At 38.6% G+C, this 72,089-nt stretch overlaps 2 protein-coding genes across 2 annotated transcripts; one reads left to right on the forward strand and one right to left on the reverse strand.

Moving 5' to 3' along the window:
- Positions 1-31,746: 31,746 nt before the first annotated feature.
- On the forward strand, positions 31,747-44,982 carry LOC147608672 (uncharacterized). The gene is made up of 4 exons (XM_086788297.1): positions 31,747-31,959; positions 42,537-42,793; positions 42,879-43,443; positions 43,557-44,982. Exons 1-4 carry the CDS (start codon positions 31,747-31,749, stop codon positions 44,688-44,690), a joined length of 2,169 nt encoding a protein of 722 aa, XP_086644423.1. The 3' UTR covers positions 44,691-44,982.
- A 23,807-nt stretch (positions 44,983-68,789) lies between these two features.
- On the reverse strand, positions 68,790-71,458 carry LOC147608673 (uncharacterized). The gene is made up of 3 exons (XM_086788475.1): positions 71,321-71,458; positions 70,703-71,083; positions 68,790-70,609 (listed from the first exon to the last, which is right to left on the reverse strand). The coding sequence occupies exons 1-3, from the start codon at positions 71,434-71,436 to the stop codon at positions 68,893-68,895; spliced, it is 2,214 nt and encodes a 737-aa protein (XP_086644601.1). The 5' UTR covers positions 71,437-71,458; the 3' UTR covers positions 68,790-68,892.
- Between the last annotated feature and the right edge of the window lie 631 nt (positions 71,459-72,089).

Genomic DNA, 72,089 nt, shown 5'->3' on the forward strand with positions numbered 1-72,089 from the left:
GCTAGAACAGCTCAACCACGTGGTTGATCTAGATCAACGCATTCTAATTTCACCACATTCTGATACCTACTAGCACATTTTGTCGCGTCTTTTTAGAATCAAATGGAAAGAGTCTTTGCATCTTGGGTCATTTTGTAATGCAACTAAAGTCAACATTTTGGAATAGTATATAGTTTAATGTTAGCGTGCATAGTCACATTTGTTTTGTAATTGTTTAAAATCTATCTTTGCATAAGAGTAGTTGCAACATGCCTTCCCCCACATGCCCACCTTTATCATTAAGCATGCTCATTTTTTTTGAGGTCATGTGATTGATTCTAATTGGCAGAGGCGACTTCTTCGTCACACAGAGCATTAGTATGTCACATGTCCAAGAAAATCCAGAGTGTACGAAGATAGTTGGTTCAGTGCCGTCTTGACCGTCTATGGAAAATTGATCTCTTTAAAAAGCTTGAGACCTTTTGGGGTCTCCATCCTTTGTACAACAAGAAAAATACATTGATAATTGATGATAGCTACTATAAGGTGTTTAAGAATGAGCGAGGAACCTGGTTAATAGTCCTAGAATTGTACCATCAACCTTCCAAGGAAAGGTATAGTTTTTTGACAGAAGATTTAAGAAATTGGTTGTTTTTATGGCTACAGAATGAAGATCGGCAAGAGTATACATGGGATAATGCCTTTGAAGAAAAACCTAACCAATTCTTAGATGATGTGATGAAGAAATGGCTTGAAGAAGAGAAATTGGAAGTAGAGAATAGGAAAAAGGTAGAGGTGTGGAAGAGACAGCAGGAGGCTGATGCTGAGGCAGAGGCAGGAACAACTTGAAATTCAAAGAAAGCAATGAGAGGAGGCTGAAGCTAAGGTAGAGAGGCAAGCAGAGAGTGAAAATCAAGCAAAGCAACAAGAGGAGGCATCATGAAAGTAATACACCACCATGAAGCTCATTTTGTTTGTCCCTAAGATAATCAAATGTAGAGGATGGAAATAATTTGGCCTTTTTTTAATGTAATAAAAGTCCATATATTGAAATATGATATTGTAATCAGGCCTCTTATGGAGCATATTGTTTAATTGTTTGCCTTTGCAAAGCATTGAACAAATTCTAGCACAAGCAAAATAAATTCATGTTCATTTACAATGTCTTATTATGATTGAGTCATAAATGGAGTGCATCCTTCTCTAAGGGGACTCCTTTTATCCTTTTATCTTTTGGTCAAACTTTGCAAATTATTATTTTTTAGTAGAGTAGGTGATGACTTTTAACTATCATTTTGACAAAGGGCATCCTACTGCAAGGAGACTCTTTCTATCTTTAATAATGTTAATTTGTAGTAGTTGTGTATATAAGGAAACTTTCACCATATCAAATGAAAGAAAGTAACAGGGGTGGGTTAGTCCCTCACCAAGGGAGTGGCTCATGAAGGAGTCACCACTTATCATCTCACGGGAGAAGCTCACCATTGATTCTTGGAATAGATAACATTATCATGAATGAGCCATAATCCCATTTACATTGGTATTTATACTCCACCCAAGAGTTCACACCTACTTACTAGTTGTCCATGGCCTTGGGCCCATAATGCTTTCTTACAAACCATCCCTTCCCCAATGGTTTCGTCCTCGAAACCTCAAATGAATACCCCAAATTCGGAGAAGAATGTTCCATTTGGCTGAATTTACACCAACCCATATTGCTCTATCAATGCTTCATATCCCTCCAATGCTGAAATAGGTTGCCATGAAGCTTCTTCCTTAGGTAAACCCTTCCATTGAACAAGATACTCCACCAAGGTACGAGTGCGAAGTACCTTTTTCCTTGTACCCAAGATAGCTTCTGGAATGTATTCAATCATTCCCTCTTCATTCATTGGAGGTAACTCATCAACCATTTGATCGATCATACCCACATATCCTTTCAAGTGAGAGACATGAAACACATCATGAATCTTTGTTGTAGATGGAAGTAAGAGTTGATATGCAACCTCCCCAACTCTTCGTATCACTTGATAAGGACCATAATAGCGATGAGCTAGTTTGGTGTTTGTGCTTCCCTTCAAAGACGCATATCTTGACTTTGGTATTCTCAAAAGAACCCAATCTCCCAGTTTGAATTCCAATGGTCTTCGATGAACATTGGCATATTGTCTCATTTTCTCTTGTGCAACCTTCAAATTACTTTTGCATTGTTGCAACAAAGCTTGCATCCTTTCAGCTTCCTCCTTGGCATTATGGTTAGAAGTCTCATATGTACCCACCAACATAGGCAAATTGACCTTGTAACCATATAAAGCCTCAAAGGGTGACATGCCAATGCTCACATGATATGTTGAGTTGTAAGCAAACTCAGCCAAAGGTAACCAATCATCCCATGTGCTTTGAGTATCATGACAATAGTGGCGTAGATATGTTTCCACCCATTTGTTTACTCTTTCTGTTTGACCATCGGTTTCGGGATGATAGGCGGTGCTTGGAGTAAGCTTGGTTCCCATATATTCAAACAATGTTCTCCAAAAAGTGCTCATGAATTTGACATCGCGATCACTCACAATTTGTGACGGCATACCATGCAACTTGAAAACCCCATCAACAAATTGCTTGGCAACATTTTGGGCTGAATATGTGACCTTGGAAGGAATGAAATGGGCCACTTTGGTCAATCTATCCACCACAACATACAAGCTGTCCCACCCTTTCTTTGTGCGCGGAAGGTTAGTAATGAAATCCATTGATATATGACTCCATTTGCCTTCGGGAATGGGCAATGGCTGAAGCAAACCTCCCGGTTTATGTGTAGGATCCTTGTTCAATTGACATGACCGGCACCCACTTACATAAGCATGAATGCTCTTCCACATCCCCTTCCAAAAGAAACTTTTCCTTATTGCATCAAAGGTTTTGTAGACACCCAAATGACCAGCCATAGGAGTACAATGCATCTCTTCCATGATCTTCTTGATAAATGATGAAGTAGGAACCAAGTAGACTTTTCCTTTGTAGTAGAGGAGACCATTTTTCAGCTCATAATGGGGTAACTCTTCACATACATCTTGCTGTAATTTTTGCACTATTTGTGAGGTTTCTTCATCAAACAAGTACTCTTCTTGTATCTCCATGATCCAATCTTTATGCACCTCAGAAATAGCATACAATGAGCAGGCCCACATACGAGACAAGGAATCGGCAACCACATTTTCTTTGCCCTTTGTGTATGTGATTTCAAAATCATAGTTTTGTAGTGTTGCTACCCACCTTCTTTGCTTAGGAGACAAATTGGGTTGTGTGAGGAAATACTTCAGCACCCTATGATCACTTCTCACATAAAAATGACTCCCATATAAGTAATGGTGCCATTTCTTGATAGCATGGAGTATAGCAATCATCTCTTGCTCATACACATGGAGTTCTCTTTCTTTGTCATTCAGCTTTCTACTTTCATAAGCAATGACTCCATGGTCTTGGTAAAGTACCGCACCAATCCCTCTTCCACTTGCATCCGCCCTTATTGTGAAAGGTTTGGTGAAGTCTGGACATACCAAAATAGGTGCTGATGTGAGCATCTTCTTCATATCTTCAAAGCTTTTGTTGGCAATGGCATCCCAAAAGAAGGTTTCCTTCTTCAATTTATCCGTCATTGGGGCTGCAATTTCTGCATAGTGGGCAATAAAGCGCCTATAGAATGAAGATAACCCCAAAAATCCCCTCAATTGAGTAGTGTTTGAAGGAACCGGCCAATTCCTAATACATTCCACTTTCTTTGGATCCACACAAATGCCATCCTTGCTCACAATGTGACCCAAATATTCCACCTCATGTGCCATGAAGGTACATTTTGTCTCCTTAACATACAACTTGTTTTGCCTCAAGACCTCCAAAACCTCTTTCACGTGCTTCAAATGCACTTCCTCATCTTTGCTATAGATAAGTATGTCGTCGAAAAAGACCAATACAAACTTGTAGAGGAAAGGTTGAAGCACTTTGTTCATCAATGCTTGAAAAGTTGCCGGTGCATTGCATAATCCAAACGGCATAACCATGAATTGGTAAAGACCCCTTTCTGTACGAAATGCTGTTTTGAACTCATCACCACTTTTCATCCTTATTTGATGGTATCCGGAACGCAAATCAATTTTTGAAAAGCATGTGGCACCCTTCAACTCATCCAAAAGATCATCCACCCTTGGTATTGGAAATCGATTTTTGATGGTGATCTTATTCAAATCACGGTAATCAATGCACATGCGAAAAGTACCATCCTTTTTCTTCACAAGTAGCACCGGAGAAGCAAAAGGAGATTGACTTGGTTCAACCCATCCCATGTCAATGAGTTCTTTTACTTGCTTTGCCACCTCTTCCTTTTCAACCTTTGACAAACGATAGGGAGGCTTGTTGATTGGTTTGGCATTTGGTTCCAAATCAATAGCATGATCAACACTCCTCTTTGGCGGCATTGATTTTGGCATGGTAAACACATCTTCATAATCCTTGAGTAGCTTAACCATGTCCACATGTTCGATGCAATCCTTTTTGCTATTATCTTCCTCTTTGCAAAGCTGTAGTACATAAACATAGCCCTCTTTCTTGAACTCTTTCTTCATTTGAGTAGCATTGATCATGAAGAGCTTGGACCCTTGCATTCCATTCAATGTAATAACCCTTCCATGATGCACAAAACTCATGAAACTTTTCTGTAAGTTCATGGTAAAAGAGTTCAAAGTGGACATCCAATCACATCCAAGTACTATGTCAATTGGTCCCAACTCAATCACCAAAAGATCAACTTTGCAAGAGTAGTTCTTGGACAACTCCAATTCTGTACTTTGACACTTCATATTGCAACTCATTGAATCACCATTGGCCACTTGCACCATGTGCTTGTTTGGTAAAGAAGTTGGTTGCATTTTGAGAGTGTTCAAAGACCTTTTATTGACAAAACTATGCGTGCTTCCAGTATCAATGAGTGCATATGCTGTTCTCCCATTCACCTTGATCTTCAATCTCAATGTGTTGGCACCCTTACTTCCCGCATAAGCATCATGAGAGCTTGTACACAAGGTAGTATGTGCACTATTGTCTTCGTCCCACACGCATAGAGGCATCCCATCATCCATTTTGTCATGAGCAAACTTTAGTTTCCCACCCGGATCAAAAGGAAACTCGGGATTTTCTTCATCAAAACCATCATCATGAGAACCTCCACCCTCATGAGGATCTCCCCATCCTAAGGCATCATTGCATTCAAGGAATTCCTCCTCCTCATGATTAGCATTGTCCTCAGTGATAATGTAGCTTATGGACATATCCTTGGATTTGCATACTTTGAAGTGATCCTTGTTCCATTTTTCTCCACATTTGAAACATAGACCTTTGAGCCTCATTTCATGCAAACGGTCCTCCTTGATAACCTTGCTTTTTGAACCCCCATTTGCTGGCTTGGACTCATTGTATGTAGCTTTGTTGGACATAAATGGTGGTTTAAATGGAAGTCTATTAGACCCTCTACCATACACGGTAGGAAACCTTGGAAGGTTAGGCCTTGCATTTGCATTTGCATGAGAACTCAAATCCGTTCTTGTAACCACTTCTCCCTTGGTGTTGCCTTTGTTAGCCCACTTTGACATATATTTTTCCTCATGAATTTCTGCAAGCATCATTGCTTTCTTCAAAGTTGCGGGCTCTTGAGCTTTGACATCACCACCAATAGGAGTCTTCAAACCCCTTATATACTTGACGACTAGATAATGCTCATCAAAATCATCCAAGTATAATAGAAGTTTTAGAAACTTTTGAGAATAGGCCTTCACCGTTGTGACTTGTTCAATCTTGTCCCATTCTACAATGTGGTTATCCCTTTGCATTCGAGAAGTAAACTCCTCTGCCATGTCATTCTTGAATGCTTCCCAAGTAGAAATAACATAACCATGTGATTGCTTCCTTCTCCACCAAGTATGAGCAAAGCCTTCCAAATGCAATGAAGCAAAGTAAACCTTTGACATTTCACTTCTCGGGCTGATCTCGAAGTAGAGGTCCATTTTGTTTGCCCATTCTTCAAAGTCTTCGATAGAGTTTGACTCTCCCTTGAACTTTGTGAATGTGATTTTGTCCTTCACGGTCTTATCCATGTCATTCTGCATTCTTGGCCCTCTTTGCCGTGTTCTAGGATCATCAAATCCTCTTCCTTCACCCAAGTGTCTTTGCATTTGCTCATCTTCCCAATCCCAATCACATGCATCCTTTAGCCCTCTGTGCTCATAACTTCTTCTGGCATCCTGCATAAAGGACGTAGCTTTTGGAACATTGGCATTTGACTTCTCATGATAAGCATCACCCATAGGCCTTTTTCCTTTATCCACTTGAGACGAGTGTGACATCATCTGTCTCCCATGGTTTACCTCATGCATAGGCGGCAATCTTTCATGTCGGAACTCATGGTGTGCACTATCCATTACATTGTCATCCACTTCTTGATTAGACTTGGAAGAAGCCAACCCACTGATAGCATTACCCAAGTCTCTAAATCCCGTCTGCATCATATCACCAAGATAGTGTTGGCGCTTGTCAAAGCGTTCCATGAGTTGCTCACCAAACTGTTGTTGCCGACTAGCTAGGTTACCTTCAACCCGTTGGAACATACTCTCCATGGCTTTAAGCATCATGTCCATCGTGATCGGAGTAGTCCCCACCATGGGTTGAGAAGTCTCCAATGGCTGTGAATCACTAGTGGCATTTGAAGTCGAATCCTCCCCAACTCTTGTAGAAGATCCACTAGCCATTAATGGTTCGGGTTGCTTAGCATCTTGCTCACTCCGAACTCCTTTGTTTTGTCCCCCTCTAGTCATTTCCATGCATGAAATTTGGTCCCACTTGCAAACTAGCTCACTGTTTTGCTCCAAAATGTGACCAAATCACCAAATATGCCAAAACTCTTTGGAGACAAGTCCGATTTTGCTTCTCTTTAGCTCGATAGATCCGTAATGATAAGATCTTGGAGCTGAATGCCTGGGGCAAGAAAAATCTGGTGTGCAAGTACTCTCTGTTTTAGGGTTTGCGATAGAGGCCCAACTTTTAGTTCACTATCCAAACGATATCAGATTTTGATGATCTTTATATCATTGGAAAGCTCTCGATGAGACTAATAAGGATCCCCAAAAACAGATTTGAAAAAGTCAACTGCCTTTGACCAGTCAACTGTCCCGGCTGAAAGTCAAACTTTGACTTTGACCGCTCCAAACTTCTCCGATTTCAGAGATCTTCGGCTTGTTAGAAAGGTCTTGATGTGTAGATTAAGAATCATCAAGGACAGATTTGGAATAATCTTTGTAAACCCTAAAATTTAGGGTTCTGCCCTGACTGCAACTAGGCAAGTTTTTGCAAAAATTTTGCCATAACTTCCCCGCTTTTGCTTGCAAATCTCAATCTACCCATGCATTTGTATCATCATTAACCACTTGACCATTGCAAGGTATCAATCCACAAAGCATTTTGACCATTGCAAGGCATCAACCACAAAGCATTTTTGCATGCAAATCCATATGGCATCACCCCTTTGTCATGATGCAACTTGAGTCGATGTAGAGGTTTGTTGCTTTGCTTTGCTTTGCTTTGGCTCAAGTATGGCTTTGATGTCGATGAAGCGCGTTGATGCTTGCCGATCTCCCGGCCAAGCACTTCTCACCCCTTCACCAAGTTTTCCTCCAAGGTGAAGGTTGACGCCATGTCTTCACCACCAATGTACCTAATCCTCCACCATACCGCTTTTCCAAGGCAATCACGGCATGGTAGATTCATGACATGCTCCCCTTGGCCTCTCCAACCCATGCCAAGGTACCCTCACACATTGCTAGATTCACTAGGAAATGAAAGTGAATGCAATGGTGAGTGTATGTGATTGGAATTCACAAATGGGATGAGGGTAAGATCACTTACATGTGTAAGCATGACTCATGCTTTTATCATTTTACACATCATAATGGCATCATGACCATGCCCTTTCATAGCTCCATTACAATCCCATCATCAACAACATCCAACAACACATCCAACAACATCCAAGTGTCACAAAGCGGTGATCTCGGGTCGCGTTCTGGGCACGAGTTCCCGCTCGGGACTAGAAAATCCAGTACAAAAGTGAAAACAGAAAGCACTTGCTGAATGCTGCACCTCAAGACCTATAGCTCCTCTCGAAGAGGACGACGAGCCGGTCGTTTTGAGTACTAGAACTCTAAAAACGGAGTTCGTATGAGAGAGTTATGACCAAAAACGTGCAACCGGCAATGGAAAACGGTCACCAAAAAGCAGACTTCCAACCCAAAACATTTTATTCAATCCCCCAAATGTGCCCAAAGCTATGCTCACTTATGCCAATATGCAAGGCATAGCATTGAATGGCTATGTGTAGCATTCAAGCATTCATAATGCATAAAGAGCAGCATGAATGGCCATGATTAAAGTCCAATTTCTGAAAATGGGAGTTTTATGTGTAATAAAACCCTAATTCACTCCATAGCTTGAAAGAATGCTTCAAAATTGTAAGGAAGTGATGGAGCAACTCACCAATGTCACCCGGGAAGCCTTAATGCTTGAATTTGTTGAAGGAGATGAAGATTAGGGTCACTTTGGTGAAAAACGTGGGCAGCTTTGGTAGTGATTTTCAGCCACATTGGGAGCCCCATTGCTCATGGAAAATAGGTGAAATACTTCATAAAACATTGCTAGATACATGAGAGACTCAATGCCCTTTGCTCATGTTGAGATTCCATGGCTAGGGTTTGCAAGAAAGCTCCCAAACAAAAAACGTTTTTGATTAACAACTGCTAATCAAGATTAGAAATTTTTCCCAATTTGGTCCACTCATTCTAAAAAAAATAGGTCCATGTGCTCAGATTTGAACCACAAACTCTACCTTAGCCATATCCCCTTCCCCCATGAATCAAATGAAGCAGAAATCTCACGAAATGAGAAGAAGAAAAGAAAATTAAAAATCATGGATCAAAAGCCATGCTCTGATACCAATGAAAGAAAGTAACAGGGGTGGGTTAGTCCCTCACCAAGGGAGTGGCTCATGAAGGAGTCACCACTTAGCATCTCACGGGAGAAGCTCACCATTGATTCTTGGAATAGATAACATTATCATGAATGAGCCATAATCCCATTTACATTGGTATTTATACTCCACCCAAGAGTTCACACCTACTTACTAGTTGTCCATGGCCTTGGGCCCATAATGCTTTCTTACATCAAATTATAAATTCTTGTTTATTTAGTCTTTGTTCATTACAATGCAGTCTTAAAATTGGAGAGTGCATCCTACTCTAAGGGGACTCTCAATATACAAGCTCAGAATTCTAGCTCTACCATGTGGTAGAGCTAGAATCCCTTAAAATCAAGCTCCACCATATGGGATGGTAGAGCTAGAATTCTATGTCTATATCTACCATGTGGTGGAGCTACCATCCATTGAAGTCTAGCTGTATAATTTCATGGAGCTAGCTAGCTCCACCATGTGGTATCTTATTGAGCTCTAGCTCCACCATGTAGTGGAGGTAACAGCCATGGTCTCTTCATGGAATTTTGGTCTTACCACATGGTGGAGCTAGTATCCATGTGTGGTAGACCTAAACCCTTGGAAGTCATACAATACGACTAGAATTTTGAGTCTAGATCTACCGTTTGGTGGAGCTCGCATCCACTGAAGTCTAGCTCTATAATGTCCAAGTGGTGGAACATGATCTAGAATGGATAAGTCATGGATCAAGAAATCCTTTTCAGCTCTATAATAGACAAGTGCTAGATCTAAAGTGAAGAGATAAAGTGATTGATGTTGGACTGCTAGCCATGCTAGACACCTCAATATGAGCAACAAGGCAAATATCTCGCTACATTGTCCATTTCAGACAAATAACTACACGAGTTTTCTTCAAAAAAGTTCATTTCTTTTGGGGTCTCCATGTTTTGTACAACAACAAGAATACATTGAAACTCGATGATAGCTACTACAATGTGTTCAACAATCAAGATGATAATCAAGATAATAATCAAGATAATAATCAAGATAATAATTGAGAGAATAATCTAAGTGTGTGATCTTGTGAGTACACAAATTAAAAAGAAGCTCAATACCTCATTCAACCAATACACCCCCATGACACTAGCATATTTTGTTACTCCCTTTTGTAATTGAATGTAAATGGTCTTTGTAGATGGTCGCTATTATAATAAAATATAAAGGGTCTTTGTAATCTGGCCTTCTTCGGGAGCGTGCTGTTCAATTGTGTGCCTTTTGCAAGGCATTGAACATATTTTAACACAAAAAAATAAATTCATTTCATTTACAATGTTTTATTATAATGGAGTCATAGATGGAGTGCATCCTACTCTAAGGAGACTCCTTTTATCTATTGACAAAGTGCATCATACTTTAAAGGGACTCTATAGTAGAATAAGCTTCATCAAAATGAAATCTTTTAACAGTAATTTTGACAAAGTGCATCCTACTCCAGGAGACTCTTTCTAAGTTTAATAATGTTAATCTATAGCGATTGTATATATAAGTATAGTACCTTCACCACCTCAATTTATAAAATCTTGTTCATTTTGTCTTGCTCATTACAATGAAGCTTTAAAATTGGAGAGTGCATCCTACTCTAAGGGGACTCTCAATATACAATCTCTTGTATTAATGTTTGTAATTGGGGGTCTAGATCAATCAAATGTTATATCTTGGTTTCTTATGGACTATAGAATGGCCAAGCGGTGGATCTAAAAATCTTTAAATCCTTCTCAATGTGTTGTAGCTCCACATGGTAGAGCTAGCTCAAAATTCTAGCTCTACCATGTGGTGGAGCTAGAACCCCTTAAAATCAAAATTACACCCCCATGATACTAGCACATTTTGTTACTCCCTTTTATAATTGAATGTAAATGATCTTTGTTTGTAAATGGTCTCTATTATAACAAAATATAGAGGGTCTTTGTAATTTGGCCAACTTTGGGAGTAGACTGTTTAATTGTGTATCTTTGCAATGCATTGGACAATTTTTAACACAATAAATAAATTCATAGATGGAGTGCATCCTAGTCTAAGGAGACTCCTCTTATGCATCCACAAAGTGCATCCTACTTTAAGGGGACTCCTTTTATCCTTCTATCTTTTGGTTGTTAATGCAAAAGTTTTATTATTTCTTTAGTAGAATAAGCTTCATCAAAATGAAAATTTATAATTGTAATTTTGACAAAGTGCATCCTACTCCAAGGAGACTCTTTCTATCCTTAATAATGTTAATTTGTAGTGGTTGTGTATATAAGGATACCTTCACCATGTCAATTTTTAAAATTCTTGTTCATTACAATGAAGTCTTAAATTGAAGAGTGCATCCTAATCTAAGGGGACTCTCAATATACAATCTCTTGTACCATTGTTTTTAATTGGAGGTCTAGGTTGACCAAATGGTAGAATTTGATCTTGGGTTCTTATGGACTGTAGAATGGCCAAGTGGTGGATCAAAAAATCCTCTTCAATTGTAAAATATACAAGTGGTGGATCTAAAAAATCTTGAAACCTTTCTATTTCTAAGATCAAGCTAGGTTCGATCTAGCATCACTTGATAAAGCAAACCATTTTTAAATTTTTTATAGGTTGAAAAAGGTAGATTCTAGATTAAATGCATTAAATTTTTCAATGTGGGAATGGGATTTTTTCCACTTTACCTAATACGGTCTTGTTTAGATTTAGACAAATTAGATGAAAATATTGTGCTTATGATTATTAAAGAAAGCCTGGACTTGATTGATCATTATGAAATAGACTCTATTGTCCATGTTGAAAGACATCAAGTATGACAAGTATTTGATGAAGTTATTAAATGTATCCCAAAGCATAAGCTCCTCCGAAAATAAATTTGGTTGTGTTCTTCTTGAATGGTTTCAGTTCTAGATTGCTTTTTGTATTTGAATAGTTTTTTTTTTCGTTCTTTTCTTATATTCTTCCTTTGCTAGATATTAAAAAGTTCATGATTGTTATTAATGTATAGTTTGATTATGTTTTATGCAAAGACATGTCATTAAATATCTTAAAGTTGACTTATGACAATAATAAATTATCAGATACTGTCTTCTTTAAGGAGATGCCACAATTGGGCTTTTTGGATCCCAGGCTAGCCCAAAATGGAAAGTCCTTGGATTTGATGGGTGGGATGATGTTAATCCTCCGTATATTTATATAGTCCTGGACCCTTATAGGCTAGATGACAATCACAATCTCCTTTTAATCAAAGAGGCATTGGGATTACTAGATGGATTTTACATTGTGGATAGTAGATGTAGGAGCTCCGAGGAAAAACGTTTCATTTTTAGTGAAATTCTGAAGTGCATTCCATTAAGGAAGTTGGTATAGATAATGTAATAATCTTTTAGATTACTATGGGATCCCACTGCCCCCTCTGTGCACCGGCGGATTCTCGGATGGTAGCAAGGAAAGTAGCTTCGTCTTGCGCGAGGCAGGGTTTCTCACTCGGGGCCTCGCCCTCAAATGTCTGGGCATGAGACTAAGCTAGTGGTCATTCCGAAAACCGAAACCGGAAAAATTTCCCATGCCCGGAAAACGGGGACGATTCCACCATTTATTTTCTTAACAAATTTTTCTAATGAGGTCAAGATACTAAACTAGCCTTCATCTGAATAAACCAGATAGAAGGGAAACTATTACAGACTTAACTTGAAGGGATCAACGCTTTTTTCCTAATTGAATCAGGCACAACCGTTGATCTATTCATTTTAGAGAAGTCTTCAGGCTTTTATTTAACTACTCGAGTTCTAAGCGTACTCCTATTAATCAATTTTATTATTAAAACTCTACTGATTCCAGCCTAACCCCATCCGGCCCATGGGTTAGCCACCGCCCAACCACTAGAATTAGTAGAACCAGACAAGTACTCACCCACCCATAATTGAATGCCTTTCTTAACTTTTGCTTTAGAATACAAATACGTACACACTCCTCTTTAAACTTTAACTTTTAAAAACAATCCATTGATAAACAATTATTGGTTATAGATGTCATAACTAAAAATTTCCATTCAGTCCTTATTTCTCACAAAACAGTATCCCTCTGGACTCTCCGTTGAGACCAGCTGGTTAGCAACGAGATCCAGTAATGATTACAATAATTTTCTCATCATCATACATATATATATCTTCCATGACATACGCATGGGTGTCCTAAGCACCGCGAGCCCGTGCATCGCCTGGTCAGAACCCTCCAGGATCCTCCTTAGGTGTCTTGGCACTTCACTCAGGGACCGCTTCGTCAGCCCTCGCCCATCATACCGGAAGCACACCATTTTCACCATACCCAGGCTGGTGAAGACCTGGGCAAGTTTTTGCTGCATGAGCTGTTCTTTGAACACTCCACGCCAGCAAAACCGAACTTCCCTTAGAAAAACACATATACCAAATGCTCCCGCCAGCATTCTGGCGTAAGAGAGTCTTTTAAGAAAACAAGGTTTCTATGCAAGTTTTCAGTTTTGATTTTCTTTTGAAAACAATGGGTATATCTTAAATCCGTATCCCAATACTTCTAGATCACAGGCCTAAAATTCCAACAGAATTTCCTGAATTCTGTAACCTTGATCCTTAGATAAGAATCAAGGGTCTTAACTTGATTTTAGATAGTGATTTGAGTGAAATTTTCCTGAACTGGTCACATCGTCTTTTCTTGAAATTGACGAAGGATATTAAGTCTTGGTCATAGTGATTTGAGTGAAATTTTTCTGAACTGGTCACATCGTCTTTTCTTGAAACTGATGAAGGAGATTAAGTCTTGGTCATAGTTTGATTCACGGTTTGAGTCTGGAAAGGTTCTCCTTGAACTAACTTTCTCGACGAAGGGTAATATTTCAAATACTACTTTACTAAATTTTATTCATTGAGTATTTTGCTTAACTAAATTTAAAACTAATCATCATGAATTCCTATGAGGAATAAATTAATCATTTATCTCAAATTTCGACTTTACTGGTTTTTCTAAATTTTCTCATTACCATTCTAGAGAATATGAAACGGTGGAATTTTCTCTCATAGAGTATTTACTTATTCATTTACCAATATTCATGGGATTTAAATAGAAGATTTAAGAGAACTCTTATTTTGATATAAAAATTTTGTATGCATATATTTATGCATAAAATCCAACTTCTATGGAAATAATACTTTTATATAAAAGAAAATCCTTTTATGCATCTATTTTTGTTAAAAAAAAGAATTTTGATGAAAGTAACACTTTTATTTAAAAAAATTTCTTTTATGCATCATTTTATCCATAAAAATCAAATGCATCATTTTATGCATAAAAATCAATATTGGTGAAAGTAACACTTTTATAATTAAAAAATTTCTTTTATGCATAAAAATTAATATTTATGAAAGTAACACTTTTATAATTAAAAAAATTCTTTTATGCATCATTTTATGCATAAAAATTAATATTTATGAAAGTAACACTTTTATAATTAAAAAAAATCTTTTATGCATAAAAATCAATATTGATGAAAGTAACACTTTTATAATAAAATATAAATATTTTCAATATGCACCTTCCTATGCATAGAATTTAATTCTAATGAAAATTACACTTTTATAATAATAAAAATATCCAATATGCATCTTTCTATGCATAGAATATAAATCTAATGAAAATCACTCTTTTATAATTAAAAAAAACCAATATGCATCTTTCTATGCATAGAATTTAAATCTAATGAAAATCACTCTTTTATAATAAAAAAATAACCAATATGCATCTTTCTATGCATAGAATTTAAATCTAATGAAAATCACTCTTTTATAATTAAACAAATGACCAATATGCATCTTTTTATGCATAGAATTTAAATCTAATGAAAATCACTCTTTTATAAATGAAAAAATAACCAATATACATCTTTCTATGCATAGAATTTAAATCTAATGAAAATCACTCTTTTATAAAAAAACAAATAACCAATATGCATCTTTCTATGCATAGAATTTAAATTTTAATGGAAATAACACTTTTAAAATAAAAATATTTCTACTATGCATTTTTCTATGCCTAGAATGAAAATAACACTTTTAGAATACACAAATGGTGGGCATTACTCTTTTTGAATAGTAAAGATAAAACTTATTTCACAATATTTAAGAAAATTTCACCATAACCTCCTTTGTATGGTTGACCATTTTTTAAAATTTTCTATCCTCAAGTTACTTAAAAATTATCCCAAATGGTTTAAAGCATTCTAAACTAATCAAATTCCACTTTTAAAAGAGAAACAATATGAAAAGTTTAATTCTAACAATTTGATTACTTATCTAGGATAAAGAAAGGCTGAATTTAAGAATGAAGAGAGGGGGAAAGCCTTTCCAACAAGGCATAACATCATTTTTTTATTTTAAAGAAAACAAAAATTAGAAAACCATTAAAAGGAATAAAGAAAAAGTAGGATTTCTAGCTTACTTGAATTTCTGTGAGCTTTCCTTTGGCTTGATGGTTTGAGGGATCTACTCTTTTTTGCAACAAGAGTGGCCACCAATTCTTTTGAAGAGGGAAAGGTCAAAAACTAATGAATTATCAATAAATTCATTGTTTTTGGCTCTGAGGTGGAGTAGAGTAACAGTGCATAAAACACTATTAAGCTTCTAAAAGGGGGAGGCTTCTATTTATAGGAAAAAGTGAGCTTCTAACCAAGCAAACTGATTCTGGATTTTACAGATCAGTTTGGTCAATTTTTAAGGGAAGTTCGGTTGCAACAGCTAGCGGGGAGTGTTCAAGGGACAGCTCACGCGGCAAAGCCTGCGAGGTCTTGACCAGCCTCGCTATGGCTAAAATCGTGCGCTGTCCAGTACGATGGGCGAGGGCCGACGAAGCAGTCCCTGAGTGAAGTGCCAGGACACCTAAGGAGGATCCTGGAGGGTTCTGACCAGGCGATGCACGTGCTCCCGGTGCCGAGGACACCCATGCGTATGTCGAGGAAGATATTGTATGATAGACCAATGTTATTGTAATCTATCACACTGGATCTCGTTGTTGACTCGATGGTCTCAACGGAGAGTCCAAAGTGATACTATTTTGTGAGAAACAAAGACTCAATGGAAATTTTGAAGTATGACATGTGTAACTAGTAAATTGTTTGTCAATGGATTGTTTTCTATATATATATATATTGAAGTTTTAAAGAGGAGTGTGTGCGTATCTGTTTTCTAAAGCTAAAGTTAAGAAAGGCAATTCAATTATGGTTGGGTGAGTACTTGTTTGGATCTACCGATTGGTGGCAGGGTGGTGGCTAACCCATGGGCCGGATGGGGTTTTCGGAGTGACCACCAGCCTAGTCTCATGCCCGGACATTCGTGGGCGAGGCCCCGAGTGAGAAACCCTTCCCCGCGCATGAGAGGGGTGCTTCTGCTGTCAGCATACCGGGAGTCCGGTGCGCGGAGGAGGCAGAGGGATCTCATAGTGCTCATAGAATTTAAATCTAATGAAAATCACTCAATTATAATAAAACAAATAACAAATATGCATCTTTCTATGCATAGAATTTAAATCTAATGAAAATCACTCTTTTATAATAATAAAAAATAACCAATATGCATCTTTCTATGCATAGAATTTAAATATAATAAAAATCACTCTTTTATAATAAAAAAATAACCAATATGCATCTTTCTATGCATAGAATTTAAATCTAATGAAAATCACTCTTTTATAATAAAAAAATAACCAATATGCATCTTTCTATGCATAGAATTCAAATCTAATAAAAATCACTCTTTTATAATAAAAATATTTCTACTATGTATTTTCTATGCCTAGAATGAAAATAACACTTTTAGAATACACAAATGGTGGGGATTACTCTTTTTGAATAATAAAAGATAAAACTTATTTTACAATATTTAAGAACCATAACCTCCTTTGTATGGCTGACCATTTTTCAAAATTTTCTATCCTCAAGTTACTTAAAAATTATCCCAAATGGTTTAAAGCATTCTAAACTAATCAAATGCCACTTTTAAAAGAGAAACAATATGAAAAGTTTAATTCTAACAATTTGATTACTTATCTAGGATAAAGAAAGGCTGAATTTAAGAATGAAGAGAGGGGGAAAGCCTTTCCATTAAGGCATAACATCATTTTTTATTTTAAAGAAAACAAAAATTAAAAAACCATTAAAAGAAGTAAAGAGAAAGTTAGGATTTATAGCTTACTTGAATTTTTGTGAGCTTTCCTTTGGCTTGGTGGTTTGAGGGATCTACTCTTGTTTGCAACAAGAGTGGCCACCAATTCTTTTGAAGAGGGAAAGGTCAAAAACTAATGAATTATCAATAAATTCACTGTTTTTGGCTCTTGAGTGGAGTAGAGTAATAGTGCATAAAACACTATTAAGCTTCTACAAAAGGGGAGGCTTTTATTTATAGGGAAAAGTGAGCGTCTAACCAAGCAAACTGATTCTAGAATTTTCCAGATCAGCTTGGTCAAATTTTGACCATTTTTGGGTCAGTTTAGCTTACTTTTTGGAACTAGACTTGAACTAGGAGAGAGGAGAGATGAAATATCTCAATATTTGAGAATTTAAAACTCCACCACACATGTGAAATAGACGCCTGCTTCATGAGGGGAAATGCCCACTCTCTTGAGGTATCAAAAATTTATTTTTTTAGTATTTCCTTTAGTCCTTAGTCCACTCTTCATCTTATGTGAGTATTTACTCATTTTTGGGAGGATTTTCTTTATTTCTTCAATTTATCTCCTCTATACATTTGGATGAATCTGATTGGCCCCTTAGAACCTTAATTTAAAATTTTTAGAAAATCTGGACCCTTAGGATAAGGCCTTTTGAACAGATTATAATTTAATACGTAAATTTACAACAGCGCTCTAATACCAAACTGTGGGATCCCCCTGTCCCCTTTGCACCGGATTCGCAGATGGTAGCAGCGAAAGTAGCTTCCTCTTGTGCGGGGCAGGGTTTCTCACTCGGGGCCTCGCCCTCGAATGTTCGGGCACGAGACTAAGCTGGTGGTCATTTTGAAAACCAAAACCGAGAAAATTTCAGGCACGAGACTAAGCTGTGGTCATTTTGAAAACCAAAACCGAGAAAATTTCCAATGCCCGAAAAACGGAGACGATTCCACCATTTTTTTTCTTAAACGAGGTCAAGATACTGAACTAACCTTCATCTGAATAAACCAAATAAAAGGAAAACTATTACAGAATTAACTTGAAGAAATCAAAGCTTTTTTCCTAATTGAATCAGGCACAGCCGTTGATCTATTCTCAGCTTTTATTTAACTTCTCGAGTTCTAAGCGTACTCCTATTAATCAATTTTATTATTAAAACTCTACTGATTCCAGCCTAACCCCATCCGGCCCATGGGTTAGCCACCGCCCAACCACTAGAATTAGTAGAACTAGACAAGTACTCACCCACCCATAACAATTATTGGTTACAGATGTCATAACTCAAAATTTCCATTCAATCCTTGTTTCTCACAAAACAATATCACTCAGGACTCTCCGTTGAGACCAGCAGGTCAGCAATGAGATCCAGTAACAGATTACAATAATTTTTTCTCCATCATACATATATATATCTTCCACAACATACGCATGGGTGTCCTAAGCACCGCGAGCCCATGCATCGCGTGGTCAGAACCCTCCAGGATCCTCCTTAGGTGTCCTGGCACTTCACTCAAGGACTCCTTCGTCGGCCCTTGCCCATCGTATCGGAAGCACACCATTTTTCACCATACCCAGGCTGGTCAAGACTTGGGCAGGTTTTTGCCACGTGAGCCGTCCTTTGAACACTCCCTGGCAGCTGTTGTAACCGAACTTCCCTTAGAAAAACACATATATCAAATGCTCCCTCCAGCACTCTGGCGTAAGATAGTCTTTTAAGAAAACAAGGTTTCTATGCAAGTTTTCAGTTTTGATTTTCTTTTGAATACAATGGGTATATCTTAAATCCGTATCCCAATACTTCTAGATCACAAGTCTAAAATTCCAGCAGAATTTTCTCAATTCTGTAACCTTGATCCTCAGATCAGAATCAAGGGTCTTAACTTGATTTCAGATTCAGTGGGTGATTTGAGTGAAATTTTTCTGAACATGTCACATCATCTTTTCTTGAAACTGACGGAGATTAAGTCTTGGTCATAGTCTGTTTGAGTTTGGAAAGGTCTCCCTGAACTAACTTTCTCGAAGGGTAATATTTCAATTACTACTTTACTGAATTTTATTCATTGAGTATTTTGCTTAACTGAATTTAAAACTAATCATGAACTCCTATGAGGAATAAATTAATCATTTATCTAAAATTCCAACTCCGATAGTTCTTTTGAATTTTCTCATTACCATCCTAGAGAATATGAAACGGTAGAATTTTCTCTCATAGAGTATTTACTTATTCATTTACCAATATTCATGGGATTTAAACATAGGATTAAAGACAACTCTTATTTTGATATAAAAATTCCATATGCATATATTTATGCATAAAATTCAACTTCTATGGAAATAATACTTTTATATAAAAGAAAATCCTTTTATGCATCCAATTTTTGTAAAAATATCAATTTTTATTAAGGAAACACTTTTATAATAAAAAAGATTCTTTTATGAATCATTTTATGCATAAAAAACAATATTGGTGAAAGTAACACTTTTATAATAAAAAAACTCTTTTATGCATCATTTTATGCATAAAAATCAATATTAATGAAAGTAACATTTTTATAATAAACAAATTTCTTTTATGCATAAAAATCAATGTTGGTGAAAGTAACACTTATAATTAAAAAAACTCTTTTATGCATCATTTTATGCATAAAAATCAATATTGATGAAAGTAACACTTTTATAATTTAAAAAAGGTATTTCCAATATGCATCTTTCTATGCATAGAATTTAATTCTAATGAAAATCACACTTTTATAATAAAAAAATATCCAATATGCATCTTTCTATGCATAGAATTTAAATCTAATGAAAATCACTCTTTTATAATAAAAAAATAACCAACATGCATCTTTCTATGCATAGAATTTAAATCTAATGAAAATCACTCTTTTATAATAAAACAATAACCAACATGCATCTTTCTATGCATAGAATTTAAATCTAATGAAAATCACTCTTTTATAATAAAAAATAACCAATATGCATCTTTCTATGCATAGAATTTAAATCTAATGAAAATCACTCTTTTATAATAAAAAAATAACCAATATGCATCTTTCTATGCAAAGAATTTAAATCTAGTGAAAATCACTCTTTTATAATAATAAAAATAACCAACATGCATCTTTCTATGCATAGAATTTAAATCTAATGAAAATCACTCTTTTATAAATAAAGAAATAACCAATATGCATCTTTCTATGCATAGAATTTAAATCTAATGAAAATCACTCTTTTATAATTAAAAAAAACCAATATGCAGCTTTCTATGCATAGAATTTAAATTTTAATAAAAATAACACTTTTAAAATAAAAATATTTCTACTATGCATTTTTCTATGCCTAGAATGAAAATAACACTTTTAGAATACACAAATGGTGGGGATTACTCTTTTTGAATAATAAAAGATAAAATTTATTTCACAATATTTAAGAAAATTTCACCATAACCTCCTTTGTATGGCTGACCATTTTTCAAATTTTTCTATCCTCAAGTTACTTAAAATTTATCCCAAATGGTTTAAAGCATTCTACTTTAATCAAATTTCACTTTTAAAAGAGAAACAATATGAAAAGTTTAATTCTAACAATTTGATTACTTATCTAGGAAAAAGAAAGGCTGAATTTAAGAATGAAGAGAGGGGGAAAGCCTTTCCAACAAGGCATAACATCATTTTTTCATTTTAAAGAAAATAAAAATTAAAAAACCATTAAAAGGAATAAAGAAAAAGTAGGATTTCTAGCTTACTTGAATTTCTGTGAGCTTTCCTTTGGCTTGATGGTTTGAGGGATCTACTCTTGTTTGCAACAACAGTGGCCACCAATTCTTTTGAAGAGGGAAAGGTAAAAAACTAATGAATTATCGATAAATTCATTGTTTCTGGCTCTGGGGGAGGTGGAGTAGAGTAACAATTCATAAAACACTATTAAGCTTCTACAAAGGGGGAGGCTTCTATTTATAGGAAAAAGTGAGCTTCTAACCAAGCAAACTGATTCTAGAATTTTCCACATCAGTTTGGTCAATTTTTGACCATTTTTGGGTCAGTTTAGCTTACTTTTTAGAACTAGACTTGAATTAGGAGAGAGGAGAGATGAAATATCTCAATATTTGAGAATTTAAAACTCCACCACACATGTAAAATAGGCGCCTCCTTCATGAGGGGGAATCCCCTTAGTTGTCAAAAATTCATTTTTTTAGTATTTCCTTTAGTCCTTAGTCCAGTCTTTATCTTATGTGAGTATTTACTCATTTTTGGGAGGATTTTCTTTATTTCTTTAATTTATCTCATCCATACAATTGGATGAACGTGATTGGCCCCTCAGAAACGTAATTTAAAATTTTTAAAAAATCTGGACTCTTAGGATAAGGCCTTTTGAACAGATTATAATTTATTTCTAATGCACCTTCTGAAAATCATTTTTGAACTTTTGTTTTGGGAAAATTTATTTTAATAAGAAGAGATATTTTTCCATCCAAAAATATCTAAAATCTGAATAATCTCTCTCTGCCAAAATAGGTAGAAATAAGACCTTTATTATTCTTAAGAGGGAATTGATTACAGGGGGAAGATATTGGACATCTTGAGGGGCTGGGGAGGAATCTTACAGTAAAGATAATGTAAAAATCTTTTAGATTATTGATGGATGTCTCTTTCTCACTCTCTATCTCTCTCCCTCTCTATTTGTTTATCTTTCTCTCTCTTTGTCGCATACAATCATGTAATAGACAAATAGTTATTGTTACATTTTATTGTGTATTTGGATTAGAAAAATAGAGAGATCATATGTATAAAAATTTATGGGTTTTTCAGTGTGATTGTGTAGAAGAAAGCACAAGGACGATAGTTTCAAAGCTGGTGTTTCAAATCCAATTCTCTGTTCGACTTGAGGTTGGTTTCTTTGTTGGCCTTTTTGTCTTTATCTATTTGTGTGTCTATTGTATGGTTGGCTAGAGAGAGAGAGAGATAGAGAGAGAGAGAGAGAAAGAGCACATTAAAAAATTCTCTATTTATCTTTTAATCTCATTGAGTGTGTTACTACATTTAAACAATTTACAATATTGGTGTGCTTAGCTACATAAGTTATAAACATTCCATTTATTAGACTATTGCCTTTGATATTGTAGAGAGAGTTCTAGCGAATAGTTGTTTTAACTTCAGAACGTTCTTAAAAAAGTTTAAAAATTTTATGATTTTACCAATATATAAAATATAGAGAGACACTTATATGTATCTCTATGATAGTTTTCTAGGAGGAATCTACATTTGTATAGGTAGGTTTCTAGGGTTGGTTATATGTTGGCAAAGATATGAAGAGAGATTTCTAGAGCCTTAAGATATTAATTTTGAATTTCAGCAAATGGAGATGCAGAATTTAAACAACCGCTCCAAGAGATGTACTGGCTGTGAAGGATTCTTCCAACGAAGAAGAAGTTTTTTCTACTCCACCGGAGTTGTTCAAGCTACAAAACACCTTGCTAGGTCAAGGTCTCCATCTGGACAACCAAACTCTAAACGTCTACAAAATATTGCAGACATACGTGAAAGGTCTGAGAAAAATCAGGTTTCTTGCAAAGGAGTACTTGGGATGAGATCCATGGAAGTGGCAGCCAAAGGGGAGATATGCTAAGAGACAAGTTGTCTCATCATCTCCACCGCATCCTTGACAGTGATGGTCAGATAGAGGCTAACCAACTAGACATGATTTCTTTCATGGAGAATATGCACGTTGAAATTGGGGAGCATCAAGGTGGATGTAATAGTCAATGTAAAGAACAAGTGGATTCTCTAAAAGAGCAAGTACATACTTAGTCTTGGAGGTATTGAGTCTTAAGATATCTATTAATCGACTCAATGCTATTATAAAAAAGATGAGTCGTATGTTAGAAGCCCGGGTAGTTGTCTAGGGTTTTTGTGATTCTTATTCAGCTGAGTCTATTTGGAGGAGGGTCACGGGTGTGATAATGGCTATTGCAGTAGAATATTATGTTGGTGTTTGAAGTTAAGAATGTTTTAAAAGGAAGTTAGTATTCCCTACTTTGTGTTTTGAAGGAGATCTGAAGATGGTTAGGAGCTGTTTATACCTGAGTTTAAACCAAGTTCCTCTGGCTTCGAGTTTTGGATGCAACGCGTGTGTCTCATCGTAACCGTTCAAGGACAAGGGCTTGCATTCAAAAACAAAATGTTGCTAATTTAATGAATTACGTTAATGAAAATGAAGTTCAAAAATTTAGAAGGGTTAAAAATAAAGAGGAACATAGAGGAATCCATGGTGGAATCCACTTACTCACAAGAAACAGAGCAATTGCCAATGCTATGGTACTTCAAGAACCTATCAATGAATGTTATAATGCACAACCACAGAGAGATATAGAGAAAGTCTCTTTTTTCTTTGATTTAAATGAGCTGCCTATGGATGATAACTTCCATTCTATTTGTTGTGTCGTTGGTGATGTGAAAGATATTAAATCTAAATGTCACTCTATAAGGCATGCATTTTCATTTCCTCAAAATATTAAGCACCCAGCAACTATGGTGGTGTATTTCGGAGATTGCACTCTTCACTCATTAGGAGCCCTTACTTATATGTGCCATTTTTGTAATGCAATAATTTGGAAATGTGAGGCATCAAGAAAGCTAAGACAATATGTAGACAAACACTGCTGTGGAAGTGGAAATGTCTCTTTGAAAAACCCACCTCCTGCATTGGTTGAGTTGCTGCTTGGTAATGATAATACAAGTAAGGAATACAAAAAGAATATCTGCTCTCTTACAAATAATGCCTTGGCATTTATTTCACTTGGTGCTCACTTGGATAATCAGTTCACTAGGGAGGGAGGAGTATTTAGTTTTCAAATCCATGGTACTACCTATTATCATGTTGGTTCTAAAACACGAGATGCGGATCCTTGATTTGCCCAACTATATGTGTAGGATACATAACATGAATTAGAGAATAGAAATCATGGGATTATTTCTTTAAATCATAATGTACTTGAGAGGTTGCAAACAATGATGTATGGATATAATCCGTATGCCTCTACCCAGGAAGTGAGGTAGCAGCTATCATGCCGGGTCAAGGGGATGATCTACATGTGGGGCATAGAGATATTCAAATAGTGTTGCACATAGGTGCTATAAAACAAATATCTAACTTGCATCGTTCGTATATGCCTCTATTGTCTATTCTTCTATTTCCTCGAGGAGGATGGTTGGCATGTTGGAATTCCATTCAATGGTAGGAATAGACAAGGTTCAAATGAGGGGATAAAGACCATAACTCAACGGCAATATTATGCATATAGACTACAAATAAGGGAAGATACAAATGCCTGCCTTCTGTGCGGTGGTCGACTATTGCAACAATACATCGTTGATGCATATAGTATCATGGTGGATACACAATAATCAGAAAGCATTGCATTTTGAAGTATACCAAGGTCTTGTAGATATGGTTAATTAAATTGGTGGGGTCAATAGAGTCTCTGGGAGCATTGCTGGGGCACAGAGTAGTTCTACCATCTTCATATACTCCTGGGCCTAGATATATGTATCAATCGTACCAAGATTCCATGGCAATTGTTAGGAAGATGGGTAAACCTGACCCGTTTATTATCTTCACTTGCAATCCTAAGTGGGATGAAATAACCAATGCCTTACTCCCTGGTCAGGTTCCCCAAGATCAACCTTACTTGATAGCTCAGGTCTTTTATGAGAAACACAAGGACATGATGCACTTATTGGTGAAAAAAGAAATATTTGAAAAGGTTTTGGGATTTGTGTCTGTTATTGAATTTCAAAAAAGAGGCTTGCCACATGCACATATATTATTGATATTAGAAAGTGGAAGTAAACCGGTGGAGATTGCACACACTATGATATGTTGGTATGTGCTAAACTTCCTGATAAGGTGATGTTTCCTTCATTTCACACCATAATTAGTCATTGTAGCATCCACGGACCATGTGGGAAACTAAATATGTTCTCTCCTTGCATGGTCAACAAGAGGTGCAAACATCGGTACTCTCGGAATTTTTGCGAGACTACTAGCATTGATGATAATGGATATCCAACTTACATGTAGAGGGACGATGGTAGTTTCATACAGGAGGTAAAGGATCAAAGGGTGGATAGTCGATGGGTTGTTCCATAATATAACCCTTTTTTGTTTATGAGGTACAAAGCCCATATTAACATTGAAGTATGCTCTACTATTACTACCATAAAGTATTTGTATAAGTATGTATACAAAGGACATGATAGAGCTACGATAGAGTTGCAAGACTCACATGGGGTTATTGATGAGGATAGTCAATATTTGGATGCACAATATGTGTCTGCGTCAGAGGCATGCTGGCGCATATACAGTATGATTTGCATGATGAAAAACCTGATATACAAAGGTTGCATGTCCATCTCCCAATGCAAAGCAATGTGATATTCAATGATCAGGATGATTTGCATGATGTGATTAGTTGTGGACAGAAGCCAAATAACATCTTTGACTGAATGGTTCAAAGCTAATCAATTGTATATGGATGCAAGTAGCCTGCTATATGTTGATTTCCTTTGCAAGTGGGTGTGGAATTCAACTTTGCACTCATGGACTAAAAGGAAAAGGGGAAATGTGATCGGACGTATGTATAATGTTACTCCAAGTGTGCAGGTGAGCAATATTACTTACACATGTTACTGTGTGTAAGGGTTGTAAATCTTTTGAGGATTTATGAACGGTGATGGACATTTGTATCCCTGTTTTAAGGCTACATCATGTGAAGCCAGAGGAATGCTAGAGAGCGATGAGGAGTGGTATATGTGTCTCCACCAAGAAGTTGCATTTCAGAAAACATGATTCTAGTTGCGTCAATTGTTTTTCATTATAATACTTTTTTGTGAGCCTATATCCCCTAGACACCTTTGGAATAAATTCTCCACCGAGCTTTCAGATGATTTTTTCCATGCCTTGTAGGAGAAAGGGTGTACATATGTTGGTGTTTGTCATTCTATAGCAAAGAATCAAGCTTTGTTGCAAATGCAAGACCTATTACAAACAGTATAATTTTGAAGGGTTGCCTATTCCCAATAGATCAAGTGTTGTCAGAGTCAACAATGGTTTGCTGATGGAAGAGATTATATTTGATTCTGTTCAGCAGGCTGATTTGTCCGTTTCCATGGAAAGGAGTCTAAATAGTTGTCAATCAAGAGCATTTGACACTATCCTTGACGCTATTTCTCTGAACCAGGGTGGTGCTTTTTTCCTTGATGGACTAGGTGGATCAGGCAAAACCTATCTTTATAATGCCTTGGTGTCACGATTACGTGGAGAGAATCAAGTTTCATTAGCATGTGCATCATCTGGAATAGCTGCATTGTTGCTTTCAAATAGTCGTACAATGGTCGTACAATGCACTCACGTTTTAAGACTCCATTGATGGTGGTCAATGCTTCTAGCACATGTGGAATTAAAGCTAGCAACCCATTAGCGGAGGTGTTGAAGCTTGCAAGGTTAATTATTTGGGATGAGACTCCAATGATGCATGAGTACACATATTAAGCACTGGACAGGACATTGAAAGACATTATGTAGAGTGATTCAATGTTTGGTGGGAAAGTTATGCTCTTTGGTAGTGACTTTAGGAAAATCTTACCGTGGTTGTGCCAAAGGGAATGCGTGAGGACATTGTTGATGCAACGTTATGCCAATCACATATTTGCAAACATGTGAAAGTTCTAAAGCTCACCCAAAACATGCGGGTTAGACAGAGTTCTTATGATTGTACGGAACAAGAATTTGTCAAATGAACATTACAAATTGGAGATGGCTCTATAGGCCATCCAAACAATGAAGGCAGAGTGGTAATACCACCATGAATGTTGATCCATGGGAACTCCATTTTGAGTTTGGTAGAATGGGTATACAAAGATCTTCAGAGGGTGGAGGAATATGGATTCTCCTTTAAATACCTACTTGCACCACAAAATCTAGAGGTTGATGAGGTTAATGAACTAGCCTTGAGTGCATTACCCGGTCTTGAAAGAGAATACCTAGTGTTGATTCAGTTGCTTCTTTCGAGAATGATGCAATATTGTACCCAATTGAGTACTTGAATAGTTTGAACTTGGGTGGTGGTTACCCTCCTCATCGCTTGATTCCAAAGATTAATGCTCCTATCATGCTGCTCCGCAATTTGGATCCTCAACGGGGACTTTGTAATGGTACTAGATTGATATGTAAGCAATTTCACTCAAAGGTCATAGAAGAAGAAATCATTACAAGTACCAACATTGGAGACAGGGTATTTATCCCCATGATAACATTCATACCTACTATGCTACAATTGCCTTTTGACATGAGAAGGAGACAATTTCCTATAAGGTTAGCCTTTGGTATGTCAATAAATAAGTCCCAAGGACAAACATTGAGTGTATTGGGACTTTACTTGGCCACACAAGTATTTACACATGGACAATTGTATGTTGCTATGTCACGTGTTAGATAATCTGATACAGTGAAAGTGTGTGTAAATGATCATATGGAACAGGAAAGCAGCATATAAGGTTCAACCGAATTCTTCACAACCAATGTTATCTACAAGGAGGTTTTCCAAATGGCATAAATTAGAATGTAAATTTAATCTATGCCCAAAAGGTGGAGAACAAGCTATTGATACAGAAGCTTACAAAAGATGGAGACTACAATCATAGATATATCTGTATCAATGAAAAAAATGTTTCCAATGATGTAACATGTGTAATCTATGTTGTCTTTCTATGCAATCTTTCACATTGATGCTTCTCTCTTTGGTATTATTGAATTTATGTGTATAAACCTACTTGCATTTAGCTAAAGATACCATGTAGATCCACAAAAGAGAATGCCCTATCTCATTACTCAAGAGGTGGTTCTAATTGTTGAGATGGCAGACGGGTGTTAGTGAGTTCCTGTTTGTTATTTTTGGACATTTGGATAAAGAAACGTTTACTTTTGACTTGGTTTTTTTTATTTTTCTTGCTTGGCACAAACTACTAAACATATAGAGAGAGAGAGAGAGAGGGAGAGAGGTATACCTTAAAGTGTTATGTAAATTATTAGTATTGTGAGTGTAATATTTGATATCAGGAGTATATTTCTTAGGATGGAGGTGGCAAGGAGATCATTTTTATTTGTTTATGGTGATGGCCAAGATATTGAAGGTAATTATTTTTTACATTGCTATAATTTAGGTATTTTTGTTTTCCATAATCTAAGTAATTTTCATGGATGAATTGTAGACTCTCTGTTTTGGGAAGGACAAGAAACAACATCTCTAATTCTTGAACTGTTAGAGAGCACCGGTGTTTTACAGTATACATAGAAACTTGTTTTTAATGTAGGTTTTGTGTTTTGTTTAATGAATTTATATTGCTATTGATACATTCTTTTCACAACAAGGAATATCTTTATTTTTTAGAACCCAAATTATTGTTGGGTTTGTATGGTCGAGACCCTTACAACGGGAGCTTTGGGCTCCTTGGAATTTACAGTCTGAGATTACAAAAGATCGCATATCAACTTAATGTACATGTAATATTTGTGGACTATGAAAAGCCTGATAGGTTAGATTTTCAAGTCATAAGCACTGGACAATACATAATTTTTCAGTTTGCTGTCTACAAGCTTGTTCAAACCACCCCATTCATCTCAAGTATTGATCCAAATGAGTTCTGTAAGGTTTTGTTGTTTTCCTTCTTTTTTGGCACAAAAAGTTCATCTTGCACTAGCTTATATCTTTTTCTTTAATGTTTTTTTGCCAGATGGAGGCGAGGAGTATAGGCTTCCAAGGAGAGATGATCCAGTTGTCCAAAGATTGTTTTAAAGCTTTGTTGAGGTGTGTTGAGATTGTCAACATTATTTTGGGTTGAAATACTCATTCATAATTGAGCATCACATGTATAAGAAAAACGATAATTTCAAAGATATTGTCAAGGTTTTCTTTTTGTTTTCTTACAAATTTCATCAAGGCTTACTTTTTGCACGAGTCAATCATGATGATGACTAGTTCTCTCTCAAGCAAGAGGGTAATTGGAGAGGACCGTTTGTGTGTGGAGACTAATCTTGTAGTAAAATTAGTGCTCAGATTCTATGGATATTTTAACATTATAGAAAAAGAACATCTTTGTCCTGAGTCTATCATGGACCATGAGACCATCATTGCACACATAGGCAACACTTATGTTAAGAATAATCTTATTGAAGATGCTAAATGGATACCATAAAATTTTTTCCATTCTTTCCAAAATCTCATCCACTCATGCCATCCATGCTATTGAGGTCAATTGCAGCATGAGCAAGAGGGAATGCTAGTCATAACTCTATGGAGATGCCCATTATTTTATATGTACCTTTTATTTATATCTTCTAACCGAGTTTAATGTGTTTATTTATATCTTCTAACCGAGTTTAATGTGTTTATTTATAACTCTATGGAGATGCCCATTATTTTATTTTGGATGTACCTTTTATTTATATCCTCTAATCGGGTTTAATGTGTTTAATCAGTTGTGTGCACTAATATGATATAGTCAGGATTAATGTGTTTAATCAGGCTATGTACACTGAATAATATTATTTTTGATGTAGGCAATGATTGAGTGGAAGATTATGTGTTAATCACATGAGTGGAACATGTGTTGAACCACTATGAGATATTTTGGAAGACATGTGAACACCTTTTCTGATTTTATACTTTGGCATCAATATTTCTGTAAGGCTAAGGCCTTAAAACTTTGTACATACTTATTACTATCTTATATTTTTGGTACGCCCAAGACTTTATATTTATAGCTTACAATATTTTTGTAAGAGCTTTTACACTCAAAAATGCAAAAGTACTTTTACTTTATTTTTGGAGCTATCTTTTTGAAAAGCAAGATTTTTAATACATATAAATATGGGTGAGTGGTACAAGGGGTCACTTTCAACTAGGGGAGATTCAAACCAATCTTGTGTCAATGTTCATCTCTTATCTATTTTCAAATTATCTTGTTTATTTATTTATTTTTATTAAGGGTTATGCTTTTAATTTGTGCAAGTCTATGGTATGCTCTAATTTTGATGCTTGAGAATATATATTTCTTCTCCAAGTATCTTAAAGGTCTTGATACATATACAACCATTTGGATAAAGGATTTAAGACCGTGTTAAAGATAAAAAAGGATTTACCTCTCCCAAAACCCTATCATGCATCACAGGCACGAAAATTGTTGAATGGAAAGATCTTATAGCTCATCCGTGAGCCTATGAATTTTCCTCATATGCACATTTGTAAATTACTGTAATGAAGTAGATTTGTTTGCACATGCACATGGGGAATGGGGCCTAGACACTTGGGCATAAGTACTAAGAAGACATAGATGTCTATAGAGTGAATATGATCAAAAAGGTACAATGCCAATGACCCCTAAGCCTAATATAGGCCAAGGCCCCCCAAAAGTACACATGGAGACATTTCCTGCTTGGTGTTAAGTTTGAACTTCGGACTGATCATCAAAGTTCAAAATATCTACTCACTAAACCTTTGTTGAAAAGTAGGCAAAGGAGGTGGATGGACCTCCTATGTGCGGGTATGATTTTGAGATCAAGTACATTAAGGGTAAGGAGAACAAGGTGGTTGATGCTTTGAGTAGACGACCCTTGACTCTCGTTCGATCGGACATAATGGAAAAAATTAGAGCTCACATTGAGAGAGATCCCTTTTATGTGAGCATCTTAGAGAGAATTCCCAAGACTCCATCTGAGAGGGTTAAGGGAAATTTTCATTTGGTCAAGGGGAACTTGTACTGTAATGAGAGACTTTGTGTGCCTAGTGAATCCTCTTTTAAGGCCAAAATTCTTCATGATTGTCATGATGCACCATTTTCTAGTCACATTGGATATAACAAAACATATAGTAAGGTCCAAAAAGCTTTCTTTTGGCCTAGTTTGAAGAGTGATGTCCAACGCTACATTAGAGAGTGTTTATATTGTCGGCACAAGTCAAGATTGAACAACATAGAATGCCAGGTCAAATGTAACCTTTAGACATTCCTTCTAGGAAGTGGGAATTTATTTCAATGGACTTTATCACTAAATTACCCACTACTAGAGGAGGATATGACACTATCTTTATAGTTGTCAATCAATTGACAAAGATGGGTCATTTCTTCCCTAGGAAGAAGATAGATGGTGCTCTTCAGGTAGCTAAGTTGTTTGTGAAAGAAAATTTTCATTTGCATGGTATGCCTCAAAGTATAGTGCTTGATAGGGATTCAAAGTATAGTGCTTGATAGGGATTCAAAGTTCACATCTATTTTTGGCAAGCCACATTTAGAGCCATCGGTATTACTGAGCTCAGGATGAGCACGGCATTTCATCCTCAAACATATAGGAAAACTGAGAGAGTAAACCGAGTGTTAGAGGATATTCTTAGAAAGTATGTCAATGAAAAGAAAACCAATCGAATTGAATTCTTACCTTTAGCTGAGTTTGCTTATAATAGTTCATGGCATAGCTCCATCGAAATGGCACCTTTCGAGGTCATTTATGGACAAAACTGTTATACACTGGTGAACTTTTCAAACCCAGAGAATCGAGTTGAGGTTTCCAAAGAGATGCTTGAGAGGATGGATAAGGAAGTCAAGACTATTAGGGAGTGTATCAAGAAGGCTCAACATAGAAAGAAACTCTATTATGACAAGAAGTATGCACCTCGTGAGTTCCAAGCTGATGATATGGTATTTTTGAAAGTCATTCCTAAGAAGAGTAACTTGATTCTTGGGAAGGATAGGGGACTCTCATCCCATTTTGTTGGTCCTTTTAAAATCTTAAAGAGGGTGGGAATATTGGCTTATGAACTAGAATTGCCTAACAATATAAAAGTGCATCTTGTTTTCCATGTGAATTTATTGAAAAGTTACTTTACTAATCCTTCTCATGTTTTGCAAGATAAATTTAGGATTCAAGAATATGGGAGTTTGAGGGTCGAACCTTAATTCATTTGGATAGAAGGACGAGGGAACTTAGAAATAGGACTATGGTTGAAGTTTTGGATAGAAGGATGAGGAAACTTAGAAATAAGACTATAGTTGAAGTTTTGGTTAAGTGGGATGTATATCCCTTAGAAGATGCTTCATGGGTAGACTCAGATTCTTTGCATGTAGAATTTCCTTCATTTAAACTGTAAGGATAGAGTTCTCAAAGGGGTGATTTTGATGCTTCATAATTTTTTATAAATATTTTTTGGAAATTCATGTTGTAGAAAGTGTGTAGAATGCTTTGTGAGTACATCTTGACAAAATTTTGTGTTGCAGGAATTTTTTTTGGGTTTTGGTCATGTTTAGGTAAATGCCATTTTTGTGGGTGAGTTTTGATTGGGTTAGAGGTTGAATTAGGAGAAGTTTTTTATGAGAGAGTTTTTCCATTTTGTACATAGAACAACTTTGCTCGATTGAAAATTTTGTGATTCGCATTATTTCACATCCATTTGACAACTCCAAAGCTATTTTTGAGTGGTTTTGTGCTAAAATTGTGCCTCTGTTTTCGTGTCGAGACATTAGAGGTCCTAAATGGAGGTCAAGGACAAAGATTTAACCTCGGACGAACAAATACAAAGTTGAAGAGGAGGATGGAACGTTTGAGATGAGCTATTGAGCATACGCATTGTCACTGAGGCATGAGTGGCATACATGAGAAAGGACCATTTTCGCGGTGTTTTAAAAAAACGTAATCTCATGGGAATGATGACCGTGTGTGAACAAGGCTTTCGAAACTCGATTTTCCAAAAAGGGGGGCTACGCTGCCAAAAATATGGCATGTGGTTCGAGAAAGCGCAAAATAGGGCCACTTTTGGCTTTTGGTGTAAAGAAGAAGAACTGAGAGAAAATCGAAGAAGAAGAAGAAGAAGATTGTGAGTGCGTGTGAGCATGAGTGCGCGTTGTTCATGAGAGTGAGTGCGAGTGAGATAGCTTGGGGGTGGCCGGGTGGTTCGAGCTCTTTCTTCCTCGGAGTGCTTCATATCAAATTGTTGTAAGAACTTTCTTGATTATATATAGAGTTTTTCTCTTTCTACCTCAAAAATTCGTGCAAATTATATTCTCTTTGAATTGTATTGTGATTTTTGAGCCAAAGCCTCATAAGATTTGACACGTCTTTGTAGCATTTTCCTTCTCCCGTCGAACCCTGGATTCGACTAAGTCTTAAAAAGGGTTAGTGTTCTTGGGTCCAAACGTTAGGGATGTATGTATTCGTAAGTTGGGTTTTGGACCGTGTCCCGCACTTGTTTGTGATGGATCCTTGCCCTCAAATTGAGCCTCATCCTCTATACCGGTATGGAAACCAAAGAATCCATTAGGAACTCAATGGAGTCTTTTTGGGCCCTTTAATTTGCCATGAGGTTATGAAAACGTTTAACTTTTTGACAAATAGGAGCCCGCCATGTAAGCAAAAACCAATGGTTTGTAAGAGAGGTGTAAGAGTGATCAAAGGGTGCACTTTTTCCCCCAAAAAGGGGAGGGGGCAATTTTACAATTTTCGGACCTCCATAACTTCTACATACAAGCTCCGATTTGAGCGGAGATTACAGATCCGTGATCTACGCATCAAGATCTTTCCATAGATATATTACATGATATGGTTTTATCCGCTAGATTTTAAATTCCATTTTTCCCCCAAAATTCAAATTCGAATAAAGTAGCCGTTTTGAGGCTTCAAATTAGAAAACGTTTCTTCTTAAGAGAAAAGGTTTGACTCCCTTAAACTGCCAAATAAAAGGGCCCAAGAAGACTCCATTGAGTTCCTAATGCCTTTGGCCATATCAAAGATTTTGTTGGAATTTGCAGAAGAAGAGGGATTTCCTTCCTCTCCAATTCTGGAGAACCTTAGTCCTTCTTCCATGGATCATTCACTATTGTTCTCTAGAGTGGTCAAATTTCTCCAAGCTGCAACCCTCAATTGAGTGCTTATCTGTTTGAATTAGGGTTTAGGTTGCAACCCTCAATTGAGTGCTTATCTATTTGAATTAGGGTTTAGGTTGCAACAATGCACACACACAAGATAGAGAAGCTTGAGAGCACTAAAACTCACTAGATTAGAACGGAAAAAATCTAGATAAAAAAGATAAGTACACACCCCAAAAATGAGTAGATAAGAGGGTGTACATACGCACGAGGAAAAAAACCTCCTAGTGAGGGAAAAAGTGCCCTGGCGGTCCTAAATGTGTTCACACACATCACTACCATATAATGCTATAAATCCCCCTTAGAGTGATGATGTGAACATATACAGGGTATGGCCGATCAATCCTAAAAAAGCAATAAGCCCAAAGCTTTACGAACAGCTTCAAACTTTTCATGAGAAAGAGCCTTCATGAATAAATCTGCCATGTTGTCATGTGTAGGCACATAGACCAAGCTATCTCTGATGTAGAGAGTCTTTCCCTAACGTAGTGGGTTCCTCGCACAACTGCTAATGCACTCTAGCTATCAATGAAAATTGTAGTGCTAGATGACTATCCAACACCCAAATCCGCCCATAAGACGTCTCAGCCACACACACTTAACTATAGCTGTAAAAGCTACCATGTAGTCATCTTCACAACAGCTAGAAGTGGCCACTATAGGTTGCTTCGTGCTGAGCCATGATATACATGAATCACCAAGGCAAAAACAAAACCCAATAGTGGACCCTCGTGTGTCATAACATCTAGCCCAATTTGAATCACTAAAAGCATGCAGTTGTGACTCACCCCCCTTTGGATAAAATAATCCAAAATATCGAGTGCCCTGTAAATAGTGATCTTAATAGCCTGCCAATGCTTCATTCCTGGGCTCTGCATAAATGTGCTCAGCTATGAGACTGCATACTATATATTTGGCCTCGTGTTGCACACATAAAGAAGGGATCCAATAGCTTGCTCTTACAAACTAGCATCAAAAGAATCTCCTGCATCTTGAAGACTAAGTCAAGTACTTGTCTCCATAGGTATAGACACATGTTTACATTCTTCAAGATTAAACCTCCTCAATAGCTTATGTATATATTTAGACTGCAATATAACAATGTTATCATTGCACTGCATAAATTGAATCCCAAATAGTAACGCAAGGGCCCCAAATCTGACATCTCAAATGATGACTGCAAATCAATCTTAAAGGCTGAAATATGATCTATATTAGGTCCCGTGAGAGCAGCATGCCATCAACGTATATAGAACAATGACCAAAAATGTGTCCTTACTTCTCTTCACATAGAGGGTGCTCTCTGTTGGACTCTGCAAAAATCATTTGCAACCAAGTATGCATGAATCTTCTCATACCATGCTCTAGCAGCCTGCTTAAGGCCATAAAGAGACTTTCTCAACTCGCATACTTTAGACTCTTCTTCTTTCATATCACAAAACCAAGAGGCACCAATACATACACCTCCTCATGTAAATCACCATTCGAAAATGCAATCTTAATGTCCAACTGATGTACATTCCACCCATGATCTGCTGCCAAAGCAATGAGACACCTCATGGTAGTCATACGAGATGTGGGTGCAAAGGTCTCATCATAATCAATGCCCTTTTCTGGGCATACCCCTTTGCAACATATAAGTCTAGCCTTGTAGGTGATTAATGCTACCATTTGCTTTGCGTTTTAACTTGTAAACCCACTTAGTACCAATGGGATTTTTTCCATCAGGTAGATCTGTCAAATACCAGGTGTCATTCTTGAGTATAGAGTTATACTCATCCTGCATAGCATGCATCCAATGATCATCATCTTGCGCTTCCTCAAAGGAAACATGTTCCTCCTCTCATTACATAAAGTAGAAATTTGCATGATGAGAACCTGCAAAGGAGCTACCAACTTGGTATCCTTGAATGTCTACACAACAAGACATTTTAGTATATGCCTAGATTCTTCTATGGCTGCTCTCTCCTCATCTACTACATCCTCAATAATTGCCTCATCAAAAGGCTGATTTTGCACCTGCAAAGGGTGAATTTTAGCACTTGGTTAAGCATTCAATTGCTATACATATGGCTTCCCTCCATTAAACAAAGGTAGGAGAAAATCAAACATGTCTTATGAGCATACATTTTGCTGTTTTTTTACATGATGAAAGCATGGGATAAACTCAGTTTTTGACAAAAAACAACATCTCTACTTACCAAAATCCACCTTGAGACTGGATGGTAGAGTCTATATCCCTTGCTTTCTAAACTGTATCCCACAAATATGCATTTAACTACCTTGTTGCTCAAGCACAAGAGCATAAGCAAGACAACCAAATACACGCAAATGAGCCATAGAAGGCTTCCTACCATGCCAAGCTTCATAAGGAGTTTTAGAGTGCAAGGCCTTGGTAGGGCATTTGTTGAACACATAGTTTGTGCACATAGTTGCCTCTAACCAAAAACCATTAGGTAAATCTTGGGCTTTCACCATACATCGTGCCATCTCCATGAGAGACATGTTCTTCCTCAGCCACACCATTTTTCTAAGGTGTGTATGGCACTATACATTGATGCCTTATGCCTTTTTCAACCATATATGCATGAAATTCCTTGGACATATACTCCCCCCATCGATCTGAACGAAGGGTGCCAACTTTACATTCACATGCATTTTTTCCATGGATACAAAGTGCTTAAGGCACATAAAAACACATAGTTTACGCACATAGTTGCCTCTAACCAAAAACCATGAGGTAAATCTTGGGCTTTCTCCATACATCGTGCCATATCCATGAGAGACCTGTTCTTCCTCTGAGCCACACCATTTTTGTGAGGTGTGTATGGCATTGTACATTGATGCCTTATGCCTTTTTCAGCCATATATGCATGAAATTCCTTGGATATATACTCCCCCCCTCGACCTGAATGAAGGGTGCCAACTTTACATTCACATGCATTTTCAACCATGGGTATAAAGTGCCTAAAGCACATAAAAACCTCTTACTTCTGCTTTAATGGACACACCCAACTATATCTTGAGTAATCATTAATAAAAGTGATGAAGTAGAGATATCCATCAATAGATGGTGTCCTCATAGGACCACATACATCACTATGTATAAGCTATAATTTCTTAACAACTCTTAGAGATCCATCCTTTGGAACTGATGCCCGATGCATTTTACCAAGAATACACCCCTCACATACATGTCTAGCAAGGGTCTCAAGAGTTGGCAACTCAGACACCATATCATGGCTTTGAAGTTGTAACAAACGACATAATTCAGATGGCCAAATCGTGTATGCCATAATTCTGCATCACTCATAGCATGATTCGTAGACTGAGCAAGCATCATGCTGTAACATCTCAAATACATCCATCTTGTACAGGCCATGAAACAAGGTACCTGAGACAATGATAGAATAACCATCATTTCTATCTGAACCGTACATCTGTCATCCACAAATTTCACCATTAAGCCTGAGACAAAGCTAATGATGAAACTGACAGCAAGTTCTTCTTAACACTTGGCACATATAAACTTTAGAAAGAGTAAATGCACCCCCATTTGTAGCACAAATCTATCAACTCCTTTGACAGGATATGAGGAATTGCACATGTGATAGTTCCTGCACTTGGACAGATCCCAGAGATGAGAACAAATTTTTTTTGTGCAGTAATGTGCTTACTAGCAACACTGTCAAAGTACCAAGCATCCAATTCTACTGAAATGTATGCATCATGAACAAAAGGGTCATAAAACTGCAATGTACAGTCCATGTGCATTCATCTTGAGCAAAACTTGCAGCAGATTCCTTTTTCTTTGCACTTGGTGCAGATGCATCAACCCCCACAGCCATGCCCGATTCTTTCTTTTTCTCCTTCTCTAGCCTTTTTTTGCACTCATTTATGTAGTTCCCTAGTTTCCAGCAATACTGACACTTACCCTTCTTTTTAGGCTTATCACCTTCTTTCTCTGCATCCTTACTTGAGAATTCTGATTTTCGCTTATAGCCACCATGCGAAGAAGCTTTACCTTTGGCTTTCTGACTTGCAAAAAAAGCTTGGTCACCAACTCACATAACATATCTTTTTTGCCTAGATTGCTCTTCTTGCAAGAGTACTGAATCCAGCTCATCAAATGTAAGGGAATTTGGATTTCCCTTCATCATGAGTCTAAGGGTATGCATTGAGAACTGTGGGCACCAATGTACTATGAGGATATATCTCATCCACACTAATGAGCTGCTCCTTAAAATCTTTAATCTTGGTCAAGAAGTTGTCCATTGAGTCTTCCTCATTCATGTGCTCAGACTCCAACCGTTTGTACAGATATGCAACATGTGCTTTATTGCGCACTTGGTATAATGCATCAAGTGCATCCCATGTCTATTTTGAAGTCTTACATGACCGAATATAAGGAATAATGCTTTGCTTCATAGAAAGTGCAAGCAATGCATGTGCATGTGCATCTCTTCCATCCCATCTCGTTTGAACAGTAGTGGGAGGTACTGGTGGTGCATGTGGAGGAGCCACATCTATATCAGATTCTACTTCAAATATACCTGCAGCACACTTGGTTACACTAGTAGTTGTGAAATAGGACGAGTTTCACTACCACTGACCACATTCCAAAGGCTGTTAGCAACGAGTACATGCGTCATCATATAGGACCACAATGGGTAGTTAGTCCCATCAAGTTTGTCCTCAGCAGACAACATGTTGAATACATCACTATTGTCAGCTGACTCTACCAAATTCAAAATCTTTTAACACCTTGCAAGTACTCAGTATTCATTGAATGCAACCTTAGATGACTGCCAACAATTGACTAAATCACCTGCAAAGTGTATGAAAAATAACACAGAGTAGAGAAGAGAGTGTTATTGGCAAAAGTATGATGGTCGATGTTGTTGAAGATGCTGTAGATGCTGCTGCACACCAAATCTTTGCCACTGCACAGCCCAAACACCCAAGATCAAGCAAAACCAATCTAAAATGATGCCTCTCTAGAACATCTGCAAAAACCTTGCAGTTTGCAAAACGCACCTGAATCGCACCATGGACCCTAAAAACTTTGTATATACCACACTACAATAAATACCTTCTTCTCCTAAGAGGGTATCTCAATCGGAGATAGAAAAACAGGTTTGTGGAGGAGGGAGGCAGACTACTAGATTAAGTGTCAAGGAAGCTAGCTCTGATACCAATTGTTGGAATTAGGGTTAGGATTGCAACAATGCACACACACAAGATAGAGAAGCTTGAGAGCAAACAAACTCAGTAGATTAGAATGAACAAATGTGTGCCAGATACAAAAGATAAGTACTCACCCCGAAAATGAGTAGATAAGAGGGTGTACATACGCACGGGGGAAAAAAACTTCGAGTGAGGGAAAATGTGCCCCGGTGGTCCTAAGTGTGTTCACACACATCACTACCATATAATGCTACATTATCGAGCGACCTGAACCAACACTTTTCTGGTAGGAAGATCCTAGGTGGTTAGATGGATTGTCGTCAGGGCAGGATCGTATTATCCAGTACGTTTTTCTCACCTTAAGTGCATGAGAGAAAAAAGTTCAGTAGGTGAACTCACTACTCCCAACCCTTTTTCTCAGGTTTTTGTCAAACTGATGTTTCACATTGTGAAATAGAAGACTGGGTTTCATGTTGTGAAATAGCAAACTATGTCTCACGTCGTGAAAGTGTTTCACGTTTTGAACAACTTGTGTTTTCATGCTTTGAAATTCCCGTTTAGAATTGCATCAACTGAGTCAGGATGACTACTATAGTGCACTTATGGCCCTTTTTTGGTATGACTACTATAGTGCACTTATGGCCCTTTTTTGGTATGACTACTATAGTGCACTTATGGCCCTTTTTTGGTATGACAATTTTCAATTCGTGAACAAACCTTTTCACATCGTGAAATGGCAATTCTCCGTGAAAATATTTTCCTGTCCTCACGAGATAAAACTTTTCCGTTTCCTTGTGTCAGTTGTGTAAGGATAAGTTGCACTAACTTTAATAAGGCAATTCTGAAATTTATGGTACTAATGGGGGGTAGGGTTTCATGTTGTAAATGCCTTCATGCACTTTCATGTATTTGTCAGTCGAGCCAATAGAATGATTTTTTTAGTGATTTAAAGTGTGATTTTTCTACCCAATGTATACAGAATGATTGTGTCAAGCAAAAGGAATGTAATGCAAATTACCAACACAATCAATGGCTCTTTATTTTTGTGATTTTTTGAAAAAACAAAAAAAGGCATGTCACCGTCTCCTAACTCACACTATAGCGAGATTGGTGACAAAAATAAAAAATTGAAAGAAAATCCAATTGTAGCTTTCCTCCAAGTACTCACACACACTTCAATAAACACAAATTTTGACAACTAAGCTAATTCGTTCACTTCCACACACACCTTATCCACAATGTTTTTCACAATGCACTTCTAGAATCCTATATAGTAGGAGCCAGAGCTCTAAGAAGAAGGAAGAAACAATGGTGGTTTCTCTGGTAGCGGCGCCAAAAACGTTATGGCCTACTAGAACTCCACACATTGACAATTGGAAGTAGCAATAGACAACCGTCATAGGGTACTTACCAATGTTCCAAGCTCATGTCCTTTGAGGATCTCCAAGATCTCTTGTAGAAGCTCAATTCCTCTAATATCCACTTCCACTCTGTCATCATGGATTTGTTCACATCACCATGCAAGGCAATCGTCCTCTCACTCTCTCACACACAAGCATGGAAGAGGTGCATGCACTAGAGTACTCTCTCGCTCTCTCTCTCTCTCTCTCTCTCTCTCTCTCTCTCATACATAAGACAAGATAAGAGCTCTCATAGCACAAACGGGTATTGTATCCTTCCATTATGATGAATTACCTTATATACAAGTGTCTCCCCTTATTCAGGCTTGGGCACCCAAAACTTACTAACTAAAGCCTCCGATGGGGCTAGTATCTAATATTGTACAAAATTTATAATGCCTTTAAATAACACTTATTAATGTCCTCAATGGGAGGATTATCTTTGTTAATCCAAAATGGGATTAACATAAGTTCTTCAAAAAACAACATTAAAGCTATTTGGTGTCTATCCAATGAGCCTATGTATGTTACTTTTTGTAGTTTTTATGCATAAAATGTTGAGCTCTAAATCAAACTATTGTGTGGAGATGTATCCAAATGTCACTTTTCGGGCCATGTAAATGATCGTCACTAAAAGAAGTATTTCCAAATTGATAGATAGAATTGGAAGTGTGTTATGGGCTAACATGAACAAGCGTGAAGTGTTAGTTTGTGGAATTGGCTAAGCCATGAGTTGTTAAATCATGAAGTGTAAAGAAGTGCATGAACTATTAACTCATGAAGTGTTAAACCATGAACTGGAAGTTCGTGAAGTGGCTAAATCGTGAAGTGTGGAGGCGTGAGCTAGCTAAGCCGTGAGTTGTTAATTTGTGAATTAATAGTTTGTGAATCATTAACTCATGAACCAGTAGTGTGTGAATTGTTAACTCATGAAACGATAAGTCATGAAGTAGGAGGTGTAGGTCATGACTAAAAGTGTGTGATGTGTGTTAGTGATTCACTATTGCGGGAGAAATCTATCATTTAGAAGGTGGATTTCAGGACAACAATTTATTATCCGTAAAACTGAGATGGGTTTTGATGTCGTGAAATAGTAGACTCTTATTTCACGTGTCCAATCCTACATTCTTTTGTGAGTGAGGGGATTGATGGAAGTGGTCCTCTTGAAAAGTGTAGATAGGTTTGGTGATGTCGATGGGAAGATAAAAAGAAAGAAAAAGAATAGATGCAAGCATTTAGGGTATTGGAAAACCCAATCAGGTGGGCAATAGTCTCACAACAATGGCATTATAATCACGATTGAAGAAATCGAAATTAAGTCCTTGAGTTCCTACTTGAGGGATGAGTGCAGTGAAATGCTGGGAAGACGGAATGCTAACGATGATCCCAATGACCAACAGGTGGAGACAAAGAAGAACTTGGAAAAATGACGAAGAAGATGCACACGTGGAAAAGGAAAGAAGATGTATTTATTGCCTAGCTATCAGTCCTAGTGGCCATCTTTATTGGGCATGACACATGTCCAACTATGATACATGAAATCATTGTGACCATTTCATGGCATGAACTTGCATGAGGTGGTTCAAGACGTGAACTATCTGGAAGTGTTTCACGATGTGAAATAGCTCGAAGCAGTTCACGACATGAAGCAGCCCGTAGTGGTTCACGGCGTGAAACAGTCACGTTCCCTTTTGTACAAATGGTGATACCCTATGGATTCCTATATTCTCAAACATTCCAAGGCCACACATAATACATTCAGAGGAGTAGAATTGTACACTTGACTGGAATTTTCATGTTCTTTCTCACACCTGGAGCGCTTCCGTCCGAGCACTGTCCTTACGGATAGGCCAAAGGATCGGAGCAGCCTCGCATCGGCATCCGGATGCTTACAACCGTGCTTTCGAAGAGGAAGACTTCAGCCAAGACCTCTGCTACAAGAAGCTATTAGAGTTATTCGAGCTTCTGATGGGCGATGGAGTGGAGAGAATCTGGTTCGATGCCCTCTGCATAAATCAATGTGTAAAGTAAGTGATTAACTGCATCTCCTCAAGCTCCTTTGTAGCATCTGCGTGGGCGTGAATAATACTCATTTCTAACACTACGTGACAGCGAAGAGAAAAGTCTCGAGATCACTCACATGGGTCCATACTACAGTCTGAGCAAGGCTTGTTACGTGTTAACGCATGGTGTGGGCGAGGGCTACGAGCTTTGGAGCAAGGGAGCGTCTGATCGGGGTTCAATTTTGCCTCGTTGGTTCACAAGGGTGTGGACTTTTCAAGAGTTTCTGCTTCCTCGCCGACTCTGTTTTATAGTGGAAGGTGTCGATGAGAGATTTGTAGCTGTAGTGAACCACTTGATCAGAGAGAAATCAAGAGATGGGTTGTGCCAATGCTTCCTAAATATGGACGTCTTGGATCAGACTTTACTGTCTTGGCTAGACTGTGAGGAATTGAAATGGATGGGGGGCTTCGAGCTTCGTCATGATAAGTGGAAGTCCATCATGAAGCTCATGGCAGAGAGAGCTGAACATGATCACAAATGGTGGAGAGTAGGAGAAGCACGCCATCGTGAGCCAATCAATTGCTGCAATGGGTGTTATAACGAAAAAACAGATAAATCGTATCGACGCGATTTAGTCAAGGAGATGCAAAATGATTCACAAATCGGCCCAAGCGTACGTATTATCATCCGGTTACTACAAAAAGAGTACATTTCCGCAATTCGAACCTCGTTCTTTAACGTTCATGTAGGCTTATAGCTAGCACTAATTTGGCGATCTTCTTGCAGCTCTCACGATCGTTCAAGTTGGCGACAAAGCATCGCGGGCAGCAGAATATCATCACTGGGAGTGATAACGAATGCGTTCATTGCCGCTCTAAACCCATGATTCGAAAAGCAAAGACGGCTTGGACTCGATCACCTACATATCTTGTCGACAGAGAAGTCTACCTCGCGTTGATGCAGTGCGACAGTCGCATGGTTGAGGGTCCGACGGAGCTGGAACCACCCACCGCAGGTATCCAAGCTCTGCGCGGCCTATACTGCGCGTTGGCCACAGAAGGGAACTGGAGGCCGTGCCATGTGATCTGCGAGGTGGGATCGCGAGACTGCTCGGTGGAAGAAGATCGGGTGCTCTCCATCATGGGGCTTCTTGGGCTACAACTCGATCAACTGAGGACGGGAAAATCCTTGGAAGATCAAGTGATAGAGCTAATTAGAGCGGGAGGATCAGATATACTGCTTGAGCTCTGCATGATGAACCAGAAGGGCGGGAAGATGTTGGGATTATCATGGGCTCCTGATTTCCATGGTGCAAACAAGAAGCTGGAGTACGCGCTACGGCCAACTCAGGTGGATATGAAAGTGGAGAGGTTGAGAGAAGATGGCCGGCTGGAGCTGAAGGCCAAGGTAGCATGCGGGGAGGTCGTGCCGACAGATGAACAAGATATCAATCAAAGAAAAGGAGAAGCTTCTCATTGTCTGATCATTGCTCCTTGCAGATCTTCTCATTGTCAAGCTCTTGCGGCAATGTCGACCGCTGCAGATCAAGCGACTCGCATCCCCCTCGACTTGAAAGAAATGCTCTCAGCTCAGCAATTCATCCTCCACTTCGACTTCAACTCCGCCTCACTTCTGGGGTCCTTCGAGGTGCCCATCAAAGGTAATTATGCCCAGTGTGTGTACTCATTCCCAGTCCGCCTGGTGCTCCTTGGAAAAGATGAGAGGGGAAGCAAACTCATACTGCTTTGCATCGTAAAGGCGGGAAGTTCGAAAACTGAGGAGCTTCACAAAATAGGCGCGATTGCTTTGCAACATATGGCTATGCCGGAGCTACACAGTACTTTCGAGAGTTGCAAGATGCAAAAGTGTGTGATCGGTGGCTTTGGAGCAGACCTCAGTGAATATATCCATGTACACTAATGAACTGTGTCCCACACCGGGTGTAAATTTCAGTGTACAGAACTTGACGAAGCCCAGTAAAAATTTAGGCCATAAAGTGTTGTGTTTCAGGAGAGTGCACTAAGAAAATACCTTACAGTTTTTGCACCTCAAGGGTGTGGTGGGAAATGATTGAACCCACGATGTTTGAGATCCTGGTGTTCTGCCTTCTCAACCAAGGCCAGTGGGAAGTTTTATGATTCGTTGAAAAATTTGCTTTCTTGTGCCTTTTGGCTCTTGCTATCTTTTTAGCTTGCTTCCTGAAACGGATTCTAACCTAGACCATGTATCAAGATAATGAGATAATGAGTCGTGTACAATTATGCTTACTCTCAATGCTTCCACCAATGCCACTAAAGATTTGAGGTTTGATGCTATGTGAGTCTTGAAATGTCTATTTAGATCGATTCTTTTGAGACCTTGAAACCTTCAAATGTTAAGTGACCATGAATATATTTTGCCACCAAAGAAACTTAAGAATTTGTCAAGTAGCAACTGTCAAAATTTATCCATTAAAAAACCTTCAAATATGTGGACTTCAAACGTATGCCTTACGTCTTGTAGAGTTTGTTACATACTTCCGAGATTAACCAAGTTATGATTAAAGATAATCTGAAGTTTTAGATATTACAAATTTCAATAATGAATTCTAGCAGGTGTTTAACAGTTTTTCAGAGTAGGCAAAAATTCTAAGTGTTAAAATTAAGTGAAAATTCATGTTTGAGTTTTTTATTAGTTAATATACTCAAAGGTAGCCTTTAAGTGTGAAGATGGACATGCAAATTGAAATTTGATAAAAAAAAGTAAAATGTGACCTATCTTTGGTGTTGACTTTCACATACAGCTGATTTTGGCAATTCGGCCTGCGCGAGGTTGTAGACCGCACATGTTCCGATAATTTTAACTACCCACACAACTAGTTTTTGACAGTTGTGTGCGAAGTTATACCTCTTGCAGGTTGCAGTCCCCCTGACAATAGATCTGAGGGGCTTGCCAAATCTACAAACACCTCTTCCACAACTTCTAGAGAGACATGGATTCCCCATCAATCAAGACATCATCAAATATATCGGGGAAGTACAGAAACACTCTTTTTATTATTTTTCTTTAATTTCTTTTGAAATAAATTGATAAGCATGTATATGAGACAAATTGAGCTGAGGTATGGCACGCTTAACGGTTGAATTTATTAATTATAAATTATCACCTTAGTCTAAAAACTCATACAATAAATACTTTTGGAGATAAAGAATTAGAAGATAGAATATTTGACTAGTTTATGACTAGATTGTAGATAAAACCTTCATTATTGTCTATTTTACGAAAGAGTTTATCTTTCCTTACATTTTGAACCAGATTTTGATATAAACATGAAAGTTTTAGATGGCAAGAAACTCTACAAGAGTATACGAGACTCCAGAAAGCCAAAATCCCTTTTGATTTTGAGTTATTCGAGTGCAAAGTGGAGCACTTGGCTGTATTTGATAGTTTCATGTTGAAAATACAACTTTGATATTTTGAATGCTCTCAAAGAGACCTTAGCACTCATTTTTAGAGAACTATCACCACTGAGATATGTTTTATAGAGCATTGAAGTCCTAAACCTTTGTAGTTTTGATTTTTCTCTAATTCCAAATGGATTGAAAGATACTACTCTCCCAAGAGACCAAATGTCAGGCTTTGCCTTAAAACTCGCTATCAAGATGGACTACCTTGTCCATATAGACCGAACAGACTAATACGTAAGCATAGTTATGAATTAGCTATAGCAATTAGAGATGATCTTACTGGTTAGCACGTGATAATTAATTATATTAAAAACAAAGATTCATGTATGACTTGAAAGAATTAAAAGACTAAGAGAAGTTAAGGACTGTTTGAATTAAAAGCTTGTTTTATACTTTAAGTTGATTTTGATTTATTTGAATATGCATGTCTTGAAAGATTATGGACTAGAGATGAGTGTGAGATAATATGTATGACTTGTGCTTTGTTTTAAAATGAATGATTGATATGCATGTGTATGAATGATTGATATGCTTGTGTATAATGAGACTCGACATGAGATTTTGAGATTCGGGCTGTGGGCGTCCTTAGATAGGGGACATCGGACAGCGAATGAGATCTATGCCCTCAGGGAGCCATGTGGTAGAACCCAGAGAAGACAAGATTCAGAAAGAGGCATACCCGAGATAGCCATGATGTCCAGTGTGTAGGTTGGGTGGACGGGCATCGGAGAAAGCCCTAGATTGGCTAGATTTTGGTCATTATGACTAACCATGTTGTCGAGCATGGTGGTGATGACATAATCTTTGAGATAGAGACATACATGTTGATTGAGATGCTATGCTTTAATTGAAAGAGATTTATATTATGTGAGTGTTTGTTTGAGATCACATGACTCTTTGCTTATGTAATAAGAATCTTGGATATGGCGTGCATACTTATTTTGCTATTTGAGAGGGTTGGTTTGATTGTATTGCTATATAGAAATAGTACGATTAAGTAAGTTTTAGTATTTTCTTAGATTAAGTTATATGATTAAGATATGGCTAGATTTGGGACCGTCATAGAGCTTATCCTAGTGGTAGCTTGCTTCTCAAAAGGGAGGTATACGTTTTTTTTTTTTGTCGGGGAGGGGGGGTGGGGGGATATAATATTTATATACTATCCAACCACATATATAACAATCCAGCTTTTATAAATTCCCCAAGACGAGCTCAAATTACACCAAAAACATATAACTCTTCACTATTTGATAGTCCACAGATCTGGTCCCATCTCTCATCCTACCACACAAAAGATGATTTATCCCATATGACATGATATCCCCGCTGCAACCTTGCTATCAACAAGGTTCTCTATCAATGCTAGGAAGATGTGTGTTGGCTGTTTCTCCTTTAGATACCACCTTTCAGCTTTAGGCCCAAACTTTGGTAATCCAACTTTCCTATTATTGTGTGTCACCATCTCCTTCAAATCTTTCCCTGCATATACTTGCCACATGCCATGAATTTGTTAGGTTCTCCTAGTATGTGTAACTATCTCATCATCTTGTGAATGGCTCAGCCTATTGATGACTACACTAACTCCATAAATGTGTTATCATTAATCTTATTCACATAGTACAAAGACCAACAGTAGTGCACACAACTGTACATCAAATAACTAGCATCTAATCCCTACCTTAAGCTCTTCTAAAGTACCAAACATTTCCTAGAGATCTGAATTTTCTACAAAGAAGTATATCTAGCCAAGCTAAACACCACATCAACCACCCCCTCTCATCCAGTTAATTTTCCCATTAACCAGTCCCCCCAACAACCTCTTAAACCTATGCTTGGTGTCATGCTCAATTGAGGAAACAAGATGATAGGTTGGCTAATATGTTTTTATGCCCAATGATTGACTTTAAAAAATGCCATTGGAAGAGGATTATGGCCCCTATTAGGAAGTAATAGGGATTGGGGATGTCCTGCTATCAGAGGGGATGTGGAGCAGGAGAATTAAGTGGGTGTTTGTTGCTAGGGAGGTATATGATTCTAATCTACCATGTATCTTTAATTATATTTAAGAACCATTTCTAAAACCAAATCAAGATAATGAGCCATGTCACGTAGGCTGTAATGCCTGTGTGACCGACGACAGACCGAATGGCCATGTCCGGGGTTCAGTGGGAGAGGATGCCCATGCGGAGTCATGGGCGGCCAGGCTAGTGTGGACGGCAGGCCACACACTATATAGCATGGGGGATGAGGGGCAATCCTCATTCTTCCTCTATGGCTGGGTGGTGAGCGAGAGGCCGTCCCCTCTTGTGGTAACGCCCGTAGCGGCATTACGGATATCTAACACTAGTATCAGAGCGTGGTTCGAGGGGATCGTTAGAGTCCGCGCGTGAACGGGGGACCGGAGCCCACTCGATGGTTTTCAACCATTCATCTTCTCACCCTTATCTCCAATGGAGTGTGTGGAGGGAATCAATGCATACCATCTAATGGACATAAATCATACCAAAAGAAGCATTAAAATTGGGCCAACTCATCAATCCGGAGCAGGGATTTTATATTCACGTGATCACAAGATTTTTTTGTTAATAACACTTGTGAACATGTTATTAACATGTTCACATGTTTTCATGTTCTCAAAATAGCAGGTTACCAATGACCTGGTAACCTGCCGAAGCCCGCCGGGCTTTTTGTTTTCCTGGCGGGCCCGCCAGGAAAATCCATTTTCCCAGCGGGAAAAAAAGTTTAAAAAAATGGTCAAAATATATTCATGTTCACAGTCATTCCTACCATTTTTGGGCCTTCTGGACTCATTTACAATGTCAAAAATTCAAAATTCTTTGTACAAAAAAAGTTATCTCTAAATTTATCACCTTAAGCTCGATTACCATCAATTAGATCTTATTATACTTCCAATTGAGTCTAATTGACATCAATTAATATCCAATTGAGTCCAATTGGTATCAATTAAGTCTAATTGGGTGTCAATTGATCGATTGGGCTGAATTGACATCAATTGACACCCCATTGGACTCAATTGGGCTTAATTGGACTTAATTGGATTCAATCAATTGACACCCAATTGGACACAACTGGGCTTAATTGGACTCAATTGACATCGATTAACACCCAATTGATGTCAATTGAGCTCAATTGACATCAATCCTAGTCAATTGATATCCAATTGAGCCGAATTGACACCAATTGCACTCAATTGGTACCCAATTGATGTCAATTGAGTCCTCAATTAACATCAATTAACACCCAATTGAGTCCAATTGACATCAACTAATACCCAATTGAGTCAAATTGATATCAATTAAGTATAATTGGGTGTCAATTAATCAATTCGACTCAATTGATATCAATTGACATCCAATTGGACTCAATTGACATCAATTGGGTGCCAATTGAGTCCAAGTGACACCCAATTGATATCAATTGCATCCAATTGGGCTTAATTGACATCAATTCACACCTAATTGATGTCAATTGAGTCCAATCCAGTTCAATTCACACCCAATTGATGTCAATTGGGCTCAATTGACATCCAATTGATGTTAATTGGACTCAATTGACATCAATTAACACCCAATTGATGTCAATTGAGCTCAATTGACATCAATCGTAGTCAATTGACACCCAATTGATGCCAATTGAGCCGAATTGAGCTTAATTGATATTAATTGCACTCAATTGACACCCAATTGATATCAATTGAGTCCGATTAGACTCAATTAACATCAATTAATATCTAATTAAGTCTAATTGATATCAATTAATACCTAATTGAGTCAAATTGATATCAATTAAGTCTAATTGGATGTCAATTGATCAATTGGGCTCAATTGGTACCAATTGACATCCAATTGGACTCAATTGACATCAATTGGGTGCCAATTGAGTCCAAGTGACACCCAATTGATATCCATTGCATCCAATTGGGCTCACATCAATTCACACCTAATTAATGTCAATTGAGTCCAATCACGTTCAATTCACACCCAATTGATGTCAATTGGGCTCAATTGACACCCAATTAACTCAGCCCAATTGATATCAATTGAGTCTAATTCAAACCCGATTGAGTCTAATTACATCTAATTGGACTCAAGTGACATCAATTAACACCCAATTGATGTCAATTAAACTCAATTAACATCAATTAACACCCAATTGATATCAATTCAGCTCAATTGACATCAATCGTAGTTAATTGACACCCAATTGATGTTAATTGAGCCAAATTAGGCTTAATTGACATCAATTGCACTCAATTGGCACCCAATTGATGTCAATTGAGACTCAATTAACATCCAATTGAGTTCAATTGACATCAATTAATACCCAATTGAGTCAAATTGATATTAATTAAGTCTAATTGGGTGTCAATTGATCAATTGGGCTCAATTGATATCAATTGACATCCAAGTGGACTCAATTGACATCAATTGGGTGCCAATTGAGTCCAATTGACACCAAATTGATATCAATTGCATCCAAGTGGGGTCAATTGACATCAAGTCACACCTAATTGATGTTAATTGAGTCCAATTAGGTTCAATTTACACCCAATTGATGTGAATTGGGCTCAATTGACACCCAATTGATATCAATTTGGCTTACTTGATACCTAATTGATATTAATTGGACTCGATTGACATTAATTAACACCCAATTGATGTCAATTGAGCTAAATTGACATCAATTGTAGTCAATTGATATCCAATTGATGTCAATTAAGCCAAATTGGGCTTAATGGACATCAATTACACTCAATTAGCACCTAATTGATGTCAATTGAGTCTAATTGAGCTCAATTAACATTAATTAGCACCCAATTGAGTCTAATTGATATCAATTAACACTTAATTGAGTCAAATTGATATCAATTAAGTCTAATTGGATATCAATTGATCAATTGGGCTCAATTGATATCAATTGACATCCACTTGGACTCAATTGACATCAATTGGGTGCCAATTGAGTCTAATTGACACCCAAGTGATATCAATTGCATCGAATTGGGCTCAATTGACATCAATTCACATCTAATTGATATCAATTGAGCCCAATTGATATTAATTAAGTCTAATTCACACCTAATTGAGTCCAATTGCATCTAATTGGACTCGATTGACATCAATAAACACCCAATTGATGTCAATTAAACTCAATTAATATCAATAAACACCCAATTGATATCAATTGACTCTAATTGGATTTAATTGACACCCAATTGATGTCAATTAAGTCCAAATAGATACAATTAGGCTCAATTGACACCTAACTGATGTCAATTGAGTCCAATTGGATTCAATTGAGTCCAATTGGGTTAAATTGGATGCAATTAGGCTTAATTGATGTCAATTGAATTAAATTGGATGCAATTTGTCCAATTGATGTCAATTGAGTTCAATTGGATGCAATTAGGCTCAATTGACACCTAATTAATGTTAATTGAGTTCAATTCATACCCAATTATTGTTAATTATGTCCAATTGAGCTTAATTAACACCCAATTGATGTCAATTGGGCTCAATTAACATCAGTTAACACCCTTTTGAGTCCAATTGATGTCAATTGAGTCCAATTGGGTGTCAATTGATATCAATTGAGCCCAATTGATTAATTAATATCCAATTAGACTTAATTGATGTCAATTGGACTCAATTCATTCAATTTAGCATCAATTATAATCAATTGACACCCAATTGACATCAATTAGGTGTTAATTGATGTCAATTGAGCCCATGTGACATCAATTGTATATCAATTGAATCCAGTTGATGTCAATTGAGCCCAATTGACATCAATTGTGTGTCAATCGATACACAATTAGCTTCAATTGGGCTCAATTGACATCAATTGACACCCAATTGATGTCAATTAGGCTCCATTGACACCCAATTAGACTCAATTTGGCTCAATTGACATCAATTGACACCCAATTAGACTCAATTTGGCTTAATTAAGTCTAATTGGACTCAATTAGACTCAATTTGGCTCAATTGATATCAATTGACACCCAATTATACTCAATTTGACTCAATTGATACCCAATTAGACTCAATTTTACTCAATTGACATCAATTGACACCCAATTGATATGAGCTGATGTGAATTGAGCTCAATTGCATCGAATTAGGCTCAATTGACATCGATTGACATCCAATTAATATCAATTGAGAGCAATTGATGTGAATTGATGTCAATTGAGCTCAATTGCATGGAATTAGGTTTAACTGACACCCAATTAATATCAATTGAGTGCAATTGAGCCCAATTCAGCTCAGTTGTAATCAATTGACACCCAATTGATGTCAGTTGCATCCAATTTGGCTCAATTGAAACCCAACTGATGTCAATTGAGTCCAATTGATGTTAATTGGCACCCAATTGATGTCAATAAGATTCAATTGATGTTAATTGACCCCCAATTGATGTCATTTACGTCCAATTGAGCTCAATTGACACCCAAATTATCCAATTGAAGTCAATTAGACTTAATTGACTTCAATTGTGTTAATTGGATATTAATTGATATCAATTAACACCCAATTGCTATCAATTGAGTCTAATTCGGCTCAATTGACACTCAATTTACATCCAATTGGGCGTGAATTGAGCTTAATTGTATCATATTAGGCTCAATTGACATCAATTGACACACAATCGATCACACAATTGAGTGCAATTGAGCCCAATTGATATCAATTATGATCAATTGACACCCGATTGATGTTAATTGCATCCTATTAGGCTCAATTGAGCACAATAGGATGCAATTAACACCCAATTGAGTGTCAATTGAGTGCAATTGACACCCAATTGAGTGTCAATTGAGTGCAATTGAGCCCAATTGAGCTCAATTGATATCAATTGACACCCAATTGATGTCAACTGAGCTCAATTGAGCTTAATTGATATCAATTGACACCCAATTGATGTCAACTGAGCTCAATTGACACCCAATTGATGTCAACTGAGCTCAATTGAGCTTAATTGACATTAATTGTAATAAATTAACACCCAATTGAAGTCAATTGGGCTTAATTAATATCAATTAATATCCAATTATTATCAATTGAGTCCAATTCGACTCAATTGATACTTAGTTTACACCCAATTTATGCAAATTGGGTGTAAATTGGGCTCAATTGCGTCGAATTAGGCACAATTGACATCAATTGACACCCAATTAATATCAATTGAGTGTAAATCAAGTGTAATTGAGTCCAATTGGGCTCAATTGAGTGCAATGATGTCATGGACAATTGAGTCAATTGATGTAAGTATAGTTAGATTTAATTGGTGTGTCAATTGAACTTAAGGCAAGCAAATTATACAAAAAAAATTTTGTGCCAAGAATTTTGAACTTTTGACATCATAAATGAGTCCAGAAGGCCCAAAAATGGTAAGAATGACTGTGAACATGATTTTTTTATTTTTTTTATTTTTTTTATTTTTTTATTTTGTCCGCCGGGAAAATGGGTTTTCCCGACGGGCCCGCCGGGAAATGTACATTTTCTCGGCGGGATTACTGGCAGAGAAGGTTTTTGCAGGTCATAAAAAATGTCCGTGAATATACATTGTGATCACAAGAATTTTTATGTTAACAACAGGTTTTGTTAACGTGATCACGAAATTGTGAAGACGTTAATGAAATCCCTGATCCGGAGTATATGAACGTTGTGTTGTTTAAATAAAACTCCAAAGTAAGAAAGTGAAACACATGTGTGTAGCATTCAATAAGAAAACCCTAGACATAAGTGATCTAGCCAGAACCTGATGAGTCTATATAAAACTTGGAAAACATCCAATAAAAATCCACCAAAATAAACCAATCAACTTGTTGGAATTAGGGTTGCAGGAAAGCACACAAAGCTTGGAGAAGAAGAAGCAAGAATGTACACAACACAAAGTGTATTAGATTGTGTCAATGTACAAAAGATAAGTTAGCCCTAGAATGATGGGCGTATATACAAACCGGGGGAAAAAACCTCCTAAAGAGGGAAAAAGTGCCCCGGCGATCCTAAGTGTGTTCACACACATCACTGCCTATGTATATGGCAACAAATCCCCCCTAGGAGTGATGGTATGAACGAGAGCTGGCACTCATGTATAGGGGAGTGCCATGCCCGAAGTAGATCAATCCACAAAGGGGAGCAAGCCCAAAGCTTTGCGAAAAGCTTCGAACTTCTCACAAGGAAGCGCGTTTGTGAAAAGATCGGCGAGGTTGTCCTGTGTTGGCACATAGGCCAAGCTGATCTCTCCTGTTGAGAGTCTCTCCCTGACATAGTGATAATGCACCTCAATGTGCTTTGTGCGAGCATGAAAAACTGGGTTTCTCGCAACTGCCAATGCGCTCTGACTGTCAGTGAAGATAGAGGTGGCAGACTCATGTCCACACCCAAGTCAGCCATAAGCCGTCTGAGCCACACACACTCAACCGTAGCTGTGAAAGCTGCCCTGTACTCAGCTTCACAACTAGAAGTGGCCACAGTAGGTTGCTTCTTGCTCAACCAAGATATGCATGAGCTACCGCGAGCATGAAACAAAAACCACTTGTGGACACTGTTGTGTCATAGCAACCAGCCCAATCTGAGTCCGAAAAAGCATGTAAATCTAGCGGCAACGATCCCCCCTTGGGATAAAACAACCCAAGATGTATGGTGCCACTCAAGTAGCGAAAGATGCGTTTAACTGCCTTCCAATGCTGAGACCCTGGGCTATGCATAAACCTGCTCACCTGTGAGACTGCAAACTGAATGTCTGGCCTCGTAATGCATACATAGATGAGGCAACCAACAACTGTCTGATAGAGTGTGACATCAAAGTGATCTCCAGCATCATGAAGACTCAACTTCAAACCTGTCTCCATTGGAGTAGCAATAGGCTTGTAGTCTTCAAGGCCAAATCTCCGCAACAATGTCTCAATATACTTTGTCTCACACAAAGCAATACCTCCATCACACTGCTTAAATTGTATCCCCAAATAATGATGCAAATGCCCCAAATCTGACATCTCAAAAGAGGCATTCAAATCAGCCTTAAAATCAGCAATATGACTCTCATTTGGTCCTGTGAGCAGCATGTCATCGACATAGAGAGTAATGATTAGATGTACACCATCCACACGTTTAACATACAAAGTGCTTTCTGTTGGACTATTCTGAAACCCATGTGTAGTCAAATATGCATGTATCTTTTCATACCAAGCTCGTGGAGCTTGCTTTAAACTATATAAAGCCTTTTTCAACTTGCACACTTTGTTTTCCTGCCCTCTTTGAACAAAACCACAAGGCTGCGATATATACACCTCCTCATGTAAATCTCCATTCAAGAACGCAGTCTTTATGTCCAGCTGATGTACATTCCAACCATTGTGAGCTGCCAATGCACAAATGCTACGAATGATAGTCATACGATAAGTGGGAGCAAAGGTCTCATCAAAATCAATGCCCTTTTCTTGAGCATAACCCTTTGCAACAAGTCTAGCCTTATAGCGATCCACACTGCCATCTGGCTTTCGTTTCAACTTAAAAACCCACTTACATCCAATGGCCTTTTTACCAATAGGCAAATCACACAAAGACCATGTACCATTCTTCATTATAGCATCATATTCACTTTGCATTGTAGCCAACCAATTTTCTGAATTTTGTGCCTCATCAAATGAAAGAGGTTCTTCCTCTTCACACATACTAGACACAGCTAAAGCATAACAATCTGATGTATAAGAGGCATGCTGAAAACCTGAACGAGTACGACTAGTCATAGGTGCATCAATCTTACTATCACGCAAGGTTTGCACCAGCCATTTTGGCATACCTCTAGCCTGCTCATTTTCAGCCCTATCCTCATGAATTACATCTTGTAAATCTGCATCAGAAATAGGCTGATCTATGATGTCGTTTGAAATCTGCATAGGCTGAATATTTGCCTCATTAGGACTTACATTTGAATTCCCACCTGTAAAGAGAGGCAACAACGTATCAAATACATCCCGTGAGCTCACACCTGTCTCTTTGGTACATGATAACAAGGGCTGCACAACATCTTCCATAAAAGCAACATCTCGACTAATTAAGATACGCTTTGACTGCGGATGATACAATCTGTAACCCTTGCTTTCAGCACTGTAACCAACAAAAATACATTTGACAGCCTTATCATCCAATTTTCTGTGTTGTTGCATAGGCACTAAAGCATAGGCCAAGCAACCAAAGACACGCAAGTGACCAATAGAAGGTTTCCTGCCATGCCAAGCTTCATATGGATTAATAGACTGCAAGGCCTTAGTGTGGGACACCTGTTGAGTACATATGCAGCACACATGACAGCCTCAAGCCAAAACGCATGTGGCAAAGCTTGGCTCTTGACCATACATCGTGCCATCTCCATAAGTGACCTGTTTTTCCTCTCAGCAACACCATTTTGCTGAGGGGTATACGGCACTGTACATTGGTGTTTTATCCCACGACTAGCCAGAAATGCATCAAACTCTTTAGACATGTACTCCCCCCCTCGATCAGAACGGAGGGTGCCCACAGTACAATTGGATACATTTTCAACCATAAGAAAAAACTGTTTGAAGCACAAAAACACTTCGGACTTTGCCTTTAGTGGATATACCCATGCATGCCTTGAGTAATCATCAATGAAAGTCACGAAGTACAAGTGTTTACCAAATGACGGAGTTTGCATAGGCCCACATACATCACTATGTACAAGTTACAATTTGCAAGTGGCCCGCACAGAACCATCCTTTGGAAATGCAGAACGCTGCATTTTGCCCAAAATACAGCCTTCACAAACATGTTTCAATGGTGCCTCAAGAGGGGGCAATGAAGCAACCATATCAAATTTCTGCAAACGCAGTAAACTAGCAAAGTTCAGATGACCAAAACGAGCATGCCATAGTTTTGCATCTGAAACTGCCTTTTCATCAGAAACTACATTTGCCGAATCTTCCACACTCTTGTCATAAGAATTGAGCCTATACAGCCCACAAAACAAGGTGCCAGATGCAATAATCGTATCACCAGAAGTCAAATCATGAATAGTACATCTGTCATCCACAAATTTGACTACAAATCCAAGTCTAGCAAGCGCAGAGACAGACAATAGATTCTTCTTTATCCCTGGCACATACAAAGCATTTGAAAGTGTGAAAGCGCGCCAAACATGCATCATGTACAGATGGGTCATACTGGCAATACACGCTAAACGCCCATTCTGTATCCTGCACAACATTTGCAGAATCTGCATTTGTAGAAGCATCCGCTATTGTGGCTGCATTTGACTCTTTCTTCTTTGCCTCTTTAGCCTTTAGCTTAGGGCAATTCTTAATGACATGATCATTTGCCTTACAATAGTTGCACCTGGTCTTTTTCTTGCCTTTATCAAGAGCCTTCTCAGACTTATTGTTGCTACCTGTGGAAGGAGAAGAAGTTGCAGACCTACTAATAGGAGAAGAAACAGTGGAAGGGGCTGTCTTACCACTTCTTCTCTGCTGCTAGGCAGCCATAAATGCTTGATCAACTGCACACATGAATAATAAATGAAATACATCATACCTCTACCTTGATGTCCCATACCATCAAGAGGTATAACTCTAATCCAATAGCATGTAGCTAAAGTGTGAAATGGTAGATGAGTAGATATGGACCTCTACACAAGAGACCATAGCATAAGCCTCCAAGCCTCCAAGCTTCCAAGCTTCCAAGCCCCCTTGAGTGTGCCCCATGCCCCTATTGTATAGGAGGGCCCTCAAGTGACTCTTGACTTTCCATTCCTCATGTGTGACCCTTGGATGCCTGACCCTAACCTTAACCCTTAAGGTTAGTCCTAACCCATGCTCCACTAGACCTTGTTCCCATGCTCCCATGCTCACAAGCCTAATGTGGGTTAGTCTCCTAGTATATGCACACATAATGTGTATATAACATAGCACACATAATGTACATATAACAGGGCTGAGAACCAATGGGAGTTTGTACGACAAATTCCAGTGACAAAGGTCTTTCACGATGACACACTTCAAGAGGTCTATAAGGACTCTTTAGAAGGATATTATGCCACAACTAGATTGCCAGAGCTAGATATTCCTCTAGCACTTGTGGTGGTAGTCAAGAAGCTTGCAGGATATAAGAACCGAATCATTGATAAATGGGCCAATGAATACCGAACCTTAGATTGGAAGGAGATTCGTGAGCTCACGTGGAGAGGACAACCATTATTCATGGAAGTGCTCTCAACTAATACAGCTAAACCAGAGAGACAGTCTTTCTTGGAGAAACTGTTGCTCCTCCCCTACGAGAGTTCACGAGAGAGGGACCCTCAACATCAAAGTGGACCACTGCAAGTAGCCCAACTCTAGCACCAAGATATTATCCTACACCAAAAGTACGACCACAGATTACACCACAACAACGTTTCTCTCACTATGACAATCGGAGGGTAGGGGAGCCAACTCGGCCTCCCATAAATGCACCTCCTCAAATGCGGGTAACAAGATCTTTGGAGAGGGTTGGTGAGGCAAGTAATAGGGGGCCCACACCAATTTGGGATGCATATGGACCATCTTACCAAAGAGAGGAACCACTGAGAGTGAGAGGTCGTAGGCCTGATGATGAGTATTCAAGACGAGTAAGGCCATCAACTCTTTAGAAAGTGGTAAAGAAGTACGAAGGGTCGGGAGATCCATATGACCATGTAGCAGCATTTAGGCAAGCAGTTCGAGCTGAGTAAGTGACTGACAAGCATATGCAAATTGAAGGATTTGGGCTCACTCTTGAGGGAAAGTCCCTTGCTTGGTTTCAGGCACTAGAGGCTTCAGACAAATCTTCTTTAACGAGTTTTGGAAGAGAGATTCATTGCTGCTTTTTCCTTGATGGGGATTCAGCATGACACAGTAGCAAACATCTACTCTTTCAAGCAAGGCAAGACTGAGAGTGTTAGAGATTGTGTAAATAGGATGAAGCAGTACATTAATCATTGCCCAGAAGATGAGAAGCCCACCCAGAGTCCACCCAGAGTCGATTAATTTCTCTCTTCTTAAAAGGACTCAAAAATTCAACACTGCACACACATCTCTATGCTAAAGAAGCATACAAATTTCAATGAGTGTTGCCATGATGCTATGGATTTCACAGATAACTTCAAATTCCAAGATGGTACTGGCCCTGAGGTGCAACCTAGAGATCAGTGGGGTGATGACCAAAGTTCAGGGTCTAGCGCACTAGTAAACCAGATAGCTAACCTGGTACTAAGGAGATTGGGACAAACCTATCGCCCACCCAGATAGCTAACCTGGTACTAAGGAGATTGGGACAAACCTATCGCCCACCCATGCAGCCACAACAACAGCAGTGAATGAGGAGTGTACTACCTACAGGACCTCATTTTTGTGGAGCATGTGGCGGTAACCATAAAACCGAAGAATGTAATACCTTTTCTCCTCTAGTCACAAACCATTCCACAAAGAAGTGGTGCCAGGCCTGTGCTTGGAATTATACCCACACCACACAGGAATGTACTCGCATTGCAAGAATGAGACAAGAGCGTGAGCAGCAAAGGGGTGCAGTGGCTCCACAAAATGCATCAACAGTATACTAATTTTGAACGTAAGCCACCGATGGCACAACAGCAAGCACGACCTGTACTTGGAGCTCAACCTCTTGCTCTTGGGACTGCTTCTGTGAGGTTTGTTGACTACGACAATTCAAATATGTATAGAGACTTGGTAAACCCATGCTATGTGGAGGAGGAATATGCATCATATTCATCCAAGGAAAATCTCTTTGAAAGTCCTGCATATCCAAGCCAAGCACTGGAGCCTCAACCGGGGGAACAAAATTCTTTGATGTTGCTAGGCGGCTACCAACCTAGGACTTCAGGCCTTTCACGTCAATGGTAGCAAAGGAAAGTAGAAGCCAAACTAATGGGCCTCTGTTATGAGTGTGGAGAACCCCATTGGGCTCGTGATTGTCCACATCGCCAAAGGCAAGCAGCTCGATCCAATACAACAGTACCACAGTTTTCACCAATTGAAAGATATTGTCTAAGGTGTTGTGTGTAGAACACTTTCCAAAGGATTGTTTACTGAAACCACATGAGGAAGGCACCTCTCAACCAAAGGTCTCACTCAGCTTTGTAGAGGTAGTTCCATCGCCACCTTCATCAGAGAATGAGGATGTCGTGCCACTTAGAGTCATGACTAGATCACAGACACAAAATGCCGAAATGCAAACTGATGAGACACCTCGAACTAGGGATGCAAAGGCAAATCTAGTGGACAAGACCCTACATTCCAATAGAAAAAAGGACCACTAGTAGGAAAAAGAACCGCAACAAGCAAACTAAGAGTGCATCCACTAGTTCTCAAGAAGTCTCTTAACAAAACATGAAGGATCAAGCTTTTACATCCCAAGAAGTGCATGAGGAGCATCAACCTCAACTTGGGCCTAGTGCTAAACAAGATGAGGCTAGTAAAACCGAGGATAGTTCTGGGGGTTCTGTTTTTGTGGATAAGGTGAACGAGACTCTAGATGCCATCATTGATGCTCATAGAAGTCGCATTGCATCTTTATCTGAGCTACCCAAGAAGCTTCAAGAATGGAGAAGATCAATCTAGCTGTACATCAGCAACTCATAAGGGAAGCTCAATCAATACTTGAGGGCCCACCTCCACCTATCCCTCGGGACCCCACCTCTCTTAAGCCAACATTAGAAACCATACCAGAAGTGTCATCAAGTTGGAAAATGAAAAGTGAGGTGATCCCACAAGCTCATAGCGAGAAGCCTGCACCAATTGACACCCCATTGAAAGAAGGCATTCTGCCACCACCTAGTCTCGCCCTCCCATGCAATTATGAAGTTATTGATGCTAATGAGGACATGGCAAATGAGATGTGGGCAGTAGTTCATGAGAAAGTTAATGAGAATATGTCCTCTATTATTTCACCTCCATTCTCTGAAGTTGATTTTACCAGGGGCACAGAAAACAACTTTAGACGCCCAAGCATCCAGGAGGAAGTTCAAACAATTGTTTCTCCTAGAAGTAAGCATACAATGAAAACCTTACCATCTTATTTGGGAGAATATGAGAACTGTTCTCAAACCTTGAGGATACCCTCCATGCATAGAAGGTTGATAAAGGAGATGGATATGGGTATCGTGCAAGCTATTTTGTCAGCACCAGTGGCTTGTACCTTACCTTTGCTTGATTTGATAAAGCTTTGACCAGAGTTGTGGAATGATATTGCCACATGTTTGTCAGAGTAGGTATTGCTACAAAAGGGTCACCATCAATGTACTATACACCCTGAGACAAAGCATGGTATGCCAGTTCCTATCAACAAAGTAGGAAAATTTTGTGAGGACGATCAGGGAAATGTTACCCTCCCATTAGAAGTGCAAAAAGCTGCTTCAACTGCAATACTTGATAGTGGTGCAGGAGTGGGTATTGTGACAAGGTCCATTTGGGAAAAGTGGGGCAAACAAGCTATTAGGAGTACCAGGATGCGCTTACAGCTAGCAGATGGAAGCTTAGAACATCCCATTGGGCTGCTAGAGAACATATTGGTCACCACATGTGGGATTGAATATGAGCACACATTTGCAATAGTGGATTTTGGAAAGCATCCAAACTATGAAGTGATATTGGGTAGACCATTCATGCGATAATTTCAAATGATTCAAGATTGGGGATATAATTATTTGTACCTTCGACATGATTTTGTCATCACAAGGGTCAACCTAAAGAATCACTCATATCGTGATGTAACGCGGTCTCCAATAGATGAGTTTGACTCTGCATCTGAGGGCTCAAGAGTTACATTGTCAGATGGGCGAGAAGATCTATGGATGTGTGGAGCCTCATGTAAGGATTTCAACATTGAGATACTTAAGAGTAATCGAAGTATCAGATGAGGCATACATTCCACAACCCTTCCCTGAGCACTTAAATGATTCCCTAGAATGGAGTCATGTCCTTGCAACATTATCGACATGTGCTTTACCTAATCCAATTCAATTTTGTGACTCAGATGGATATGACATTATTCCTATACGAATGGTACAACCACGTGACCTTCTAGATGATTTGTATGATGGGGATGCATCCACAGCACTGCATGTAGAGGAAGTCTCAGTGGAGGATTTAACACTCGAATCTGCTAATGATGCTGATAAGGAAGATGGATGGGACTCTGATTTTGATGATGATGTGATAATCCCCGAGGAAGAGTTAGGAAAGACACGCCTACTCTTGAGAGGAAGGGAGGTTCAAATAGAGATCCCTCGAAGAGCCGACCCAAACGTAAATGCTATAAGAGCCATAAGAGAATCTGTAAACAAGATGAGAGGGAACGATGTGAGAGAATACAAAAAGCAGACGAGGAGTTTAAGAATGAACATTCTCGACCACCACCTCACTTCTCAGGAAAGAATGGATATCTATACTATATCCAAGCACAAGATAGTATCAAAGACCAAGTAAAACGATCATATGGATTCCAACCAGGAGAAAAGCTAAAAACTGTTAGCAAAAATTACAAAAAAACAAAGAGACCAAAACAAAAACTCAAGTCTCAAACAGATTCAAAAGAGTGTCGGAAGTGCAAAGATAAAGGTTGAACGAAAAACTCTGATGCAAGATTGCAAAAGAGAGCTCAAAACCGCATGGTCTTCAATTAGTGATGACTCAAGTGGACAAGAACAAGGTCTCCGTGTTCCCCCCAACTTGACACAGTACACTCTTCATCAAGATCGTAAGATTATTCTTCAACAGTCCATGCGACAAAAGGCAAGAATGCCAGGGGTTTCATATGATGGTCCAGAAGATGCAAAAAAATTGATATCGCTGAGCCAGGAGAAGAACTTCGCTATGTGTGGATTGCCACAGACCTGTCCTTAGATGAGGAGAAGTTATTAATTCAAATAAAAAAGGAGTATCGCGATGTTTTTGCTTGGAGTTATAAAGACCTCAAAGGAGTTGATCCAAGCATATGTTAGCATACAATTCCATTGCGAGAGGATGCAAAGACTTCCAAGTAACGTCCTTATACTTACAATGACAATTTTGCATGAAAGATAAAAGAAGAAATAGACAAGCACTTAGAGGCAAAATTTATCTACACACACTGAATGGGTCTCCCCTATTGTAGTGGTGTCCAAGAAAAATGGAAAACTTTGAGTATGTGTAAACCTCAAGAAGGTAAATGCAGCTACTGTACGTGATCCTTACCCACCTCCAATCACAGATCATGTTTTGGAACGTGTTGCAGGGAAAAAGGTATATAGTTTCTTGGATGGATTCTCCGGTTACAATCAAGTGTCAATTGATCCGAAGGATCAACACAAGACAACCTTTGCTACTGAAGATGGCATCTCTTGCCTATCATGTTATGCCATTTGGTCTAACAAATGCACCTGCAACCTTTCAGCGGTTAATGAGTCATGTATTCAAGGAGTACCTTAGGCTATTTCTTGAGATCTTCATGGATGATTTATGTGTTCATTCACAAGAGCGTGATGATCATATAGAACACCTCAGACTTGTGTTTCAAAAGTGTCAAGTTTATCGTATATGCTTGAATCCTGACAAGTGTAAATTCATGGTAAGACAAGGGAAGATTTTGGGCCATATTGTTTCTCGCAATGGTATTTCAACGGATATGGATAAAATTGATGTCATTGTCTCATTACCTCGGCCTATCAACCCTAAAGGGGTACAAATATTCATGGGACATTGTGGCTATTATCGTCGATTCATCTACATGTACGCTGTCCTAGCCAGACCATTATATGCTCTTCTTGTAAAGTTTAATTGGATTGACGAGTGTGAGGAATCCTTTGAAAAGTTGAAGCAAGCATTAGTGTCTGCACCCGTCTTACGGGCACCAGATTGGAACCAAATCTTTCATGTCCATATTGATGCTTCAAACTTTGCAATTGGATGTATTTTGGCTCAATCGGGAGAACATAATAAGGATTTCCCAATCTCATATGCTAGTCGTCGACAGTTGAACAATGCTGAGAAGAATTATACCACAACAGAAAGAGAAGGCTTGTCCATGATATATGCAGTGAAAAAGTTTCGCCATTACCTTTTGGCAAACAAATTTATATTTTTTGTGGACCATCAAGCACTGCTATATTTGGTGAATAAGCCTTGTGCAACTGGAAGGATTGTGAGGTGGTTTGTCATCCTTCTTGAGTTTGATTTTGAAGTGGCAGTCCGAAAAGGAACAACTCATCTTAGGGCAGATCATTTGTCTCGAATCACCTCTGGAGAAGCTCCTGTGGGTGTGGATGATGATATGTTAGATTCAACACTTTTCCTTCTAAAGACAGCTCCTAAATGGTCTGAACCCATCTTAGAAATTTTGACAAGTGGGCAGATACAACTAGCGGGTCCTAATGTGGACCTATGGCGACCATTCAAGTTAATCTCAGGGAAATTATATCGTCAGGGTAATGATGGAGTGTTGCGGCTTATACCTAACCCTGACCAATATGAGGAGATCTTGGAATGGGCACATGAGGGTATTGGTGGAATCCATGCATCAGCTACTACTTGTGTGCGATGTATAACTCAGGATGGGCAATGGTGGCCTACCATGCATGCGGATGCTGAAAAATTTGTTCGTAACTGTGCTTCATGTCAAATTCAAAAACCAATTCATAATGTCACATTATTCCAAATTTCAACTACACCAAGTTGGAGTAAGCATATTGTGGACTATCTTCAGCATGGTCATACTGATCGAACAATTCCTAAATATCAAAAGCATGCTATTGAAGTTGAAGCGGCCAACTATATGCTGACAGAGGGCCAACTCTACAAGAGGGGCAAGGATGGCAACTTGCGCATGTGTGTATGTGAAGCTGACTACTTGAAAATCTTGACTCATGCACATGCAGGTGTTGGGGGTGGACACTTTTCGGGCAATACCACAACTAAGTTGATTAGGTGGTCTAGGCTTTGGTGGCCAATCTTACAAATGGATGCCGAAGAATATTAAAACGTTGTGACGATTGTCAAAGGACCAAACCTCCCATCACAAAGGACAATATGCCATTGCGGCCTATGTTAAGCACACGTGCTTTTGCCAAATGGGGTATTGATTTTGTCGGTCCCATTAAACCTCCAGCTCATCACATGCATGCCGAATATATTATAGTCGCAACTGACTATTTGACCAAATGGGTAGAGGCAAAGGCTACAGTAAAAAATGATGCCAGAACCACAGCCAAGTTCTTGTATGAGTACGTGTTTACACGCTATGGCTTACCTATGGAAATCGTTAGTGATCAAGGTGTGCACTTTGTGAATGAGGTCATAGAGTTTTTACTTCAATAATTTATGATAATTCACAAGCGTTCTGCATCCTATCATCCCCAGACAAATGGTCAAGCTGAGAGTACTAAAAAGATTCTCTGCACAGCACTCACAAAGATTGTTGAGGGACATAGGACTGATTGCGAGCAAAAGTTGCACTCAGTTCTTTGGGCATATAGTACAGCCTATAAAACATCTGTGGGCACAACCCCATTTGAGCTTGCTTTTGAGCTAGATGCAATTCTTCCCATTGAATTTCTTGTACCTACTCTATGAGTTGCTAAACAATTGGTCTACACTGGTCATGAGCTTTCTCAACGCATTGATGAATTGGAAAAGCTTGATAAGACCCGCTTATTGGCAATAATGGGGATGTATGTCGAGAAGTACAATAAAATCAAGCAATAATGGGACTCATTTGCAGCGGTTTATGTTATGCTGCTATAAGCATCTCTGGGCATCGTTTACAAATAAGAACCGCTATAAGCGACTTCCAGCGTCGCTTATAGTGGCATTGTAAAAATAACTTTTCAAAACCACACGACGTTGCTAATGCATTTCAATTTTTTCCCAAAATATTTCCTCTGCTCTATTCTTTGAAAGACTTCACCGGCTCCATCTACTCCATTAATCTTACTCTATCCCATGCATTTGTACTTTCGTCCTCTTCCTCTGTGTCTTTCCCTTTCTACTTATTCATCTCACCACATGGCTATGGTGTGACATAATGAAGGTATTCTTCTCTTATGATTAATCCTAATGATTAATAGAGTACATAATGAGATTAGGGTTAAAGTTTAAACTACTAACCTTCTTTTAGCTTCTTCTCATTCTTGTCTTTGTGAGCATGCTTAATATGTGTTGGTGTTTTCTATGTCTCTTATTTTTTGTAGGTAGAGTTCATTAGATGTGTTACTAATACATTAAAGATTAATGCGTTTAAGGATTTATGCATAGAGTTTAATGCAAGTTTCAAGCTTATGCATTAAAGCTCAATGCATGCATAGAGTATACACATAGTAGATATGTTTCTTAAGTCCTCTAGCATATATGTATGTTATACACATAATAGGTTTCATATACATAATGAGGAAGATTGGAGATAATACCCCAATCTGTCTCAAAATAAAATTTATTCTTAGTGTTTATAGTAGTGCTTATAGTGTTCCATATAGCAACGCATATAACTGTGCTTACACTTTTCTAGTTTCCTTTATAAGCTTAATACACAAATGCACAAGCATATGTATACATAGAGATTATGCATAAGCTTAATGCACAAATGCACAAGCATATGCATAAGCTTAATGCACAAGCACATGCATACATAGAGATTATGCATAAGCTTAATGCACAAGCATATGCATAAGCTTTATGTATACATGCTTTATGTATAAAGCTTATGCATAGGCTTGTGCATTTAAAAGCTACAAGTAAAGAAGAAATCCCCGGCACACCTGAAGGTGCAAAAAACACAAAGATTCAAGTCAAGGGCTTACCTCTTATGCATGCTAGAAGCTTGTGCACAGTTGAGGGAGTTTGGAGAAGCCTAAGATCCGAGCCCCCTTGCCAAAGATGTGGGCTATTTACTTTCACCTAGCCACAAAAATAAAAAGATTAGTAAAGATTTTATTTAATAACTTAAGTGAACCATTAAGATATTTATATAAGAGAAAGAGAAGAGGGCAACATTGGAAAAAGAGAGAGAGCAAGCACATTGAGGTAACTTTCAAACCCTAAATAGAACATGTAGTCATTTTGTTTTGCTTGAGATTACCTTAAGCTTACTTGTGATGCTTATGGAGAGAGGGTTTTCTTACTTGTGAACAAAAAAGAGAGCTTGTTTGTAAAGGGAGAAGAGGTGATAACTCTGTAAAAACTACACAAAACATGTTATTAATTAGTTTATTTTTAATTAAAAACCTTAAAGAAAACAAAAAGGACAAGAGCTTGAGGTCACCTTAATGCTTGTGATGCTTGTGGAGAGAGACCTTTTTTGCTTGTGAAGGGAGAAGAGGGTTTGCTTGTGAAGGGAGATGAGGAAGAAGAGGCGAGGGATTGTGAGGAAAAGGGCTTATAAGAAGAACTTAATAGCAAGGGCAAAAAGGAGATTAGGGCAAGGTACAAGAGCATGCCATGCTATTAAAAAAAACAAATTACAATACGCGGCTACAGTGTCATGTATAGCATTGCATATAGTCTCATGCATAGCCTTGTATATAGCCTCATGCATAGCCTTGTATATAGCCCAATGCGGCTATAACTGCGCACTGGACATGCACAACCTGCGCAACTGCACTGGGTACCCTCTCACTACTCTCTCTTCTCTTCACGCATGCGGCTATGCTCCCCCTCGTTGTGATCGATGAAAATATTCATTTCACGACTCACCTGGCAGAAACCTAGAATTTTTATTATGAACATTATCATGGGATCTTCTAGTGGCATTGGGGGCACTGGGAGAAAGGGTACTTAAACACATAATTAAAGATACATGGTAGATTAGAATAGTATACCTTCGTTTTGGGAAGAAAGCTACAGCTAGGATAAACCGCAAGAAGGCACAAGGTTGAAGTCCACATATTTGAAGATTTTTTAATGGATGAATTTTGAAGTCCACATATTTGAAGGTTTTTTTAATGGATAAATTTTGACGTTTTTACTTGACAAATTCTTAAGTTTCTTTGGTGGCAAAATATACTTATGGTCACCTAAAATTTGAAGGTTTCGAGATCTCAAAAGAATCGATTGAGATAGACATTTCACGACTAACGTGACATTAAACCTAGAATTTTTTAGTGAACACTATAATGGGGTCTTCTAGCGTGAACATTATAATGGGGTCTTTTGGAGAAATGGTGGGGACATTGAGAGTAAGCATAATTCTACATGGCTCATTATGTTGTTTTTTTTATTTTAAAAAAAAGAGAGAAAGGGTACTTATATATAATTAAAGATACATCGTAGGTACTTATATATAATTAAAGATATACGGTAGGTTAGAATCGTATACCTCCTTTGGGGAAGCAAGAGAAAGGGTACTTATATACAATTAAAGATACACGGTAGGTTAGAATCGTATACCTCCTTTGGGGAAGCAAGAGGTGAAGGCACACGCCTTTTGAGTTGATTATGGGAGAACAACAGGATCTCAAACATCTTGGGTTCATTCACTGCCCACCACACCCTTGAGGTGCAAAGACTATATTAAGGCATTTCCTTCAGTGCCCTCTCCTGCAGGCTGCAATCCAACACTTTTAAAAAAAACTTACAGGGCAATTTTTTGAATAAACGCGAGAACATCGCAAATCCATTGTACACTGAAATTTTACACTCGGTGTGGGACACAGTTCATTAGTTTGTTTACATTGATATATTCACTGAGGTCTGCTCCAAAGCCACCGATCACACACTTTTGCATCTTGCAACTCTCGAAGGTACTGTGTAGCTCCATATCCATATCTTGCAAAGCAATGGCGCCTATTTTGTGAAGCTCCTCAGTTTCCAAACTTCCCTTTTTTACGATGCAAAGCAGTATGAGTTTGCTTCCCCTCCCATCTTTTCCCAGGAGCACCAGGCGGACTGGGAACGAGTACACCCACTGGGCATACTCAGCGTTGATGGGCACCTCGAACGACCCCAGAAGTGCAGGATGGGAGGCGGAGTTGAAGTCGAAGTGGAGGATGAATTGCTGAGATGAAGGCATTTCTTTCAAGTCGAGGGGGATGCGCGTCACTTGATCCGCAGCAGTCGACACTGGCACAAGAGCTTGACCATGAGAAGATCTGCAAGGAACGATGATCAGACAATGAGAAGCTTCTCCTGTTCTTTGATTATCTTGTTCATGTATCGGCACGACCTCCCCGCGTGCTACCTTGGCCTTCAGCTCGAGCCGGCCATCTTCTCTCAACCTCTCCACTTCCATATCCACCTGCGCCGGCCGTAGCGCGTACTCCAACTTCTTGTTTTCACCATGGAAATCAGGAGCCCACGATAGTCCCACCTTCTTCCCGCCCTTCTGATTCATCATGCAGAGCTCAAGTAGTATATCTGATCCTCCTGCTCTCGTTAGCTCCACCACTTGATCTTCCAATGATTTTCCCGTCCTCAGTTGATGGAGTTGTATCCCAAGAAGCCCTAAGATGGAGAGCACCCGATCTTCTTCCACTGAGCAGTCTCGCGATCCCACCTCGCAGATCACATGGCACGGCCTCCAGTTCCCTTCCGTGGCCAAGGCACAATATAGGCCGCGCAGAGCTTGGATACCTGCGGTGGGTTGAACCTCCGCTGAACCCTCAACCATGCGACTGTCGCACTGCATCAATGCGAGGTATGCTTCTCGGTCGACGAGATATGTAGGTGATCGAGCCGAAGCCGTGTTTGCTTTCCGAATCATGGGTTTAGAGCGGCACTGATCGCATTCATTATCGCTGGAAGTGATGATATTCTGCTGCTCGGGGTGCTTTGTCTCCCGCTTGAACGTTTGTGAATCATTTGGCAGCTGTGATTTCTCCTTGACTAAATCGCGTCGATACAATTTATCTGTTTTGTCGTTATAACACCCATTGCAGCAATCTATTGGCTCACGATAGCGTGCTTCTCCCCTTCTCCACCATTTGTGATCTGATTCATCTCTCTCTTCCATGAGCTTCATGATGGACTTCCACTTCTGATGACGAAGCTCGAAGCCCCCCATCCATTTCAATTCCTCACAGTCTAGCAAAGACAGTAAAGTCTGATCCAAGTCGGCCATCTTTAGGAAGCATCGGCACAACCCATCTCTGGATTTCTTTCTGATCAAGTGGTTCACCACAGCTACAAATCTCTCATCGACACCTTCCACTATAAAACAGAGTCGGCGAGGAAGCAGAAACTCTTGAAAAGTCCACACCCTCGTGAACCAACGAGGTAGAACTGAACCCCGATCAGACGCTCCCTTGCTCCACAGCTCGTAGCCCTCGCCCACACCATGCGTTAACACGTAACAGGCCGTGCTAAGACTGTAGTATGGACCCATGTGAGTGATCTCGAGACTTTTCTCTTCGCTGTCACATAGTGTTAGAAATGAGTATTCTTAACGCCCACATAGATGCTAGAGAGCACCAAAGAAAGGGAAGGAGATGCAGAAAATCACTTACTTTACACATTGATTGATGCAGAGAGCATCGAACCAGATTCGCTCCACTCCATCGCCCATCAGAAGCTCGAATAACTCTAATAGCTGCTTGTAGCAGACGTCTTGGCTGAAGTCTTCCTCCTCGAAAGCACGGTTGTAAGCATCCGGATGCCGATCCGAAGCTGCTCCGATCCTTTGGCCTATCCGTGAGGACAATGCTCGGACAGAAGCGCTCCATGTGTGAGAAAGAACATGAAAATTCCAATCAAGTACTGGCCCGATGAAATGAATGCCTCGCTTGCAACTGAGCGTCCTACGCACGTCGATCACTCGTATAGGTTTCTTAAGTTTGTCCGAGTCATGAGTATAATCTGAATCGCCATTATTCAATGGCGATGGGTACCTGCAGCAATCGTGGCATTATATATATATATATATTCAACGTAAAGGATGCCACCAAATTGTCGTTTTAAACTCCACACGCGGAAGCTTTGCAAAAGCATGCAGGAGCACAGGCCGAAAACACACAATATTCAAACAGATCGGACTGGTGAATTTTTATATGAAATTTTGCACATAAACGCTGGTTCCAAGAGCATGTAACTAGCTTCAACCAGCGATCACACGCAACTATACTCACCTCGATGAAGCAGCAGCGGTGCTCTGCATCGTTTTTCTTGAAATATCTTCTTTAATTGTGGTCCTGCACGTACGTATAATATTACAAACAACTGGAGACTGACCACCACAGAACATCAAACTCCTGGAGCTAATTGAGATCAACAACTTAACAACCGATCAAACTATAAGATGCAGCAGGTTACGGAACCTCTTTGCGTTCAAGACTAAGCTTCGACGAGCTTACCGCCAGGAGAATGAGTCAAGACTAAACTTCGACGAGCTTTCCGCCAGGAGAATGAGTCAAGACTCAACCTGCCACCGCCTCCTCTGACCACAGAGTCGCCGTGAAAGAAAAACACCAGGGTTTAATGTGTTTCCAGAAAGTACAGTACTACTACGTTTCTGGATTTTCAAACCGTGCGCGTTCCTTTTGTTGTTGGAGCAATTTTGGATTTTCATCTCCCCTCGAGATTTCAATGGCGCTAGCTTGTCTTTTTACACGTGTCATCGTTTTATTACCTTCCACGACCACGGAATGGTTTTTAAGGTCGACCTTTCGAGTTCCATCACGCGGTTACTTTTCTTCTCGCTTTTAATTCCCCCCCCCCCCCCCCCCAAAAAAAAGTGATTCGGTCTTTAATGCATTCTCTATACAGGGAGTTACTACGTCCCTAGAATTTTTTTTTTTTGCATATTTCCTAGGAAATCGGGTCTAGACATCTAGCAATATGTGCACTGTCTATTCTTTTTGGGAATATTCTACCAATAGGGAGTGGGTGACAAGGCAG

This window comes from Cibotium barometz, chromosome 52, assembly GCF_041138505.1.
Source record: "Cibotium barometz isolate CiBa-2024 chromosome 52, ASM4113850v1, whole genome shotgun sequence".
Classification (NCBI taxonomy): Eukaryota; Viridiplantae; Streptophyta; class Polypodiopsida; order Cyatheales; family Cibotiaceae; genus Cibotium; species Cibotium barometz.

Coding starts and splice junctions, on each gene's coding strand:
- LOC147608672 (XM_086788297.1), top strand. CDS start 31,747: ATGGCACCTTTCGAGGTCATTTATGGACAAAACTGTTATACACTGGTG. Junction 31,960..42,536: donor AGTTCCAAGCTGATGATATG/GTATTTTTGAAA, acceptor TCAGAGGAGTAG/AATTGTACACTTGACTGGAA. Junction 43,444..43,556: donor ATTCACAAATCGGCCCAAGC/GTACGTATTATC, acceptor ATCTTCTTGCAG/CTCTCACGATCGTTCAAGTT.
- LOC147608673 (XM_086788475.1), bottom strand. CDS start 71,436: ATGTTCTGTGGTGGTCAGTCTCCAGTTGTTTGTAATATTATACGTACG. Junction 71,084..71,320: donor ACCGCTGCTGCTTCATCGAG/GTGAGTATAGTT, acceptor CGATTGCTGCAG/GTACCCATCGCCATTGAATA. Junction 70,610..70,702: donor TGCATCAATCAATGTGTAAA/GTAAGTGATTTT, acceptor ACTATGTGACAG/CGAAGAGAAAAGTCTCGAGA.